The 72,089-nt window shown below is 38.1% G+C and overlaps 1 protein-coding gene across 1 annotated transcript; it reads left to right on the plus strand.

Moving 5' to 3' along the window:
• The first annotated feature begins 15,781 nt into the window (after positions 1-15,781).
• Positions 15,782-37,757, plus strand: LOC139316754 (trefoil factor 2-like). The gene is made up of 4 exons (XM_070943604.1): positions 15,782-15,866; positions 16,739-16,885; positions 36,245-36,391; positions 37,314-37,757. The coding sequence occupies exons 1-4, from the start codon at positions 15,782-15,784 to the stop codon at positions 37,484-37,486; spliced, it is 552 nt and encodes a 183-aa protein (XP_070799705.1). The 3' UTR covers positions 37,487-37,757.
• The last annotated feature ends 34,332 nt before the right edge of the window (positions 37,758-72,089 follow it).

Raw genomic sequence — 72,089 nt, forward strand, 5'->3', positions numbered from 1 at the left:
GCTTTAAGCACAGACTGTGAAATTGTTGAACTCACATGCATCACTACAGTTCAGACAATCTCAGAAGGTCCCAACATGATTTTTTAAACATGCTACGAATGTTAATTGATGCATACTAACAACCTGTCTCACAGGTAAATGGCATTTACAAAATCAACTTATCTTCCCATTTCTTCTCCTCCATCCCACCCAATTTAAATCCTACAGCAGTCCAGCCCCTTTATGAAGTAGGTTGCCTCTAATAAAAGCATCCATATTTTAATAAAAGTTATTAGAAAAGGTACTACCAGGCTCCTGAGTTTTTTGCCTGGAATCTTTGGTGTGTGAATAGCTTTTCCAAAGAAGAAATTCTCAAGCTAATTCCTCCAGGACTGAGAGTCCAAATGCGAGTTCATAAACCCTGAGGAGATGATTAAGGACCGAATAATTTTAAGAATGAAGGACCTAAGCTTGCAGAAAAAATTGCTACTCAAAGATGTAGTCGAAGAAGCCTGGGCTGCAGAATCATCCGATAACTCTGCAGCCAACATCCGAAAGTCAGGCAGCATCCCTCACACCCAAGGGACAACCGAGAAGCAACTGGAGGACCCAGACCCAGGTGTGCTGAGTGTATGGGTTTCCATGCCAGAGCAGTCTGTAGCTTAAAGGAGCCATTTGTCATTAATGCCAGTGGAAGGAACATGTAGCAGAGGCTTGCAGGGCTACACAACCGATTCCCTACTAACTCAGGCATCTGGCTACTCAAGGGAAGCAAAGCAACCAAAGACCAGGATTTCAAAGAAATAAACGGCAGGAATAGCAATAACCAGAAGTGAGAGAAATAAATCAAATGACAGTGGGACACTCAGATGTGTCTCACACCTCACCCTCAACATCGAGAGATCACCATGCAGCATGGAGTTGGACATGGGATCATTCTTCACCATCGTGTCCTGGCAAACTCTACAAGAGTTCATCCCCACAATGGAGAAAAAACAACTGCAACCACAGAGGATCACTTTGAATGACTTTCAGGGACAAAACATCCCAGTGCTGGGAAGAGCAGCAGTGCAAGTTGCATTCAACAACTTTTGTGGACAATTGCCATTGACCGTAGTCAAAAACAACAGACCTAGTCTACTGGGTATAGAATGGTTTAAACCCCTGGGCTTAGGGGTAACTGGCATCCACAAGGTCCGAGGAAATAAGTTTGAGAGACTGCTCGTAGAATTTGGGGACATCTTGGACGGAAGCCTAGGCAAGTATACAGGGAAACCTAAATCTTTTAACCTAGACCCCAATGTTAACCTGATCAGGCTCAAGCCCTGAAGGGTTCCTTTTGCTCTATGGCCGAAAATAGATGAGCAATTAGAGAAACTAATTGCCCAAGGTATACTGGAACCAGTTGACCACGCCAAATGGGAGACTCCAATAGTCACCCCAATTAAATCGGATGGGTCAATCCGCATCTGCACGGACTACAAATGTACCCTGAAAAAGCGTTGCAACAGAGCGCTTACCTGGTACCAGTCGTACAGCATCTGCTGCACTCACTAGGCAATGGAAAGATATTTGCTAAATTAGATTTAGCACAGGCATACCAGCAACTGCCAGTAGATGCCACCACCATGGAAGCGCAAACCATTGTGATGCACTGTGGGACATTTAAATGCCACTGTCTGCAATTTGGGGTAAACACCAGAGCACCAGAGTTATTCCAGAGCATGATGGAACGCCTCCTACAGAACATTCTAGGGGTGGTACTGTATTTTGATGATGTCCTCATGTTTAGAGATAACAAAGAACAACTGATCAGCCAGCTAAAAGAAACTTTGGGATGGTTCCAAAAAAGGGGCCTCAAAGTCAAAAAAAAGAGAAATGCAAAATAGGCATGCCACGAGTTGAATTCTTGGGTTATTTAATTGATGGTTCAGGAACCCACCCCACAACAGTAAAGTCAAAGCAATCAAAGAAGCCCCCACCCCCAAGAACAAAACTGAATTCCAGGCATTCCTCGGGCTATTACATTTTTATAGTATTTTTTTTAAAACAGAAGGCCACCATTGCTGAAACTTTACATAGGCTGGTAGGCAAGATGGCCACATGGACCTGGGGACACAAGGAAGCTCATGCGTTTGCACATGTTAAGGACCTGTTGTCACCAGATAGCGTCCTCATTCAATATAACGAGACTCTTCCCCTCTTGCTGACATGTGATGCTTCACCTTTTGGAGTTGGGGCTGTTCTCAGCCACTGGCTACTGAATGGAACTGAGGCCCCCATTGCATTCTACTCTAAAATGCTGTCACCTGCAGAGAGGAACTACAGCTAATTGGACAGGGAAGCATTGGCTGCTGTGGCGGGAATAAAGCATTTCCATGAATATCTATATGGGAGGCCTTTTGAACTCATTACCGATCACAAGCTACTCCTAAGTATCATTGTTGGGGATCAACAAACACCGAACTTTATGTCCCCGAGAATTGCTAGCTAGTCAATTTTCCTGACAGCATATGACTATAGACTCTTGCATCAGCCCAGGAAAAGCATCACCAATGCAGACGCACTCAGCAGGTGTCCCCTTTCTGAGTTCGTCAAAGACCCTGCCCCCATCACAAACATTCTGCTCATAGATATCGGTGCAGCCAGCCCAGTCACCACAAACGAGATAGCAGAATATACGACGAAAGACAAAACATTGTCCCAAGTTTTGAACTGGGTGTTGAGGGGGTGCCACAAGGGAAAATGGGGGGATAGGGTGATTGTACCTCACTGCTTAAGGAAACAAATATTGGAAACATTGCATGTGGGGCACCCAGGCATTGTCCGAATGACAATGTCCATTAGCCTGGAGCTATATATGGTGGCCAGATATGGACAAGGATATGGCTACCTGCACACCATGCCAAGACTCCAGGCCAGCACCACCCAGGGCACTCATCAGGGAGTGGAAGAATCCAAAGGGAACATGGTCAAGAATACATATCGATTTCGCAAACCTGATGCGGACGGACAAACTTTAATTGTTGTGGATGCATACTCCAAGTGGCTGGAGGTAGTTACAATGCTCACCTCAACCTCAGAAGCAACCATCAGAGCCCTGTGAAGGATTTTCACCACCCATGGGTTACCATACATCCTGGTCTCAGACAATAGGGCTCAGTTTACAGCAAAACCATTTGAATCATTTCTAGTGGGACAAGGGATCAGGCATGCATTAGTCATAGTATTCAATCCGGCAAGTAATGGTGAAGCGGAACAAATGGTGCGATCAACCAAAGAAGCCCTAACCAAAATGGGCCCCGGGAATTGGCAAGAAAAAACAGACCAATTTCTCTTAGCCCAGCACATAACAAATTGAAGTCCAGCAGAGTTACTGTGGGATAGAAACTGAGGTCACAGTTAGATCGATTACACCCTCACTATCACCCAGATACCCCTTTAGAGTCAACCATACAGACCAGAGCATTCGGGGTGGGAGACTTGGTATATGCCCATAACTATGCAGGCTACCCCACTTGGCTTCGGGCAAAGATAGTTACAATTACCGGCACCAAGTCATAGCAAGTTGAACTCAAGGATGGAAGGGTATAGAGGAGGCACATAGACCAACTCTGGAGTAGAGTAAAAGAGTCGAGGCTAAGGCAGTTAGATGATCCCTTGTCCCAAATAGACCCCAGCCCAGTCAGAGAACCAAGCGATACTCCACCCCGAGGAGCATACAAAGCAACACCAAACAACAGTCAAAACGAACAACCGGCCCTATCTTCAATCAACACCGAGATCCTATTCTTACCACTGAGGGAGGCGCGCGCACACATATCTGAGGAAGCAAGAGTCCAGCGATGAGATCTGGGAACTAGAGAAGAATTGGCTGGGGCAGAGTCCACCATGCCCATGGAGAAGTTCCAGGAGGTTCCTTTTGAGGACTCATGAGAAGCAGCGGACCTGACTGCACAAGCCGCCGCAGCTGGAGCAGGTGAACCACGCAGGTCTGGGCTTACCCTCAAGCGCCCCGCCTACCTGCGTGACTAAGTGGCTTAGAGCAACGCTGATTGGGTAAAAAGTTTCTAGGAGGGGAGGGGTGTTACGAAGTACAGTATTTGCATACCCGCCACTGATTGGTCTAACTAGTGGTGGGAAAAATAAACTGCTGTCAGTGACAGGCAAGGCTGATGGAGCTCTTTAAAAAGGGAGCCCCAGCAGCCTGCTGGCGAGTCTGTTCTGATCGCGAGTACCAAATAAAGGTGCTGAAAGACTGTTCACATCCTGCCTCTTCATTGTGCCCCCTATCTAACATGCTCTACCTCAAAAATTTTCCCACCTTGTACCAAGAAGGGAGGATAGGGTAGGGGGACTGGATAATGTTCTTGCAGTAGGAAGGAATGAACTAGTGCCTCTTCAGTATGACCAGAAGTTACAGTTTAAAAGATAAAGGACTGATTTTGCTGTCACGAGAATGGTCCAAAAAATCCCCTTCAATTTCAGTTCTTACAGGGCCATATAAAAGAGAGAAACTTGGTAGAAAGCTAGATATGATCTCCAAAAGTGATTGGGTGGCCTTTCCTTTTTTAAAAAAACCTTTTATTTATACATTTTTTCTTCTTTAAAATACATAAATGCTTAATAAACAGTGTATTGTCTGGATCAATTTGTTTATACAAAGTATTAATAAAGTAGTAGTAAGAGTTACTTATTGTAAATATTCATTTTGTAAATGAAACACTTAGAATATATGTGATTGTGGAAAATAATTACCACAAGAAGAACCTGAAAGGTGAAATGGTGATAGACACATCCAGAGCTACAGAAAGACAATGGATGAATGATAAAATGACAATTTATGCAACATGTTTGAATATTTTGCAGTTATGCAAGAATGAAGTACAGAATTTCTAGAAACCCGCCTCTTGCTGTCAAGACAGAGCATTGCTTTAAAAGATGAGATGAATAAAGACCCGGGTGAAATCTACTTATCTTCCCTACTGGCTCGGAAGTGCACATGCCCCGCACACGCCTGCACGTAAGGTGACCAGACGTCCCGCTTTTGGCGGGACAGTCCCGCTTTTGAGCAATTTGTCCCGCATCCCGCGGCGTTTTAAAAAAGTCCCGATTTTTCATTCTGCCTCCTGGTTCCCGGCTGCCTCCTGAATCCCCACTGATGGCTAGAGGGAAAAAACCTCTTTTTAACTAGGGAATTGTAATAATTGAGATATTATTAATTGTATACTGTGTTGAAAGCAGAAATGGTTAAGTTGTGGTTTGGAGGAATATATGGGGGAAATTATTTGGTTTATTATTATTGGTAAGTATAATTAATTGATTTGTAAGAAATTGGATTGCATGGAAATAATTGGAATATTCATGTTCATATTGATTAATATACAAAAAAGATAGTTATATAACTAATTGATTTATATTAAAATGTTGAATTTATATTAAACAACTGTATTACATAATTACATAATTAACCAATGTGAGGATGGATATAAAAATAGATGACAATGGGAAGGGGTATAAAATAGAATAGAAGGGAAAAATTGAATTTGATTAAGATTAGAGATGAGGATGAAGGGTAATATTGTTTTTTTAAAAAAATAGATGAGGAATAAATATGGCAAAAAGGAAATATAGAAATTGTAAATTTAATTGAAATGACTAAACACTGTTTAAATTTGTGAACCAGCCAAATATTCTGTTCAAAGAAAATACATTGTATGTATGTGTGTTTCTAATTATTGCTATTTAGTCATATTTGTTCTCTTTTATTCTTTAAAGTTTAACAATTCATTCTTTATCTTAATATCTTTATATTTGTTTGGGGTTGGCTTTCTTCCCTTTCATCTTTTTTATTGTACAGCAATCTTTCTCCTCAAACCTACCACCTCTCTTTTCTTTCCTTCTTACTTTCTCTTCCCCCCCTCTTCTTCTCCTCCCTACTTCCTCTTCCTTTCTCCTTCTCCTCCTCTCTTCCTCCCTCTCTTAACCGTCACTCCTACTCTAATTTCCCTTCCCTTCCTTCATCCCTCTCAATTACTGTATCCTTTTGTGCATATGGACTACTCAGAGGGCTGAAAAAGTTATTTTTGACTGGTCCTCACACTTTTGACCAGTCTTCGAACTTACGACTGTCCTCACATTTTACATTTTTGCCCTATCTTGTCATCATGGTGAAGAGAAGCAGTTGTGAAATGAGTGACATGGTTGTTAAGAATGCTGCACGGGCATAAATGTGAGGATGGTCATAAGTGTGAGGACCAGTCAAAAGTGCGAGGACCTGTCAGAAATGACTTTTTTCAGCCCTCTGGTTAGTCCTTTTGTGCATATGGACTACTCAGAGGGCTGAAAAAGTTATTTTTGACTGGTCCTCACACTTTTGACCAGTCCTCGAACTTACGACTGTCCTCACATTTTACGTTTTTTGCCCTATCTTGTCACCATGGTGAAGAGAAGTGGTTGTGAAATGAGTGACATGGTTGTTAAGAATGCTGCACGGGCATAAATGTGAGGATGGTCATAAGTGTGAGGACCAGTCAAAAGTGTGAGGACCTGTCAGAAATGACTTTCCAGCCCTCTGAGTAGTCCCTATACACATAGCCATGGCCACCCGGTCACATGACCAGCTAGCCACGCCCACCCAGTCACATGGCCTCCAAGCCACGCCCACACAATAAGCCACACCCACAATGGTGTCCCTCTTACCAATGTTAAAATCTGTTCACCTTACCCTATACACATAGCCATGGCCACCCGGTCACATGACCAGCTAGCCACGCCCACCCAGTCACATGACCAGCTAGCCACGCCCACAAAATAAGCCACGCCCACAATGTCCCTCTTTACCAATGTTAAAATCTGGTCACCTTACCTGCACGTCATGTGTGTGAGCGGACCCTCTGCATATGCACAAACCTTCTGCACATGCGCAGAGGGTAAAAAGGTTACTTCCTGGTTAAAACCAGGAAGCAATGATGACTGGACGGATGGGCAGAGCCTCGCCTTGCCATCACTACCAGTTCTCCAAACCTCCCGCCGCCATCGCTACAGGTATAGCCAAACTGGTCCGAACTGGTAGCATTTTAGCAGTCCTTCTCAAGAAGCACTCAAAATATTTGTCATGTAAACTAAAACAAGCAAAGCTAATAAGAGAAAGCAATTCCAAACGTATTTCTTCAGCTAGTTCTTCCTCACCTGAGGAACCTGCAAGTGAAGAGCAGTTTTCAGGCATTGTTCAGGGGGAAACAAAATAAGGGGAACAATGGGTTCTTGTGACCACAAACATATTGGAAATTATGTAAAATATCAACAGAAACGTTGCTGCAATAAACTGTTACATATGATTTTCTTTTTGGTAATCTATGTCTCTTTTTTGGGGCCAATTTGTGGAACTAGAACAGGAAGAAGGAGGGCTTTCTGAACCATATAAAGGAGCATGTCTACCTTCCTTCTGGGGTATGAAGCTCTCCCTGAATTTCTGAATACCCACTTCAAGAGAAGTAAGTTATATACAATCCAACAATGAATTAGGTGAGCATTTTATAACACATTTGATTGATTTGCATTGGCAGAATCAAATTAATCCAACTCAATCAGACTCAATCAGTTTTATATCAAGAAATAAGTTATCATGGGTATCTTAAATAGGCTAGGACATTTGTGAGGACCTGATGTTGTTGTTCAAATATTTAATGTATGCGTGGCATAATTTTTCATATATTTGTAACATAAATTGGTTCTTCCTTTCAGATATATTTTTGTCTTGAATTCCTAAAAGACTATATATTTGTGAACTTTATTCTATTTCCAGTTTTTATTCTTGCCACTAAGAAAGCTCAAGTGCCAAGAAAAAATTGTATATTCTTTGGCCTTGCTGAATACTTTTGTATACTTTTACTTACTAGTATTTTTGTGCTAGTAATTTTCTTGGGTATAATTCAGAAATTGGTTTGCTCTGGTGCTTCTGCAGTCATCCTATGTTCTTCTTGTTCATCTTCTCCCTAATGAATTAGGAGGTCCATTGTTTAACTCTGATCTCTGCACTGACAATCATCTCTTTCTTAGTTCTTCCATCAACCATACAGAGAATAACGTAACTGAGTTTTTAAATAGAAATCTTACAAAGGTTACAGTTAGGAGAGTATGAAGCACTGCAAAATTAATACTTTATTAAGACAGCTGAACTTAGATCAAAATTTACTTTGCAAATTTTTATCTGCAATTACTATTTTTGGTATTTAAATCATAGAAGATGCACCCCTCAGCTCTTCCCTCCCTCTCTTTTCCTTCATTGCACACTACGTACCACAACTTCCACATTATCCCAAAGCCCATTTATATGCACATTTTCATATGGTTTCCTTTGTGTATTTAGAGGACACATAGAGGAATCTTTTAACTCTAAGGTGTTTAAGTGTTGTTGAGAGTAACTACTGTACTTGGGCATTAGACCACCTCCCTCCCTCTGGAGTTCCAGTAGTAGAAAAGTGCTTAAATATTTTGCAACTTTCTTTGCAGGAATCGGATCACACACAGAGAGACCAATACTCTTGAATTCTTCAAAAAACTTGACTCTTAGTGAAGACTGACATTCAAAATGAACTGCAAATGGCTCTGGTTCCTGGCCATTGCTCTGATATTCGGATTCAGCTCTCTGACAGATGCTAGAATACCCTTTAGACCTAGACCACCACCACGTAGACCACCACGTAAAGGTAAAGGAGTCCTTGCAGATTTTACCCCACTAGTTGTTGCTGACTCTAGGGGTGGGGCTCATCAAGAACCAATGAGCCAGCACTGTCCGAAGATGTTTCTGCAGTTATGTGGCGAGCATGACATCACAGAGCGCTGCTACCTCCCCACTGAAGTGGTACCTATTTATCTGCTTGCATTTACACGCTTTCAAATGGTTAGATTGGTAGGAGCTAGAGCAAGGTTGGAAACTCACCCCATTGCATGACACTTGGATCTCAAACCAGTATCTTAACCACTGAGCCATTGCACAGTCCTAGACCAGCACATAAGCCAGCCAGCAATTCTAGATGTTTTTATAGCTTTGAGACTATTAAGGTGACCTCAATAGCTCATTCTGCAATTATGTTCCTCTTTCATAATATTTGAAAGCCATATGCCTACATGAATTGTCTCTATATTGTCTCTTATAGTCAGAGAAAAAATATGCCTAGAAAGCAGTAGTGACAGCATTGAATGTTATTCTTTATAGAAGAGTAAGAAAGCAGGGTAGTTATGTCACATTAGTCTTTGTGACATTGGTACTTCTGGAACTCAGAGGACTCGGGGTTTGGCCCATTGAATATCCTAATTGCTGATTAGTTATTTCAACATTCATGACGGTACAACCTAAAGCCAACTTGGGAATTAGTTCCTTTGAGTTTAAAAGGTAGAACAGCATAACTTCATTTGACCGAGAGCTGTTTCAGAGAGTAGATGTCGAGGACCACACTCCAAAAATGTGTAGAATCGGGACCGGGTGTGTGATTCTTTTTGAGTGTGTTTGCGTGGAATTTGTGCTTTAAGCTTTTTATAGCGGTGAAAAAACTAAATTTTTTACTTCGCCCACTCTGGAGGCAGCAAACCAGATCTATTTTGCATTTAACATTGAGGTTTCAAGAAGAAAAGTCAAACCAGTTTCTTAGATGTCTTAGGTTTAGATTTTTTGTTTTTTGCTTAATTTGGTAAAAACTAAGAGTGATAAGATTGAACATTAGAATTTGGTGGCATTAGCTGTATTATTGTTTAATTTGAAATTTAAGTCTAAATATTCCTAAATATTCCTTCTCCAGCCTGATGCCCTTGAGGCGTGTCAATTCAGATGAGGCATTAGGTTCGAGGAGAGTGCTCTAGGCTTGGGATGCACAAGTTCTAGAATACGCCTATAAAGTATTTTCACCTGGAAGATTTTAGTGGTATGACTGCCTGCCCATGCTTTTTTTAACTTATAGTTCCACATCGGTTTGTACTAAATACAAATTAAACCATCTCTATATACTTGAATTCTATACTTTTCTTAGGTGGGAATTGCAATGTACCTCCAAGAAGTAGAATTGATTGTGGATATCCTGGAATAAGCAGACAAACATGTTTAAGAAAAGGATGTTGTTTCAGAACCAAGCCCTCGAATGCAAAATGGTGTTTTTATCGCAGGTGAGTAATACATTTCTATGGGACATTTATAGCCTTCTTGCAAAAAAAAAAAAATATTTGCAAAGAGAGGAGACCAAGAAGGATGAAAATGGGTGCAATTAAAGACTTTGTTAGAGTGATCTCCTGCTACTGCCACCTGGTTTTCACGAGGCTAAGTGAGCTGATGCAGCTCATTAGACATGGATCCTCTTTGTCTGTCTTGAAAAGTTTAAGCAGATGGAAGAAGTACATAGAAGTAGCTTCATTCTTTTTTCAAAGAAACAGCATAAGCTGTAAGCCACCCAGAGCCATTCTGAAATGAGATAGACAACAGATTAGATAGACAGACAGACAGACAGACAGATAGATGATAGATAGATAGATAGATAGATAGATAGATAGATAGATAGATAGATAGATAGGTATGCAACAGCTTAACAGATTTCCTGCTTGTTCCTCTCCTTCAGATAATTATAACAAAATGGAACCTGGAATCAAAAATAATTTGAATGGGATGGAAATGGAAACAAGATGTCAACGGCGTGACATATTATCTGCTGTTTATCTAATGTCTTGTAGCTTTTCTTGCAGGAGGTGAGATATAGTAGGCATCACTTATTCAATAAATCATGTATCAGGAAATTCAGTTATCCTGCCAAAATATTTGGATGGGGACATATTGAAGAAGTATGGATACTTTCATACGGCTTCAATAATTTTCCATATTTAAAGTATTCTGAAGACCTATTTGTTTACTGCAGCCTGGCTAAGCATTTCTGACAATCTCAGCTCCACACCCTTATTGTTAAGCTTTGCTATCACTGTAAAATCTAGAAAAATGTCATACACAGCTTGTCTTTTCAGCAATATATGCATGAAACATATATGTGAAAGGTATTAAAACATGATTTTAAAAAGTCATAAGTTGCATTTTTCCATCTTTTTTAGCATACTACTAATTGTTCTTAATTTTCGTCCCCATTTAGCTTAAAAATCTAGATAAATAAAAATGTAAATGTCCGTTTGTACATAACCGCACATCTCCAAAAGTTCTTCACCGATTGCTTTCAAATTTTGACACAACGTTTCATTCAACTCTGGGCGTGTTTTTATATACCTATATTATATACATGTCACACCTGTGACAGGTAAAAACATGAAAAACATTGGAAAACATTGAAAGACATTGACAAACATTGAAAAACAGTGCCATCTGCTGGACGTAAAACCAACATGGCAGCCTCCCAGCCCTGATTATGCTCAACAGATTTCTGCTCCTTTTATTTAGACTCTCCATATTGCTTCCAAGAAACTGCGCATTTGGAAGGCAGAGATGCCCGAGGGCCATATCCTGCCACCAGGCTCGGCAGGTAGGCAGCCGGCTCCCCGCCAGGAAGCCCTGGCGATTCTAGGACTGGGTAGCACCCACCCGAGCCTGGCTCTGACTTCCCGCTCCCCCAGCCACTAGCCTTGCCCACCGCTGCTGCCCATCCCCTTTGCCAGCCGCTCTCGGGGCTCCCTCCAAAGAACACCTGACAACGAGGCTGCCTGGGTCTGCCGAGCAGGAACCCTCCATCCCTCACCTGGCCCGAATCACACCTGGCCCAGTGCTACCACAGGCCCCGAGGTCATAAAGACCAGCTGCTAACCGGCGCTATGCCAATCCGGTCGGTGAGCGAGAGATGAAGGCAACTGGAGCCTCGGGGTCGCCTTTGACCAGCACCGCCTTTGATTCCCAGGTGGGCACTCTGGCAGTTCACGGAGCCTACATGAAAATTTCAGCCTCTGGCAGAAAAGGGGCTCTGGGGAGGCTTCGTGGGGCGGAAATGGGCAGGAGGGAGAATGGCTGGCCCTCCTTCATTTCGCCTGGAAGAATGGGGGATTTAATCATTCCACTACCTTTGGCAGGCGGGGGAGGAGAACTGCACAGCAGGGGTCCAGTGGGGTGTGCGTGGCTCCTGGCTTTGCTGCTTTCTTCTTTCGGGTGGGAAGCCCCAAACCAGCCTCGAACCCCTGCTGCACCTCCTCCCTCCCTCCCTCCCTCCCTTCCCTTACCTTCCCTGCTATGTGTCTCCCCATCAAGCCCCCAGAGAACATCTGTGTAGGGAGGACAGAGGGGGCCCCCGAGTTTCTGCTGTGGTGCGGAGAGCTGCGAAGGCTTGGCCTGAAAAGGTAAGGGTGATGGCGGGGGGTGCAGAAGAGGCTGGGCCAGAGACAGAGATAAACAGAGAGAGAGGGAGAGAGAGACGTAGAGAAATGCAGAGAGACGGGGGGGAAGAGAGAGACAGAGAAAGATACAGAGAGAGGGGGGAGAGAGAGACATAGAGATACAGAGAGAGGGGGAGAGAGACACACATAGAGAGATACAGAGGGGGGAGAGAGTAAGACATAGAGTGATATGGGGGAGAGAGAAACATAGAGAGATACAGAGAGGGGGAGAGAGACACATAGAGAGATACAGAGGAGGGAGAGAGAGAGACAGAGAGAGATACAGAGAGAGGGGGAGAGAGAGACATATATAGAGAGAGCAGGAGAGAGAGACACATAGAGAGATACAGAGAGAGGGGGGAGAGAGAGACAGAGAAAGATACAGAGAGAGGGGGGAGAGAGAGACATAGAGATACAGAGAGAGGGGGAGAGAGACACACATAGAGAGATATAGAGGGAGGAGAGAGTAAGACATAGAGAGATATGGGGGAGAGAGAGACATAGAGAGATACAGAGAGAGGGGGAGAGAGAGACACATAGAGAGATACAGAGGAGGGAGAGAGAGAGACAGAGAGAGATATAGAGGAGAGAGAGAGAGAGAGAGAGAGAGAGAGATACAAATGGGGGAGAGAGGAGACATAGAGAGATACAAAGAGAGAGGGGGAGACAGAGAGGGAGGATTTTGTGGTTCCCATTGTGTTTTAGCAACCAGTTCTCTGCCCTAATCACCAGCTGGGTAGGCGTGGCTCGGGGGCTGTCATGTGACTGATGAAAGTGAGTGATGTTGAGTTGGCCACGCCCACCAAATGTTCGTGGAAAGTTTGGAACTTCAGCCTCGCTCTTTTAGCCCAGCGGAAGCACCAGACTGGGCCACAGCAACGCGTGGCCGGGTACAGCTAGTTATAAATAACTTTCAAAATGTAACTTACCTAGCAAGAGATTCATTCAGATCCTGGCCTGTGGGGTAGCAGAATTCCTATGGTCTTTTCCTTGTACTTCCCAATACAGCTCTAGCTGTTATAATAAATATAAGTGGGCAACCTGAGGCTGCGTATCCCCCCCAGTACTTCTTTGCTCATTTCCACACTTGGAGTATTTACATTCAGTGACAAATGACAAATTTGGCCACCTTGGGATTAAAACCTGATAGTGTGAATTTGGACTGATTTATAGGGTTTAAGGGAGGGTAATAGTCATAATGGAGGGACCTCCATCTTGAAGATCCCTCTCAAACTATTGAGCTAGCTGCATCCAGGACTGTCACCCGATAGTATGTTGTGACCCTTTAATTAGATTGAACATTAGAATTTGATGGCATTAGCTGTATATTGTTTAATTTGAAATTTAAGTCTAAATATTCCTTCTCCAGCCTGATGCCCTTGAGGTGTGTCAATTCAGCTGTGCCATTAGGTTCGAGGAGAGTCATCTAGGCTTGGGATGCACAAGTTCTGGAATACGCCTATAAAGAATTTTCACTCGGAAGTCAAAGAAATATTTTAGCGTTTGTTTATTAAATTCGTTTGCCACCATCTCACCACAAGGCAACTCTGAGCAATTTATAACATTAAAAGCAATAAAACTATGACAATAGGAATACAAAATTATAATGAAAAGAATACATGTTTATACCGATATTTTGATTATTTTGAAATTATATTGCATTGTTAAATTAGTTATACTTTTTCTTCTGTTACATTTTGGATCAGCTGGAAATTCCCAGATTCTGGGACAATAGAATATATTCTAAACTCACCAACAGTATTTTCCATATGATTGGGACATGGTCATTTCTCACAACAAGTAAAAAGTTACCTTGTAGTTTCTGTTTCCTATCTTCACAGTTAAGCTTTGCTATAATTGGTTGCATTTCTCTCTTGTTGATATTCCTAATGCTTGTTCTACTCTTGGTTCTTAACTGCCATTTAGGCATCATCCTATATGTTGTTTTAAACATGCAGCTAGCAGGAACTAGCTATATACGTTTCATGTATCTGAGTCATAGAATCATAGGCCTGGAAGAGACCTTGGAGGTCTTCTAGTCCAAATCCTGCCATGACAGGAGTACTTTTTCAAGGGCCTTTGATTTTTTTCAGGCCTCAAGGTCTTTGTAATCAGTACAACTATAAATTGAAGAACTAACTTAAATCAAAACAATTTCTGATTCAGAAATTTACTCACATTCACCTTACCAAAAGATGAAGAAAAGATCAGTTGTGATTGAAGTACTAGTAAATAATATTGTGCAAAAATTGAGTTCAGATTTGAAGAAGATTGAATGAAATCTAAATCAAATGGACTTTCACAATTGGCTCACTATCTTAAATAATGTAATTTAGATCAGAAAATTTGGTGGTGGTGTAGACTTGTACAGATAGCCTATAATCAAATTAAATCAATGATTCAAATTAAATTGATTAGAATAAAGACACAATTCAAATACTAAAGAAGATATTTTGAAACAAATATTAAAATATCACAGAAATTATTCTGGGAAATGAAAGACAGAATTTCGGGCTCTTCCTGAATGACCACTATTGGATATAACATCTGGTCTTGCTGAATTTGATTTGGTTTTAGAAGCTGGAAGTTTGCTATATCTCAAAAATATTGTTGTAACCTGAAACAGACACAAAAGATTCACCAATATTCGTTCATTTAGGATTTGGTTTTTTTATTTAGCATGACTAAATCAGAAGTAAAGTTTTTAAATATATATATATATATATATATAAAAACAAGAGCCTTTCTAGTAGAGGTGTCTCTACTAGATGCGTGGTGTCTGGATTGATGCAATTTTCTTGGAAGTATGACAGAAGTGATTCACTACTGCTTTCTTCTGGAAATTTTTTAAATTATTATTTCATAGTTCAGCCTATAGCTCTGGATACCAAGAAAATGTTCCCTTCAAATAATGACCAGGAAGAACTTTGCAATAATTTCAGCTCCACCTTTGGCCAATTGATTAATCATAATGAATCATCAACTGCCATTTTGTTTGTACTAAACATCCCAAATATATTTGCCACTTATTACACCATCTTAAATATATACTGCTCAAAAAAATAAAGGGAACACAAGCAGAAGACATCCGAGATCTGAATGAATGAAATAGCCTTATTAAATACTTATTAAAGTATTAAAGACATTGAAAAGATCAAAGGCATTTGCCACCAGAAGAGAGGCTGATATCTCTTGCTACATAATCTTCCTACTAATAGTAAATCCATCGTTACCACATTTTGATACTATCTCTGGGTATACATAGAAATCTTTGTATCAAAACAAAGGTGGAGTTATGAGGACATAAAAAGCCCTCCAAAGACAAACATTACCTAAAAAGATTGAACAAACAGGCTAGTATAAAAATTATTTTCAGCAAATCTTTTGCCTAGACCTTGCATAGTTAATTTCTTGCAGAACACTAAAACTTCCTGACAGAGGAAAGCAAGCTGCCATGGAACAGAAGAAGTTCTGTTTAGTGGTGTTGGTCCTTTTCTTAGGATTCAGCAGCCTGGCTGATGGGTTTTTCCTGAAATTACGTGAGTGGAACTTTTTAAAAATGTTTACGGGGAATTATTGATTCAGTTTATATAACGGCTGCCCATTCTACACTTTCTGCAGCAGCCTTTTGCCATCAATATTAATTTTGTCAGCATTTGATAACATGTGAAGGGGAGACAGAATCTTCCTGGGATTCCTAGTACATAATCTTTGTTACAATATTTTTACAGATGTTTGTCCTCAGGTGGCCAAACTTCTTGATTTATAGTACCTTGAATCTGAGGGAAGGGGTGGCATTTGCTGTCCTGTCTAAAGCATCAACATATCTAAGGACAATTTTAGATTTGATCAATCTGTTTTTAATCCAAAGGTGCTTTTTCAGGAGGCAACTGGATGTTCTCGTTTTTTTTGTTTTGAAGACGTTTTGCTTCTCATCCAAGAAGCTTCTTCAGCTTTGACAGGATAGTGGGGAATGGAAGGATTTATATTCCTTACCTGTTTTTAAGAATATTTAGCATTCAGACTTGAGCATAGAATCTTTTTTACAAATCAAATACCCTAATGGCTTTACCTTTCTGAGGTGGTACAGTGGTTAGAATGCAGTACTACTGCAGGCTACTTCAGCTGACTGCTAGTTCAGCAGTTCAGCAGATCAAATCTCACCGGCTCAAGGTTGACTCAGCCTTCCATCCTTCCGAGGTGGGTAAAATGAGGACCCAGATTGTTGGGGGCAATTTGCAATATGCAATATGCTAACTCTCTGTAAACCGCTTAGAGAGGGCTGTAAAGCACTATGAAGCGGTATATAAGTCTAACTAACTAACAAATAAATAAATAAATAAATAAATAAATAAATAAATAAATAATAAATACATTAATCTGCTGGATTAATTTAGACTGTATTTAACAGTTCCAGAACAATGCCAAGTGCAACCAAATGCCAGAGTGAATTGTGGATACCCCTACATCAGTGCCAAGGAATGCTACAATAGAGGATGCTGTTTTGATTCAAGTGTTGTTGGAGTCATATGGTGTTTCTTTCCACGACATAATCCAGGTACTGATTCAGTGATTGATGCTACTGGTTAAGGAAAAGTCTTTACAAAGTGATTGTCATAATCAATATAAATGCAACTCGTATACCAACACTAAGATACCTACCATCTGGAATGGGATAACATGTTGCAGTCAACTTGCCACGGCCAATTTACCATAGCCAACTCACCATAGGACAACTCACCACAAGACAATTCAACAATTCAATTTAATTATTTAAAATTATTTAAAATAATTTAAAATTTATTTTAATTTTTGCCATTCACATTTCATTTTTGTCCCTCCTTTTTCATTCTTTCTTTAATGATTCTATTCCACCATTTCTTTGATATTAGTGTAACTCTTTTCCTGTGGCAAGTTGCCCCATGGCAGGTTAGCCATGGCAAGTTGTCTGGGGTGAGTTGTCATAGACATCTACTATTACCCCTCAAAGCCAAAAAACCATAATTAGAAAACATTATAATCTTGCAATAACAGTAAAGTAGTAAATGACATGGAATCAACCCATGATTTAATGGACTGTTGGGGAAAAGGAGTGCCTGTTTTATTTTTTATTTTATTTATTTATTTATTTATTGAATTTATATTGCCCATGGCAACTCAAGGCAGCTTACAGAATATAAAACCACATTTAAAACAATAAAACTAATAAAAAGAATCAAATAAATGAATATAGTATAATAATAAAATCACCCCCCACTCCCCACCCCAGTGACAGCAGATCACACAAGCCATTTAATGGGCTCCATCCCACTCTGGGTTTCCCAAGGTTGCTGGCAGAACCAGGTCTTCAATGCCTTCCAGAGGAGTATTAGAGTGGGGGCCATTCTAAACTCTGGGAGAATGAGAGGGAGCCACCACGGAGAAGGCCCTTCTTCTGGGTCCCACCAGGTATATCTCCCTTGAGGATGGGACCCGTAACATTCCCTTCCTCCCTGTTCTGATGGATCAGATAGATGTGACTGGCAAGAAACGGTCCCTCAGATAACCTGGTCCCAAGCCAAATACCCATTCAATTTGAATTGGCCTAACTAATTTTCATCTAAATCAGGGGTGAAATCCAGCAGGTTCTGACAGGTTCTGGAGAACCGGTAGCAGAAATTTTGAGTAGTTCGGAGAACCAGCAAATACCACCTCTGGCCCCAGAGTGGGGTGGGAATAAAGATTTTGCAGTATCCTTCCCCCAGGAGTGGGGATTTTGCAGTATCCTTCCCCTGCCACGCCCACCAAGCCAAACCCACAGAACCGGTAGGGGGAAAAAAAGGATTTCACCACTGATCTAAATGTGTCATTTGACATAGTTATGAAGTAATATAAATTAACATGAATGATGTTGAACCAAGGACTTATTCTGCATCAACTCACCCCCACACACTTTATAGAAAGAGCTACAGATTTCAGTTCTATCCTTTTATAGCAACAACAATATCAGCAGCAGCAGAGGCAGCAACAACAAAACACATCTGCCAGCTCATTTACTTTGGAGATAGATAGCATCATACAGTGTACAGAAAAGGATGAAGAAATAAGAAGCCAAAGAAATTTCAGACAGGAGAATTTTTAAAAAGGAGGGTAGAAAAAAAGATAGCAAAAGTACTTTTCACCAACACCATCTACTATACAAACCATCTTTGTTTCTGTCACAATCATGAACTATTTTATACATTGCCATTTGTTTTTCAAACTTTTACCGTTTTCAGAATTTCAGCTCCACTTAATCACGACTCTCTTGGTCTTCCCCTGTATTTCAAACTTATTCAATATTCCTTTAAATATCTCTATGGCAATTAACTTTTCTTTATATGACCAAACTATCTCAAAGTATTTATTTTGTAGCGTCACTCAGTTCTGTATTTGTTTACCTTCACTTAGTACCTCTTCATTCTTTTATTCCTTTTTTTTTTGCCCCATGCAATGTACATTAAAAAAATGTAAAGCCCACTTACCGCCACCATTTTGATGTTTTTGACCCCCTTTGAGGATGCCCCTGCTTTGGCCGGGTTTTATACATAGCTATTTGTGCTTGTTTTGACAAACATTCATTCTTTGCAATAGACAGCATACTACCTACAACCTTTCTGTGATGATTTGCATATTAGTATTTCTCTTAACTGTTTTCCCCATCTTTAGGAGTAGTTTAGTATTTAGTAGTTTAGTAAATATTTTACTTCATCATTAAACTCCTTGGATGGGAGGTCTAGAAACATGAAATATAAATAAATAAACAAATAAATAGAAACCTACTTTCCTCATTTCAGATATCTAGTTGAGGTCAATAGGCCTATACTATAATGGGAATATTTGGCACTGCAATTTGATGAAAGTACTAATTGTTTTTAATTGTATTTTGTTTCCAGGATGCTCCATCTAAAATAAATGGGATCCCAGAATCTGTCTCCTCCTTCTAGAGCTCCTGAGGAATTAAAAGAAAATTATTTTTGAATCTTGAATCTGTAGACTTACATATGCTCTCTTCTGTTAAAATAAATATTGGTCTTTGAAAACATGTCAGCCTTATCTTAAAAATTAAATAGACTATTTAAACACAAATGTGATTTTTCCAGTCTATTGCTCTGTCAAATACAAATCTTGAACTTTCATAACTTTTAAATCTATGTCATTTTTCATATTACTTTGTACTGTTTTGTTCTACAAATCCTTTTGGTTTTCCCAAAAATAAATGTATATTAATACTTCAAATCAGAGTCCATAGTTAACATAGCAATGTTGTATTAACTACAAATATTCTAAATTAATTATATTTGTTCTTCAAGCCTAGTGCATTATTTGGTGGGCATTACACTCTGTTGGCCCAAACTCTGAGCTTTGGCAGAGTAGCATGTTGAAGAAGTTATAGGAAGACATTCTTTTCCAACCTCTTTCCTTTTCCAGAAATAGTTAGAGCAACCCATTAGTCTGGCAGCAATCATGTCAAGAAATCTTGGCAACTTTTAGTTATATGGATTTCAATTCCCAGAATTCCCCAGCTAGTATAAACATTGTTGCAAATTTGGGGAAATGAATTTCACACATCTGGAATTTGTCAAGTTTGGGGAATACAGTGAATAAGACTAATGGAATTAACATGAACTATTATTTTCTCTCTGAAATCCTAGTAATTATAGTTTTATGAAGAGGTAGGAATCGCTAGTCAATAGCCTTAAAAAGTTGGCACAGTATAATATGGTTAAGAAAAAGGGCCTATGGTACTGGTAACCCCTAGAGCTCTTACACCAAAGTTATTATTTAAGTTCACCCCTGGTTAGATTCCAAATCTAGACAAGGTTGTTCATGTGCTAACCCCATACATATACATATACATATACATATACATATACATATACATATACATATACATATACATATACATATACATATACATATACATATGCATATGCAGATGCATATGCATATGCATATGCATATGCAGATGCAGATGCATATGCAGATTCAGATTCAGATGCAGATGCAGATGCAGATACAGATATACAGATACAGATACAGATACAGATACAGATACAGATACAGATACAGATACAGATACAGATATACAGATACAGATACAGATACAGATACAGATACAGATACAGATACAGATACAGATACAGATACAGATACAGGACCCAGTGGTTTGAATGCAGTTATTGTTAGTTGCAAAGTCGTGTCCGACCCATCACAACTGATGGACAATGTTCCTCCAGGCCTTCCTGTCCTCTACCATCCTCTGGAGTCCATTTAAGCTCACGCCTACTGCTTCAGTGACTCCATCCAGCCACCTCATTCTCTGTTGTCCCCTTCTTTTGCCTTCAATCTTTCCCAGCATTAGGTTCTTCTCTAGTGACTCCTTCCTTCTCATTATGTGAGGGATCTCATGAAGATTGATGGTTCGTTGAGGGCACTTCCAAGAAAAGTCAGCACATAAGGATGTAATCAAATTAAGTCTTTATTTAGAAGTAAAAGTAGAGTAAAATGAGTTCCCTGGCATGGAGGCATCCATGGCTGCATTGAGACCATGGTTCAGTCCTGTAGGAAGTTAGAACAAGGGCAGGGAAGAGCAGCCCCTGTGCAGGGGTTCTTATAGGGGTCCCTGACCCCTCCCTTACCAATGTGTGAGGGGGCCGCAGAGCCATTAACTCTCCCCAATGGGGCTGCAGGGGCCGGAGCCCCTTGACCCACCAGTGGGATAAAAAGTCCCTCTTTGCTCCCATCTGGTGGCCTTTTAAGAAACTGCCATGGCTGGCACAAAACACCTAACACATTAGGTGGCCAAAGTATTTGAGTTTGAATGCAGTTCTGCAGGCTAACTCACTGCTGACTCCAGGAGTTCAATCCTAACCCGCTCAAGGTTGACTCAGCCTTCCATCCTTCTGAGGATGGTAATTTGAGGACCCAGATTGTTGGGAGCAATATGCTGACTCTGTAAATTGCTTAGAGAGGGCTGAAAATATATGATTTTGCGTATGTATGTATGTATGTATGTATGTACTCTACCCAAGGGTTAGCATTACCCAAGTTCTACCCACTGCCATATCAGTAACACGAGGAGGATCTAAGAAAACTTTTTTGAGGCTTTTGTAACAGAAGCCTGTTGCATATTCCCAATGTTTTATTGCCAATCACTTTAGCTACAACATTTTCATTTAAAAAGCTCCCCTTGAAGTTTTACTAAATAGAGTGTAACCTAAATAAAAATGTACACATTTTTTTTAAAAGTTCTAATCTCTTTCTCCCCTGAAAATACAGAATACACTACAGAGAAACTTTATGAGGGAAATTTAATTTGAGCGAGACTTAATTTCATTGTTTATTGAAGAATGCAGCACCCTCTAGTGTACAAACTTGGCTATATTCTAAAAAACATCATAAAGAGAAAACTTCTTTTTGCCTACTGGCCAACTTACATTTATTGGATGGTTTAGAACTCACATTTTGTTTTCATTAGTTTATATGCCTCATGAATTCTAAAGGAAGGAAGAAATAAGAAAAAAAGGAAGAAATAAGAGGCAAAAACAGGAAACAAAGGAAAAGACAAAGCAGAGATAAAAGAAAATTCTAAAAGGGATCCGTATTTAATACTGGGATAAAGAAAGCTTCAAAAGCTGAAAACTGAAGTCTCACTGAAACAGGACAAAGACAGCAGTTTGAAAATATCAATGCTTTTATTTAATTATTCCTTTGTTACATTATCATAAGGTAAGGTGACCAGATTTTAACATTGGTAAAGAGGGACATTGTGGGCGTGGCTTATTTTGTGGGCGTGGCTAGCTGGTCATGTGACTGGGTGGGCGTGGCTAGCTGGTCATGTGACCGGGTGGCCATGGCTATGTGTATAGGGTAAGGTGAACAGATTTTAACATTGGTAAGGAGGACACCATTGTGGGCGTGGCTTATTGTGTGGGCGTGGCTTGGAGGCCATGTGACTGGGTGGGCATGGCTAGCTGGTCATGTGACCGGGTGGCCATGGCTATGTGTATAGGGACTACTCAGAGGGCTGAAAAAAGTCATTTCTGACAGGTCCTCGCACTTTTGACTGGTCCTCACTTATGACCATCCTCACATTTATGCCCATGCAGCATTCTTAACAACCATGTCACTCATTTCACAACTGCTTCTCTTCACCATGGTGATAAGACTGGGCAAAAAATGTAAAATGTGAGGACAGTTGTAAGTTTGAGGACTGGACAAAAGTGCGAGGACCAATCAAAAATAACTTTTTCAGCCCTCTGAGTAGTCCATATGCACAAAAGGACTAACCAGAGGGCTGAAAAAAGTCATTTCTGACAGGTCCTCGCACTTTTGACTGGTCCTCACACTTATGACCATCCTCACATTTATCCCCATGCAGCATCCTTAACAACCATGTCACTCATTTCACAACTGCTTCTCTTCACCATGGTGATAAGATAGGGCAAAAAACGTAAAATGTGAAGACAGTCGTAAGTTCAAGGACTGGTCAAAAGTGCGAGGACCAGTCAAAAATAACTTTTTCAGCCCTCTGAGTAGTCCATATGCATAAAAGGATACAGCAATAGAGAGGGATGAAGGAAGGGAAGGGAAATTAGAGTAGGAGTGAGGGTAAGAGGGGGAGGAAGAGAGGAGGAGAAGGAGAAAGGAAGAGGAAGTTGGGAGGAGAAGAAGAGGGGGGGGAAGAGAAAGTAAGAAGGAAAGAAAAGAGAGGTGGTAGGTTTGAGGAGAAAGATTGCTGTACAATAAAAAAGATGAAAGGGAAGAAAGCCAACCCCAAACAAATATAAAGATATTAAGATAAAGAATGAGTTGTTAAACTTTAAAGAATAAAAGAGAACAAATATGAATAAATAGCAATAATTAGAAACACACATACAAACATACAATGTATTTTCTTTGAACAGAATATTTGGCCGGTTCACAAATTTAAACAGTGTTTAGTCACTTCAATTAAATTTACAATTTCTATATTTCCTTTTTGCCATATTTATTCCTCATCTATTTTTTTAAAAAAACCAATATTACCCTTCATCCTCATCTCTAATCTTAATCAAATTCAATTTTTCCCTTCTATTCTATATTATACCCCTTCCCATTGTCATCTATTTTTATATCCATCCTCACATTGTTTAATTATGTAATTATGTAATACAGTTGTTTAATACAAATTCAACATTTTAATATAAATCAATTAGTTATAAAACTATCTTTTTTGTATATTAATCAATATGAACATGAATATTCCAATTATTTCCATGCAATCCAATTTCTTACAAATCAATTAATTATATTTACCAATAATAATAAACCAAATAATTTCCCCCATATATTCCTCTGAACCACAACTTAACCATTTCTGCTTTCAACAATATACAATTAATAGTATCTCAATTATTACAATTCCCTAGTTAAATACAGCTTTTTTTTGTGTGTGTTTTAAAATCTTGAACTCTCCTCCTAAATTTCCCATTGTTTGCAGTTTTTCACCTACCTTTTTTGGGGAGGAAAAATAAAAATAAAAATAAATCTCTCTCTGCCTCATTTTGTCACGTTGCACCAAAGATCCTGGTTTCGGTTTCGGTTTTGCAGCTTAGCTGGGGGGGAAAAAAACTGCTTCAGGAACTCTTTACACTGATTGCCTGTAGGGCGGCCCTTTGAAGCCCCGGGCAAGAGTTTAAACAGTTTTTTTTTCTTCTAGCCATCAGCTGGGGCTCAAGAGGCAGAATGAAAAATCGGGACTTTTTTGAAACGCCGCGGGACACGGGACAAATTGCTAAAAATTGGGACTGTCCCGCCAAAAGCGGGACGTCTGGTCACCTTATCATAAGGGTTCCCCATTTTCAGAAAATGAGCTCTAACCTGGAAAATAATGCACATACAAATATTCTACAGGAAATCAACTATACAGTCAGAAATATACAAAGCATTTTGTTAGTTTATGCAAAATACAGAATTAGAATGCCCAACATCCTAAATCTTCTAATACATGAATCAAAGTACTCATAGTTCAGTTAGTTATTATCATCCAGAACTATAAAAGATAAACAAGCCACCTGGAAAAAAGACAATGTTTACATGTATCTACAACAGTGCAAATGTATCACAGCGTGCAAGCAGCAGCAGTCTCTAGAATAGCAAAACCAAGAGGAATTCAAAGTAATGCAGTGTGCATTACACAACCAAGACAGAAGAACTGTTATTATACAGTAAATGCACTCTAGCACGCTGAGGTTTTGAAATTACTTGCATTGACTTTTGCTTTTCTTAAAAAAAAGAAAGAAAAGAAAGGAAAGGAAAACCACACATATGCATATATGTCTTAAATAAGTAAGTAGGTTTTTAGGGCAACAACTCACCACAACTAGGAATCTACATTGCACAGAAGGTATAATTTAAAAACAAAAGATGTCAAAAATACTGTCACATTGATACTCACATACAGGCAGTGGTGGGATTCTGCCAGTTCCAAGGGGTTCAGCCGAACCATTTGTTAAATTGCTGGCTTGCCCCGCCCCTTGCCCTGCCCATCCGCACCACTATTTATTGCCAATAAATAGTGGTGGGCGCGGGGTGGGTGAGCCAGCAATTTAACAAACGGTTCGGTGTTTTTTTGTAATTTTATTGGTCCGCGGAGCTTCAGCATAGGCTAATTAGCCCTTGATTAAATCGGCTCCAACTCTCAGCTGATTTGCTCTCAGCTGTTTTGCTCAGGGCTTTGCTGCTCACTGGAGCAGATTTTTTTTCCCCTAGCTATGCTGAAAAACGAAACTGAAAGTAAAACAGGCTGTTGGCTTTGCTGTTTGCTGCAACATTGGAAAAAAAGGCAGCAGATTTCTTTTTCCTCACCATAAAAGGTAGGTGCAAACAATGGGAAATTTAGGGCAAAAGAGGAGTTCAAGATTTTAAAACACAAAAGAAAAAAAGCTCTATTTAATTAGGGAATTGTAATAATTGAGATACTATTAATTGTATATTGTGTTGAAAGCAGAAATGGTTAAGTTGTGGTTTGGAGGAATATATGGGGGAAATTATTTGGTTTTATTATTAATTATTTATTAATTATTATTGGTAAATATAATTAATTGATTTGTAAGAAATTGGATTGCATGGAAATAATTGGAATATTCATGTTCATATTTATTAATATACAAAAAAGGTAGTTAAATAACTAATTGATTTATATTAAAATGTTGAATTTATATTAAACAACTGTAATATTACATAATTAACCAATGTGAGGATGGATATAAAAATATATGACAATGGGAAGGGGTATAATATAGAATAGAAGGGAAAAATTGAATTTGATTAAGATTAGAGATGAGGATGAAAGGTAATATTGGTTTTTTACAAAAATAGATGAGGAATAAATATGGCAAAAAGGAAATATAGAAATTGTAAATTTAATTGAAATGACTAAACACTGTTTAAATTTGTGAACCGGCCAAATACTCTGTTCAAAGAAAGTACATTGTATGTTTGTATGTGTGTTTCTAATTATTGCTATTTATTCATATTTGTTGTCTTTTATTCTTCAAAGTTTAACAATTCATTCTTTATCTTAATATCTTTATATTTGTTTGGGGTTGGCTTTCTTCCCTTTCATCTTTTTATTGTACAGCAATCTTTCTCCTCAAACCTATCACCTCTCTCTTTTCTTTCCTTCTTACTTTCTCTTCCTCCCCCTTTTCTTCTCCTCCCTACTTCCTCTTCCTTTCTTCTTCTCCTCCTCTCTTCCTCCCTCTCTTACCCTCACTCCTACTCTAATTTCCCTACCCTTCCTTCATCCCTCTCTATTGTAAGGTGACCGGATTTTAACATTGGTAAAGAGGGACATTGTGGGCGTGGCTTATTTTGTGGGCGAGGCTAGCTGGTCATGTGACTGGGTGGGCATGGCTAGCTGGTCATGTGACCGGGTGGCCATGGCTATGTGTATAGGGTAAGGTGAACAGATTTTAACATTGGTAAGAAGGACACTATTGTGGGCATGGCTTATTGTGTGGGCGTGGCTTGGAGGCCATGTGACTGGGTGGGCGTGGCTATCTGGTCATGTGACCGGGTGGCCATGGCTATGTGTATAGAGACTACTCAGAGGGCTGAAAAGTCATTTCTGACAGGTCCTCACACTTTTGACTGGTCCTCACACTTATGACCATCCTCACATTTATGCCCGTGCAGCATTCTTAACAACCATGTCACTCATTTCACAACTGCTTCTCTTCACCATGGTGACAAGATAGGGCAAAAACGTAAAATGTGAGGACAGTCGTAAGTTCGAGGACTGGTCAAAAGTGCGAGGACCAGTCAGAAATAACTTTTTCAGCCCTCCGAGTAGTCCATATGCACAAAAGGACTAACCAGAGGGCTGAAAAAAGTAATTTCTGACAGGCAGGTCCTCGCCCTTTTGACTGGTCCTCACACTTATGACCATCCTCACATTTATGCCTGTGCAGCATTCTTAACAACCATGTCACTCATTTCACAACTGCTTCTCTTCACCATGGTGACAAGATAGGGCAAAAACGTAAAATGTGAGGACAGTCGTAAGTTCGAGGACTGGTCAAAAGTGTGAGGACCAGTCAAAAATAACTTTTTCAGCCCTCTGAGTAGTCCATATGCATAAAAGGATACAGTAATAGAGAGGGATGAAGGAAGGGAAGGGAAATTAGAGTAGGAGTGACGGTAAGAGGGAGGAAGAGAGGAGGAGAAGGAGAAAGGAAGAGGAAATAGGGAGGAGAAGAAGAGGGTGTGGGGAAGAGAAAGTAAGAAGGAAAGAAAAGAGAGGTGGTAGGTTTGAGGAGAAAGATTGCTGTACAATAAAAAAGATGAAAGGGAAGAAAGCCAACCCCAAACAAATATAAAGATATTAAGATAAAGAATGAGTTGTTAAACTTTAAAGAATAAAAGAGAACAAATATGAATAAATAGCAATAATTAGAAACACACATACAAACATACAATGTATTTTCTTTGAACAGAATATTTGGCTGGTTCACAAATTTAAACAGTGTTTAGTAATTTCAATTTAATTTACAATTTCTATATTTCCTTTTTGCCATATTTATTCCTCATCTATTTTTTTAAAGAAACAATATTACCCTTCATTCTCATCTCTAATCTTAATCAAATTCAATTTTTCCCTTCTATTCTATATTATACCCCTTCCCATTGTCATCTATTTTTATATCCATCCTCACATTCGTTAATTATGTAATATGAGTTGTTTAATACAAATTCAACATTTTAATATAAATCAATTAGTTATATAACTATCTTTTTTGTATATTAATCAATATGAACATGAATATTCCAATTATTTCCATGCAATCCAATTTCTTACAAATCAATTAATTATATTTACCAATAATAATAAACCAAATAATTTCCCCCATATATTCCTCCAAACCACAACTTAACCATTTCTGCTTTCAACACAGTATACAATTAATAGTATCTCAATTATTACAATTCCCTAGTTAAAAAGAGCTTTTTTTTCTTTTGTGTTTTAAAATCTTGAACTCTCCTCTTTTGCCCTAAATAATTTCCCATTGTTTGCACCTACCTTTTTTGGTGAGGAAAAGGAAAATAAATCTGCTGCCTAATTTTCCAACGTTGCAAGCAAACAGCAAAGCCAACAGCCTGTTTTACTTTCAGTTTCGTTTTGAGCTTGGTTTGCACAAAGAGAAAAAAAAAAACTGCTGAGCAATTTAGCAAGAGCAGAGCCCTGCGCAAATCAGCTGAGAGGGGGAAGCCGAGCTAATCAACGTAGGGCGGCCCTTTGAAGCCCCGCGGCAAGAGTTTAAACAGGTTTTTTCCCTCTAGCCATCAGCGGGGACTCAGGAGGCAGCCGGGACTCAGGAGGCAGAATGAAAAATCGTGACTTTTTTAAAACGCCGCGGGACACGGGACAAATTGCTCAAAAGCGGGACTGTCCCGCCAAAAGCGGGACGTCTGGTCACCTTACTCTATTGCTGTATCCTTTTATGCATATGGACTACTCAGAGGGCTGAAAAAGTTATTTCTGACTGGTCCTCGCACTTTTGACCAGTCCTCGAACTTACGACTGTCCTCACATTTTACGTTTTTGCCCTATCTTGTCACCATGGTGAAGAGAAGCAGTTGTGAAATGAGTGACATGGTTGTTAAGAATGCTACAATGGGCATAAATGATGACCAGTCAAAAGTGCGAGGACCTGTCAGAAATCACTTTTTTCAGCCCTCTGAGTAGTCCCTATGCAGATAGCCACGCCCACCCGGGCACATGACCAGCTAGCCACGCCCACCCAGTCACATGACCAGCTAGCCACGCCCACCCAGTCACATGACCACCAAGCCACACCCCCAACTAAGCCACGCCCACAGAACTGGTTGTTAAGAAAATTGAATCCCACCGCTGCATACAGGTGATACCGTAATTCCTCTCTCACCATTAAAAATGCCTCAGATAATAATAATAATAATAATCCATTATTGGTTTTAAAACTACAAATAAGAAATTTTGTTGGGCTGTTTTTGGAGTAGGGGTTTAGCAAAATTTCAGCATACTTAGGCATGGAGCTCAGTAGAATATACTTCCTGAAAGAAAAGCAGGATATGTATAGCGTGAAACTGAGAACATGCACATTAACTGAAAAGTTTCATGATCTCTATACATCATTGTTCTGATATTTCTGAAAATAGCAAGTTTCACGTAAAAATGCAATAAACCAAATGGCTATATTTGCATGACATGCTTAAGCTTGTTTATTAGAATAATAATTTACCCCATTGATTCAATTTTCTGGATTCGTATAACACAGTGAATCATAAACTAGCTGCACAGACTGGAATTTCATGATGCATTAACCTAAATTGTGATTTGCTAATTTGTAGTTTAGTGTGTTGTATGAACCAGTGGTGGACTGCTAGCAGTTTGCCCTGGATTGAGCGAACCAGTAGCAGTGGCGGGAGGCTCCGCCCACCTGCCCGGACATCTCTGCATATGTGCAGAAGCTTCTGCACATGTGTTACGCGCGCACACGAGCTCACGTCCACAAGCAAACTGGTAGCGACGGGATTTGAAACCCACTACTGGTATGAACTCATCCAGGGGGTTCCCCACATATTTAGTTGGGTTCTAAGCCAAACTCAGATATATGCAAATATATATGCAATTAATAAATTTTATTGAGGTGGGAGAGGGACAAGATTCCTGCTTGTCTGTCGCAATACCATGAGTGTCTTTTGTCTTCAGATTTAAACATATTGTAAAAGCCGTAGGGAGCAATCCTGAATCCTTCCCTCCTGCAATGCACTCCCAAAATGTGTGAAACAGACTTGCCCACTACTCTAACTGAAAAGCAAGGGAGGTCCTGAACAACCTCAGTTGTAATAGCTGTATGTGACTTCCTAATAATGCTTGTCTGTTGTAGATTTCTTTTTTTTATTAAAAAGTTTTATCAAATATTACAACAATTTTTCCCGTTCCTCCTCCCCCCCATCCCTCCTCCCCCCTACCCCCCATCCCTCCTTCGCCCTCTCCCCCCAACCCTCCTCCCCCACCCCCCACCCTGGACTTCCCAGAACAAATACAGGGTATAGCATTTAACAAACATAAACTAAGATATGCTAACTTTCTATAGACTCCACACACCCTCTTGCTCTTTAACTCCCCTTTCAACTAACAAAACATAATTCAAAAAGAAAAAATAATTCTGTTTTTTTTTCATTCATAAGCTATTTGAAACTTTTTAGTCCGATATTTGTTTTGAATATAGTCAATCCATCTTCTCCATTCCGATAAATATCTTTCATTTGAATGGTCCTTCAAGTATGCTGAAATTTTTGCCATCTCTGCTAAATTCACTATTTTTAATGTCCATTCTTCAATAGTAGGTAAGTCTTCCTTCTTCCAATACTGCGCCACCAAAAGTCTGGCTGCTGTTATTAAATTTAAAATCAATTTGGTCTCTATAACCGTACAATCTGTAATTATACCCAACAAAAAGAATTGTGAAGTAAATTTTATCTTCTTCTTGAGAATATTTTGAATAATCCACCATATTTTTATCCAAAATGCCTTAATTTTTTTACATGTCCACCATATATGATAATATGTGGCATCATCACATTCGCATCTCCAATACTTAGGTTGCAAACTTGGATACATACAGGATAGCTTTTTAGGATCTAGATGCCATCTATAAAACATTTTATAAAAGTTCTCTCTTAAATTTTGGGCTTGCGTAAACTTTACATTTCTAACCCATATTTTTTCCCACGTTTCCATCATTATTGGTTCTTCAATATTTTGTGCCCATTTTATCATACAGTCCTTAACTAGCTCCGTTTCTGAATCTATTTCTACCAATGCATTAGACAACCTTTTTATATGCATTTGACTTTGGTCTCTAATTTGTTTTACCAAGTTCTCCTCATTTTGCAAGATACCAGTTTTCTGATCTTCTCTCCATCTAGCTTACAGCTGTCCATACTGAAACCATGTTTGAATTATCCTTTCTCCTCTTAATTGATTCAAAGATTTTAGTTGTAGTATGCCTCTTTCCTTATTAAGAAGCTCTTTATAAGTAGTCACATCTTGCATTTGCTCTACACTTATATTCTCTATCGTGTATCTGGGTATTGCCCACATTGGTAACTTATCGTTTAATTTATACTGATACTTTTTCCAGACACGCAGTAAAGCATTCCTTAATATGTGACTTTTAAAAGTCTTATCCACTTTCTTGTCATATAATAAATAAGCATGCCAACCATAAACCAAATCATATCCCTCAATATTCAATATTCTTTCTTCTGTTCAATTCATCCAGTCACTAATTGCTGATAGGGCAGCTGCCTCATAATACAATCTTAAATTGGGCATTTTGAGACCTCCTCTTTCACATATATCCTGCATTATTTTTTGCTTTATTCTCGGTCTCTTTCCTGCCCAGACAAAATTATTAATACCCTTCTGCCATATCTTCAAATTTTCATCTTTTTTAAGTATTGGTATAATTTTGAAAAAGAAATAAAAACTTAGGCAAAACATTCATTTTTACTGCTGCTATTTTTCCCAACAAAGACAATTGTAATTTTTTCCAATTTTCCATCTCTCTCTGTATTTTTTGCCACAACAGATCATAATTATGCTTAAATAATTTCACATTTGATGTCGTAATATAAACCCCTAAATACTTAACTTTTTTTACTATTTCAAATCCTGTTAGTCTTTCTAATTCTTCTTTTTGATTTATAGTCATGTTTTTAGTTATTATCTTCATTTTCCCTGCATTTATTTTAAATCCAGATACTTGTCCATATTGATTTATTATGTCCATTAAATCTACAACCGACTGTAATGGTTGGGTTAAAGTAACAACCAAGTCGTCTGCAAATGCTCGTAATCTGTAATCATACTGCCTAATTTTAATTCCCTTTATTTTATCCGACCCACGTATTTTACTCAACAAAAATTCCAAGGTCAAAATAAACAATAATGGAGACAAGGGATATCCTTGTCTTGTTCCTTTTTCTATATTAAAAGTATCTGTTAAACTACCATTAATTATTATTTGTGCTGTTTGTTTCTGATATATTGCCTTAATAGATTGTGTAAAATGTTCTCCAAACTGCATCTTTTCTATTATTTTCCATAAGAAATGCCAGTTCAATCTATCGAATGCTTTCTCCGCATCAAGAAATATTAGCACCGCATGGACTTGGTTGTTCTTCCCCAAATACTCTAATAGGTTAACAACTTGCCTTACATTACTTTTCATTTGTCTACCATTTATAAAACCAGTTTGATCATTATGAATCATTTGTTGCATGACTGTCATTAACCTATTTGATAGTATTTTAACAAAAATCTTATAATCTGTATTTAAAAGTGATATAGGTCTGTAATTTTTTGGCTGGGTGTGGTCTTGGTCCTCCTTTGGAATCAGAGAAATAAAAGCTGTCCTCCAGGATGGGGGTACATCTCCTCCAGATTGTATTTTAGTAAATAATTCCTTAAGTGGTCCCACCATTTCTAACTGCAAGTATTTGTAATAAGTGGCTGTCAAACCATCCGTCCCAGGGGCTTTACCCACTTTCAACTGCTTAATTGCAAACATAATTTCCTCAGAAGTTACTGGTTGATTTAAACCCTCCCTTTGCTCTTTTGTAATTATAGAAATATTCTTTCTGTAAATATCTATCTATATCTATACTTTGAATTTTATAATTAGCATACAACCTCGTATAAAATTCTAAAAATGCTTTTTTAATCATATTTTGCTGATAAACCTCTTTACCTTTATATTCTATTTTCTCTATAGTCCGTAACTTTTGTTTTTTCCTTAACAGATATGCTAACCATCTGCCTGGTTTGTTAGCATTGCAAAAAGTATTGTGTTTAGCATATTGCAAGTTAGTTGCAGCCTGATCTGCCATTAACATATTAAATTGCCCTCGCAGTAAGTTAATTGCCTCTTTTGTTTTCTTGTCTGCTGGATTCTGTTGTAGATTCTCACCACATAATATATTTAAGGTATTTTCAGGGATGTCAACAAGAAAAAAAAAGTTTATTTTTTATATTACATTTGCTATATGTGAAATCATTTTTGCTTACTAATTTCTCACAGTAATTTCTTCCAGTTTCCACTGATGAAAATAATTCATGTAGATTTACAATTTGTAACAGAATTTTCTTCATTGTGGAAATATCATGCCAATTATAATTTTGGTTTAAGAATGGAACTGCAGTATCTAGGACAGCTATATTTTTAAACTTGATATATTAGACCAGTGGTCCCCAACCTTTTTATCGCTGCGGACCAATCAGCCTTTGATAATTTTACCGTGGCCCGCTGAGCGCGCGCAGGGGTGGGGGGCGTTGTTCGCGACGACACATTGGTTGGGAAACACTTGGACCTCCTCAGTCAATTACCAGGACCCCCCCCAAAAAAACATCGGGGTCCTTCTCATCGACTCCCGAACCCCCCCCCGCCCGCCCCCCCTTCTTCATCCCGCGGTCCCCTCACATATACCCCCGGCAGGTTCACTCACCCTTTCTAGCAGGCCTGTGCGGGATGGTAGATCACTGCAGGACCTTATCTGTCGCCGCAGCGCTCTGTAGAGGCGCAGGAACACCGGGGAGACGTCTTCTGAGCGAGGCGTTTTCTGTAGAGCCGCAGGGAGACTGGGGAGACGTCTGCAGGGTCGCAGGTACACGTCAGCTTTGGGCCACACGTGCGTACCTGCGCGGGGCTCTCTTCCCTGGAGCCTTTGCGCACGGCCCAGGAGCCTTTGCGCTGCAGCGTTCATGTCCCCCGTCCGCTGCAGCGATCATGTCCCCCGGCCGCTGCAGCGATCATGTCCCCCGGCCGCTGCAGCAATCATGGCCCCCGGCCGCTGCAGTGATCATGGCCCCCGGCCGCTGCGCGGCCCGGTGTCAGGTACTCCACGGCCCGGCACCGGTCCGCGGACCGGGGGTTGGGGACCACTGTATTAGACAATCCTGACATGTTAACAAATTTTCTAATAATCTTTTAGAAACAACATGATCAAGTTAAACTGTCTGAATTGCAGGGCAGATCCTTGATGTCAGCATAATGGCATATCCAAATATGGAAAACATCCACCATAATTGCCTATATATTGCAGCAAAAGCTCAGGGAGTGCTAAAACAGTGAACTAGCTGAAGATCTTACAAATAATTTGGGAAGTGTAGCCTGCTGCCAAAAGCCTAAACTGTCATGTATGAACAACCCCTTTGTTCTTTGCTCTTTTAAAAATAAAGCACTGCAGGCTCTGTTAATGCATGATGTAACTTCACAGTCATTAAACTATGATTTCACAGACTAAGAGGCATTATGCAAAATTAATACTTGGGCCCTAAGTAGACAGGAAATGCAGTATCTGCATTATCTGCATCCATATCTGCAGGCACTAGAGTCAAGTCAGATATCTCTAGCTTCTCAACAGTTTAAGTAAGATTAAAATCTTTATGTGTTTCTTTGACTTATTCTGTTTTCTTTTTTGGAAGTGCGGTGTAGTATCAAATGAACTTTAAAATAATTAAGCTTTTAAATATGTTTTTAAATTATGGGATAGGGCGGGGTCAGATGAATTTGTTTTGGAAAGGGTGGGGGCAGGTGCAGTGAGTTTATATGTGGATATGGAAATATTAAGATTTTCCCACAGGTATTAATTCTCAAGATAGAAATCTGTAGCGATACAATTTCATAAACCACTTGCTACAGAAACAATAGTTTCACTTTATGCTGTACTAGTCAGCTCACTAAATAAGATTGATTAGGATGGAGGAAAGTGGAAACATTTCCAATCAGAAGGCCCCAATTCAAGAAAAATATAGACAAAATTGCATGGTTCCACAGGACAATAAAGATACTAAGACGTTTGGCAAAGGATGCCTGTGCAAAGGTTAAAACAGCTGACTAGATTTAGGTTGGAGAAGGGAAGTTAGGGAGTGGCATGATAGCACTCTTTAAATATTAAATAGCTTGTCATATGGAAGTTAAATAACTTTCTATATTCTCTGCTGTTCCTGAATTAAAGACAGAATTAAATTTAAAGGCCTAAATTATAGATGGTGGGGATAAATTTCCCCTGAATATTAGAAAGAACTTCATAATGATAGGAGCTGAACTGTGGAAATACCTGGGATGACACTTTGGTGAAAGTTTACAAGAAAACTTATTTTACTTGAAGAGTGTTTTCCTAGAATGTTAATTATTATTTTTTCTTTTCTCCTAATACTGTAGGGTGAATTTTTCCAAGAATTTTTCCATTTTTCTTTTTCTGGCACACTTTGCAAAGAAGGAGCATTTCTGCCAAGCAGATTTGTGGAAAAGTAAAGTCTTACACTTAGGGAAGAAAAACCAAAAGTACACATATAGACTTGGTGAAACCAGGCTTAATAGCAGTAACTGTGAGAGGAATCTTGGAGTCTTAGTGGACAACCAGTTAGATATGAGCCAGTAGTGTGTGGCGGCAGCCAAAAACGCCAATGAAGTAAGTTGCATTAATAGAGGGATACAATCAAGATCAAGTGAGGTACTAATACCACTTTAAAAAGCCTTAGTAAGACCACACCTAGAATACTGCATTCAGTTTTAATGCAGTATAAAAAAGATGTTAAGACTCTAAAAAAAGTGCAGGGAAGAGCAGCCAAGACGATTAGGGGACTGGAGACTAAAACATATGAAGAACCGTTACAGGAACTGGGCCTGGCTAGTCTAGTAAAGAGAAGGACCAGGGGAGACATGATAGCAGTGTTCCAATATTTGAGGGGCTGCCACAGAGAGGAGGGAGTCAAGCTATTTTCCAAAGCACCAGAAGGCCAGACAAGGAATAATGGATGGAAACTGATCAAGGAGAAATTCTACCTAGAAATAAGGAGAAATTTTCTGACAGTGAGAACAATCAATGTTAATACTGTTAGCATATTATATAAATATCATTGCACTGAAATAAAATAAGGTGTCAAGATTTATATTAACATAATAAAACACAGGGAAAAAAAGAAGCAAAACCACCTCACAAGTCTATTACTTCAATTTCTGGTAAAAGTATGCTGACACCCCCAAAGAAGTTGCATGTATATAAGAGCTTCATCGTGAAAGCCAAAGCAGCCATCTCTTTAGTTTGTTATGCTGGAGAAAAACCAGAATTTACAGCCCATCCAGAAGAGGACTTCTGTTACTTGAATTCTTGGGTTTTGTTTTGTTTATTTAAGCTTAAGTTTTCTTATGTTTCCTCACTAAGCATTTATTCATATAATGTTTTCAAAGATTGTCCACTCTACGCTTATCCTTGATTTATTTTATTTTATTTTATTTTTAAATGAAAAATATAAAGAAGAATGATTTTATTATGTAATGTGATTCGTTTTTCTGAATAGCTTCTCAACACTGTGTAATGGAAGGGAGTGCAAGGCTAGAATGTGGTTACCCAGGCATCACCGCTGAGGAATGCCAAGCAAAGGGATGTTGCTTCAATTCATATGACATTAATACCCGGTGGTGCTTTCATCCTCTGTCGGACACAGGCAAGTATCCAACCATGGGAGCCACATTTACCTCAAACTGAAAGAGAGAAAATCAATCTGAGGTGAGAATACATTTAGGAGTGGCTAGAAGGTGTGAGAGATGGAGTCGAGACCGTGGGGAACGAACCACTTGGGACCAGAGAGGACCAATTTTGTAAACAAAAACCAGATGCCATCAACAAGTGAGTGTGATAAATGGACTGCAAGAGTTTGCTGCAACCAAGGAATGGCAGAAACTCAGCAATTATACTTTGGAGTAGATGTAGATGTGAGGGGGGGGAGGGGAGAAGAGAAGTTTCTTTTCTTTTTCTTTTTCTTTTTCTTTTTTAGGCTGTTCAGAAGTGGATTTTTGTTGTCTTCACGTCAGTCATATTTGCAATAAAATATCTTATCTAATCAAACTGAGTCTTGACTTTCCTGGAAGCATGCTGAGTTCCATGAGGAAGAAGTATAGTTGTAGTAGCTTGCTAAGCAGCCCTGATAAGTTTAATAATTTTAATTGTTATCTTATCAGCATTGTTTGCCTATTATTATAGTATTATAGTATGACTCTGTAATAGAATGGTTTTATCCCTGAAAGCTGCCATAGCAGACTTCTGTCTTAAAGGGAGCAAAGAAATATTATAAATAAATATATAAATTAATTCATAATAGAATAATAGAATACTGATTTAGTCCAAGCATGATTAGACACACAAGGAATTTCTTTCCTGTGCAGAAGCTCTCGGTGTACATGCAAAGCAACAGTGTAATGATAATCATAATAATAATACCAATAAGTCTTTGTTTGAGGTGTGGGATCTTTCCACTAAGATGAATTGTATTGTTTTTCTACATTCATTGTTCTTATACTGCTTTATCACCAAGAGAAAATATTCCAAGACATCAAGATCATACTTCTTTACTGTAATTTTGTTTTAAGTACCTGCAAGGCTATGTGGAATGGCACCCAAGAAACGAGTGTCGTGTGGAGCTCCTGGCATCTCTGCTGATGAATGCATGGCGAAAGGATGCTGCTATGAACATTACCAGTATGCCAAAACGGTCCCCTGGTGTTTCCATCCACATGAAAAACAAGGAAACTATTCTCTCTGAAGAACAACATTGAAAGAAATGTGGCTTGTTTAAAGAAATGCTTGCAGAATGAAGGCCAATTGACATAACATTAGTATGTAGATGTGCTCATACTCTTTGTATTATTATAGTAAATGTTCACTGTTTGATATTTTGAGAATATTCTGCTTCTCATCTCACTTTTTCAGAAGGAAGAACTGTAGCATCTTTACTAGAATTATCAAGGAATAAATCAACAGCAATTTCATATTTTTGCACAATTCCGAATTATAAATAATAGACAATTCACTAAATGTAGTACATCTGAACTAAATATTCAAAATAAACAATTTGAAAGTACATTAAGGTTTGTATTCAATGCACAGATTTAAAGACATTATTTCAGCTTTGGTTGTTGGATTAAATAGGGCCATTTCTATAACACACTGATGATAGACTCTTGCCACTTCTTGGATAGATAGCTGTAAAGCCATGTACACAAAGGTATCCTTGGATATCTTAGCCATATAGGTGGCCCAAAATATGGGAACGAGGTTTTTAAATAAGAACAGAGAAAATACAACCATGCTTACCCCATTCGAACATCTTTCCAATTCTAGGTGCAATTCTCTATACTTTAAAGCTATATGGGTAGCCCTCATTTAGCCTCATACAGTGACTGTTTCCAGTTATGACAGTGAGGAAAAAGTAACTCTGTGACTAATCGTCACATTTATGACACTTCTAAATTCTAAATTTCTAAACCAAAGGAAAGCTGAATTAAAACCATAGTCATGTTTTCACTTAGCAATCATTTTGTTTAATAGCTGAGTTGCTGGTCGCAATTGTGGTCACTAAATGAGGACTACCTGTAATTAGCTTGAATTCTATGTATTTTAAAGGTCACTCACCCCTGAATGCTTAGCTTTTAAGAAAATCAAAGCTGGTTTTCTTCCAGATTAGTATCAACATAAAAGCAAGTCTTCATGGGAACTTCATACCATCTGAAACTTGTCATGTCCCAATTCTTTCAGTATCCAGACTTAAAGAAACCAGACTCTTTCCATGACTTCTGTTGCTTTATTTAGTTCAATTTTAATTGGTTCTGATATTGGGATTAGTGTTTAAGGATATATATTTTTCCTCTTAGATTTAAATTAACTTTTAAAGAAAGGTTTCCTAATTTTTGTGAGTGCATTTGAGGAGAAAAATGTATTTTGAATAAGCAAATGAAAAATGGGATGTTACTCAATCTACATTCATACCTGAGAGGCAATTTCCATATTGGGGAGAAGTTTGTATTAGCCAGCAGAAAGTACCAGAAAGTACAGAGTAGAAAATTTTGTTAAGCAGCATCTGGATTGAAACACAAATGGAATAAAAGCTCTTTTTAGCAAATATGTATTGGTGATGAAGCAGAGGGATTTTTTTTTTTTTTAAAGGCATGCCTTCTTAATTTTCTAAAATTTATTTGTTCTGAAACTGTTTAATATTTGACAGTTGGCTAATGGCCCAATCTTGGCTAATATAAACATCTGTCTGACATCATTTATTATTTTCCCTTTGCAAATATTATCCAGATACCTCCACCACATATCTAGTAAAAATCTGAATTACATTTTCTAATTACTTGAGGTGGAGCTTTACAGGAAATTTGTTATCTGAATGAAGTACACAAACATAATGATATAAAATAAGCTCGATAAGATCCACATAATACTCTCTTTGATCCAAATGCAAAGTTGTATGCTATGAAGAATCAGAAAAGGGCCTGGTTATGTCTTGTTATTTTAATTCTAGGTTGCAGCGTACTGCTTGAAGGGGTAACAGCTCCATGTAAGTACTTTACTTTAGAACAGAGGTCTTCAAACTTGGCAGTTTTAAGACTTGTAGACTTCAACTCCCAGAATTCTCCAACCAGCATAGCTTAAAGCTAGTCTTAAAGCTGCCAAGTTTGAAGACCTCTGCTTTAGAATTTTCATTTTGCTGCAATGTTTCAGTACATGGAAGACACTAAATATGATATTTAACTCACCTAATATTTAGACGGTTTTAACTCATTGCTGATATTTTAATCTTCTAGATAATTTTATTTCTGCTATTGCTAAGCCTTATAGATTAGACAGTCATTAATCAGTTAGGAAGGGGTCCCAACCCCTGGGTTGCAGACTGCTACCAGTCCGCGGTCTGTGGGGAACCAGGCTGAGCAAGTGACAGGCGGGTGAGCAAAGCTTCATTTGTGCAGGCAAAGGAGCTTGGTTGCACACGTGAAACCATGCCCTCCCCACTCCTGCCACTGCCTCTGCTGCTGCAGACCGTTGAGCCAGAAAGGTTGGGGAAGGCTGAGTTAAGGATTAAATTATGCGTGCATGCTTTACAGTATAAAAATTTTAAATATAAGTTACCAAGCTACACCCCTGCTGTAGTCTGTCATTCAACATATCCAGTGAAAAGGATGATGCAGAGAGATTCCAGCACTTGATCCTTTGAGTTCTTGCTTCCTCCACAGAGAACATTCTTATGATCCAACATCTCTTCTAATTTGGACTCATAGGTTTGGTCTCATAGGTTGGTCTCAAAGACCATGCTGTTTGGACAGCATGAAGGCTCAATACATGGAGATGACAGTAGGTTAGGAAGGCTGCATTAAAACTTAACAGCCATGTGGTTTGGTATAATATTGCTTTTGGTTTAAGAGCTTTCCAGCACGACTGAATCCAAAAAGATGAAGCTGAAGAGGCAACACCGATGTTCTTAAAACGTACATCTTTGGATAAGTATGTCAATGGCAAAACATTCAAAATAGCACCCAATTATTAAACTATTTCAGCAACAAGGTATTAGCTCAGTAACTTGGTTTGGATTGATTCTGCTAACAGACTGGAGCAATGTGCCATTCACAAGGTGTCTTTTAAAAGAAACTAACCATGAAGTAGCCAATTATTATATTAATCTTTCACAGCAGTGTTTAAAAATGGGAATTGTGAGCAGCATACTTGCTCACTTGTCAAAGGTTTAAGTGAGGAGACACTTTTTCTGTATTTATAAAGTTCTGCATCTTTATAAAAATAGGGCTCCAATGTTCTTTTTGTGATACACATGATGCTGGCTTCCATAGTGGTAGCTAAAAAAATCATTTGCCATACATTGTTAATATGGGATAACCAGGAGTTTTGTCTTTTGACAGCGAAATGCCGATGTGACGTTGATCCCCACAAACGATCCAACTGTGGACCTCCTGGGATCACTCCCCAGAAATGCGAAAATTCAGGATGTTGCTTCAATTCAACAGTCCCAGGAGTCCCTTGGTGCTTCAAACCAACTCCTCCAAAATGTAATCTATCTCTGTGATAAAAAAAAGACTTTTCCAGTTCTTAAATGATATCCAAATTAATGGAATAGATAAGGCCTCTCATCAGGAAGAACTAGGTAACAGATATCTTGCTGGCGGTAGTAGTGAGACAATATCACAGGTTCTTTTTTTTAATTGTACCCAATTAGAGTAACCCAGACTCAAGAGAAACAGAGAAGTACTGGACTCTGGAGAGATGGTTTCTTTATATCTTATAACCATTTTATAACTATAAGAGTTGGAGACATGTTTCATTTTTATCAAAACAAACATAGAAAGTTTCTCTCAATGTGGCCCAAACCCCCAAATTCATGTTTTATATCTATAGAAAGGTATTATCTCAAAATAATATCTATTTTCAATGATAGTAGAGGCAAATTTGAAAGTTAGTTGGAGTACTGAAAGGTTATCCAAATTATACAGTATATAAAACAATATTCCAATCTACTCTTAATTGGTAGTTTATCAAGAAGTGAGGTCACAAATAGAGACAGCTGAAGTTCAGAAAGGTAAATAGATCTAAATAGATCTATATAAAGTATCTAAGCAAATTTGTGATAATTAAAGATGGCTGCTTGAGCAAAAACTCTTAAGCAAAAAATGTGATCTGTGTAGTACTTTTGATTTAACTCCAGGAGTTTCAGTGGAAGACTACAAATGTAACACCTGGTTATAACTTTTTAATGTAGCCATATCTTTTCTTGGATGGTACAGTTGTGGCTGCCACATATCTGCTTTAAAGAGTTACAGACAGGTGTTACATTCCCACACTTTCATTTTCAAAGCTCTCATTTGGAATAAATCTCAACCACTGTTCAGGACAATAAAATTTAGTTAAAATTGAATTGTTACAATCAAGATCCATCAAGAGAACTCTTAAAAGCTATACATTACATTTTGAATGCTACTGAAACATGCACAGCTGGTTTTACCTTTTGAAAGAGAAATGAAGCAGGAGGCCATGGGCAGTTCTACTACTTAAATCTGAGTCAGCATCTTAAAAGTGTTGTAATGCATTTTGAACTATTGGCATTCTTTATTATGTCAGGCCACTGTAATTTTCATTACAATTTTCATTATTAGTACAGATTGCTTACTAGGTTTTGTCTGAATACAGTATTTGTTCTTATCCTATTATTTCATGTACGTTAGAGGTTATAGTCTGCTAAATAAATAATTTTCTTGGCTGTTAGTAATTTCTGGATAAGAGGTATTTTTTTGGAACATTGCTTAAAAGTAACACAGCTATATGATAAAGTTTTTTTTTTGGGAAGTAACAGAACCCAACTGCTTTTGACAATCATTACAATACAAGCCCAGTTAGATGAGTTATTAATCAGTGGTTCCTTAAGGTGGGACATTTAAATACTTCAACACATTTCTGAAATGATCTCCTAAACAACACAGCATAGTTTGCAACACATGTTATGAAGAATATAAAGTTTTGTTTTGAATTTCTCAGTGATTTGTTACATATTTCATTAAACTTATTACTTCTAACTGCCACAATATTTTTAGTTCTTATTCCTTCTGCTCAGATGAGTTGAGAATTACTGTGATGGAACATAATAAAATATAAGTTTCATGATGCTCTCTTTAATGGATTTTGAATGCAGCAGACAAAAATTCCATCTAGGCAACTCTCTGAAATAATGGATAGTCCATTATATCTGAATAATCTAAACAAGGTACTCACATTTATAAACATTTTGTTAAATTTTTACATCATTTCTGTTAATCTGCATCATTTTATTTTTTTATTATTATTATTTTATTTTGATTAAAAGACAAAACAAAAACAACATACACAAATACGACAATACAACATACACAACAAATAAACATATATTAAGTCTTACGACTTGTATTTTAGATATTCACATCAGTAAACTATATTCCTCTATATATATATTTATTGTTTTCTTATTTGGTACTTAATTCCTTTCTATCTTTTTCCTTTCTTGCTTTCTTTTTTTTTTTTTATGTTCTTGGTTCTATTTTATTTTCCTTTTCTCCAGCCAGTCGTACCATCTTTGCCATACTAGGTAATATTCAGTATCTTCTTTCTCCTGCATTCCTTTCGTAAGTTTATCCATCTCTGCGCACTCCATCACTTTTAAAATTATTTTATCTTCTGAGCAAAAACGATTCTTGCTGCTGTTAAAATATGAGTAATTAAATATTGTATTTCTTTTTCATATTGGGTTGTAAATATTGCTAATAAATAGGTTTCTGGTTTCATTGGTACTCTCCGACTTGTGATTTCTTCTATTTGGTTTTTAACCATTTTCCAGAACTGTTTCGCTTTGTGGCAGGACCACCACATGTGGTAATATGTTCCTTTTTCTATTTTACATTTCCAGCAGTCTGGGGAGGTGTTGGGAAATATTCTTGCTAGGCGCGCTGGAGGGAGGTGCCACCTGTAAAACATTTTGTAAATGTTTTCTTTATAGGGTACAGACATTGTTAGTTTACTATTTACTTTCCATAATTTTTCCCATTTATCCAATTCGATATTATAACCAAAAAAATTTGCCCATGTAATCATATTTTTCTTGCCTACCTCCTCTTCTAATTTATAATTTAATAAATAATTATAAATTTTGGTTATTAATTTGTCATTTGTTCCCAATAGAATTTTATCTAAATCATTCGGTTCTTTTTGAAATCCAAATTGTGTCAAGTCCATTTTATATCTAGATTTTATTTGTAAATACGGCCATCAATCAATGCCTGTAACCTGTTCTTTCAATTCTTCTTACGATCTTAGCTCTCCTTTATTGTTCAATAATTCTTTATAGGTTCTCATTTTATTTATGTCCATTGCATTGGGGTATATTTGCGCTTCCATCGTTCAGAGCGATTCTGGAATTTTGTCGTAATGTTTTTTTCTTATCTCTGACCAAGTCTTTAAGAGCGCTTCTCTAATGATGTGTCTCCAAAAGTATTCATGCTGTTTATCTCTCTCCTCCCATAAAAATGTGTGCCACCCTTTCAGTAAGTCAAACCCTTCTATTGTCAGTATCCGTCTGTTTTTAAGTTCTATCCAGTCTTTTATCAGATGAGTGACGTTGCTTTATGGTATAATTGCCAGTCTGGTAATCCTAGTCCGCCTTTTTCTCGTGTGTCCTGGAGAATTTAATTCTTGCCCTTTTCCCTTGCCAAATATAGTCCACGATCATTTTATTAAAATCCTTGAAAAAGGCTCTCCCTGGGTTTATCGGTATTACTTGAAATAAGTATAATATTCTTGGTAATATATTCATCTTGATGGATGCGATCCTTCCTAAAAGTGATAATTGCAGTTTACTCCATATTTCTAGGTCTTTTTTTTTATCTGTTTTGCCAGTTTGTTGTAATTGTCTTCCTTAACTGTTGATCCTTTGTTGGTGAGCCAGATTTCTAAATATTTTACTTTTTTGACTATTTGTATTCCCAATTTCTCCTCTAATTCTTTTCCTTGTGTATTTGTGAGATTCTTCGTTAGTATTTTTGTTTGTTGATTTTAAGTCCGGCTATTTTCCCATATTGTTCTATTTTTGCCAAAAATTTCATTCCTGGATGTTCTATAATAAATACAATATCGTCGGCAAATGCTTGTAGTTTGTATTCCTCATTCTTGATTTTTAGTCCTTTTATTTCTTTATCTTTCCTAACTTCATTTAATAATATTTCTAATGACAATATAAACAGTAGAGGGGATAGGGGGCATCCCTGTCTCACTCCTTTGGATATTTCAAATTGGTTTGTCATCTCTCCATTCATCCATACTTTCGCCGTTTGGGTAGAATAAATCCTCTTAACCATGTTTAAAAATTTGTCACCAAATCCCATTGCTTCTAAATGTAATATAAAAAATTGCCAATTTAGATTGTCGAATGCTTTTTGCCCGTCTAGAAAGATCAGTGCCAGTTGTCTGTCTGATTTTTGTTCATAATATTCGAGGACATCAATTATTAATCTCGTGTTGTTTTTGATTTGTCTTCTTGGAATAAAACCATTCTGATCCGGGTGAATGTATTCTTTGATAATTTTTTTTAATCTCTGTGTAATGATTAGTGTGAATAATTTATAATCTACGTTTAGGAGTGATATTGGCCTGTAGTTTTTGATTTGTGAGGGATCTGATTCTTCCTTGGGTATATGTGTGATGGTTGCTTCGGTCCATGATTGGGGAATTTTGGCTTCTAAAAGTGCATCATTGAACACCTGTAATAAAATTTCATCCATTGACTGTTGGCATATTTTATAAAATTCTGATGGTATACCATCTGGTCCCAGGGTTTTATTGTTTTTCTGTTTTTTTCTTGCTTCTGTCAATTCAAACATAGTAATTGGACTATTCAATAATTCTCTCTGTGTCTCTTTTAATTCTTGGATGTTAATTTTACTTAAATATCTTTTAATATCTTCTTCTCGTATTTCTTCTTGTTTATATAGACTCTGAAAAAAGTTTTTTGCTATTTGCCTTTTGTCTTTGTTCCTATGGTATATTTGCCCTTCCTCATCTTGTAACTGATGTATTGTTCTCTTCTCCTTTTCTTTTTTCAGTTTGTAAGCCAGCCAACGCCTGTTTTGTTTGCATGTTCAAATTGATTTTGTTTTGCCAGTTTGATCTTCCTTGCTATTTCTGTTGTTGTAGTTAGATTTATTTTATGTTTTGTAAGCCTTATTCCTTCTTTAATCGTTTTACTATGGGGCTCTTTTTGTAGGTCCAATTCATATTTTTTGAGTTGTGATAATAGATTGTCCTTCCTTTGTTGTTTATCTTTATTTTTCTTTGCTTTATAGGCAATTGTTAGGCCTCTTATATATGCTTTAGTTGTATCCCATAAATTTTGAAGTGAAGTTTGTTCTTTCATATTGATTTGGAAAAATATATTCATTTCTTTCTCAATCATATCTACATAATCCTTATCTTTTATGATTTCTTTGTCCATCATCCACCTCTTTTGTCTCCTGTGTCCCTTCCATGTTACTATTATTGGGTTATGATCTGCCCATGTATTTGCTGCTATTTCAATTTCTTTTATATCTTTCCTGAGTTCTGTGGTCATCCAGGCCATATCTATTCTAGACCACAAAAGATGCGGGTTAGAATAGAATGTATATTGTTTTTTGTTTTTGTTCATTTCCCTCCATACATTTTGTAGTTGCAGTTCCTGGGCCATATCTTTGAATGTGTCTGGGAGTGTTTTTTTTCTAGTTTTATTCTTTTTACTGCTCTTGTAGTCCTTTTCCGTATCTGTGATTGCATTGTAGTCTCCTATAATACATATATTTTTGTACTCTAGATCTTTGATTGTATTATGTATTCTTTTAAAGTATTCATTTTGATTTCCATTTGGTGCGTATATCGATATTAGTAGTATATTTTTTGTTTCCGTCTTAATTTCTATCATCAAGATCCTTCCACCTTGGTCCGTGTATATTTGTTTAGCTTGTAAGTGTTTTTAATGTATATTGCGATCCCTCTCCTTTTTTGTTCTGCTAATGCAGTGTATAATGTTCCTAATCTTTTGTTTTCTAATAATTTTTGATGTTGCTTTTTAATGTGGACTTCTTGCAGGTTTATAATATCTATATCTAATTTTTGTAATTTTTTGAATGTATGTGTTCTTTTAGTTGGTATGTTTAGTCCATTTATTTTAATTGAAATTAACCTTAACTCTTGTTCCATTCTTCTTTCTTATCTGTTCGTTATCCTAAGCTTCTTGTGTTTCTTGTTATGATTTGTGTTTTTTCCCTCGCTCCCTTTCTTTCAATCTTCTCTTTCCAATCTTCTCTTTTCTTCTTGCTCTCTTTCCAATTCTTCTGTGGAATGTTCCTGGGTCTTGTTGTCTAGTTCTGATCTGGTTTCCTGTTCTTCTTCTAGTACAAAGTGCTGGTCACAAAATTCTTGTGCTTTCTCTAAAGTGTCAATTTTACATTTCTTATCTTGCCAGGAGACCAGAATCCCTTCTGGTACCAACCAGCAAAACATTATTTTGTACTTATTTAATTGTGATGTCAAAAAGTTGTAATTTTTTCTCTGTTCTCTTATCCTCCTTGGAATCTGCTTTAACATTATTATTTCCTTCTCCTTGTACATAATTGATTCTTCTCTCATTGTTTTATAGATCTCTTCTTTTACGTTTTTTTTTTTTTTTTTTTTTTTGCGAATCTGATGTGGACCTCCTTGGGTAACTTATGCCTGTGGGCATAGTTTGTGTGTACTCAATAAATCTTGTCCATCTCTCTTCTGCTCTCTTCTTTCTCTTTCTGGGTGGCTTCCACTAGAATTCCCGCCATCAATTCTCCTAAATCTTCCTCTTTGTTTTCAGCTATATTTTAGAACCTGAGATAAAAAGAAACTTTTTCCATCTCTAGGTATGTAATTGAATTCTCCAGTTCTTTATTTACTATTGCTTGGTTTTGTTCTATGTTGTCCATTTTCTTATCTGTTTGTTCCATTTTTGCCTCCATGTTCTGAATCTGTTGTTCATTTCTCACAATATTCTGTTGTATTTTCTCAATCTTGTCATCCATTTTTTTAATGTTATCTTTTATTTCACCTGCATCTGTTTTCTATTCTTCGTGATTCCTTCTAGTTTCTTCATGATTATTTGCTATGGACTCTTGAGTTTTATTCATCCCTTCCTGAATCATAGCTAAAACTGATTGAACGTTTTGTATGTTGAACGTGGAGGAAGTATTTTCTTTCTCTGTAGTTAGCATTGTATCAATTGTTTTTTGCTGTGCTGGTGAGCTATTAATGATGTCTGGTTGGAAATTAACTTTTTACTTGTCTTAGTTATGATTGTTGGAGCTGTTGTTGTCATTTTTATTTTCTGTTTCACACTTTCCCAAATTCTCATACACTTGTCTGTCCTATGAGGTCTTTGTATTTCTACTTCTATATTGATATTTAACTTATTTGGTATGTATAGATTAGGCTAAAAGTCAATGTGTGAAGTGTCCTGGTTAATCTATATCTAAGTTAGTCTATAATTTACTTTTCTATCACAGGATCACTATTTCTAAGTTGTTTCTAATATCATTATTCAAAGTTCTGTACAATTATTTCACTGTTCGATATCGTTATATAAGGGGTAAGAGAATCAGTTGAGGGAGTGGGGGGGAAATCTAATATTTTAACAATTCATTAATTTGTTCTTATTATTATTAATTATACTACTAAATCAATATTTAATATATAAGGTACCTAGTACTTACTATATAAGATGCTGAAACAGGTGGATATCAATAGTTAATCTAGATAATAAAATATATATAATCACTCTAAACACATTAGAATAGTAACTATAATTAGTCCAAAGTTCTACTTTCTAAACTGTATCAATATACAGGGTCAATAACTAAATATACAAACAAGTATGTTAAATATATTCAATACTATATCTATGTATCTAAATATAAATGTATGGATCGATATAATCACTCTAAGAAAATTAAGTTAATAAGTATAGTTGGTATAAAATATATCAGAAGTATAAAATTTCTACCTTCTAAACAATGTCTATATTTGAGATCTATAATTAAATAAATAAGAATGTGACATTTATAGTAGGTAATTAAGTATATACACTAATAGTTAATATCTACAACACTAAGGCGTTATATCTCAACTTTTATATAGAGACTAGTGATCCAAATTCCCTCACTTAATAGTTCTTAATAATCAGTAAATATCTCTGTTTGATTTAAGCAGTTATATATTATATTACATTAGTTAATGGTCACTCTCCTTCCGCTTTGCAATCTTTTTCACTCTTGCATCACCTTCTTGTCACTGTCAATTTGTTTTCAAAGTCTCTGCTCTTAATTGTTTCAAATATCCCAGTATCCAAGAGTCAAAATATCCACAGGTAGGAAAAAGAATTTTTTTATAGTTAAACCAAAGGTGTTGTCTGTGAGTCTCTCATTTTAACTCCCACTTCCCAATCACCGATGTTAATTAGTCCTCCGTTTCCTGTCTCCGATGTTCTTGACTATCGTCGATCACGCCGATTCCTTTTCCTAGATTCTGTCCTCCTTCTCAGTCACTTTAAAGTTTATTTAAGATTTTACGGTTTGGCTCTCTTTCAAATCCGAATTCTAGTTGTAAAAAAACCAAATACACTAATTGCAAATACCGCTTCCGCTACCTGTTCGTCTTCTTCACCCCTTCTCGGCACTCAGCGATCTCCTGTTCTCCGGTTTCACTCTCGTTGCTCACCCCTCTGGAACCCATCGTTTCTTCTATATAGTCCATTTATTTTTTATTTTATGATTCTTTTGCCGGTATGTCTTCTGAAATCTCTCCTTTTCCACCGCCTTCTTTTTCTGCACTGTCACTGTGTATTCGAGTTACTTCCTGCTCCTCACACTGATCGCTCGGCGCTCGTCTGGCTGTCATTTGCCACTTGTTTGGAGTCACACTTTCTCCGCTCACTGTTTCCACACTATAGCTGTACCTCTTTCAGATCTTTTGTTCTCTCGTTCAATCCTTTACCAATGTGTTCTCATATTTCAATTTTTGCTTCCCACTCTTCGGTGTATCAGTGTTTCAGGCCAGCCAAAATGGCTGGTGTTAGGTTCAGCTTGCAGCTTACTCCTAACTTGTTGGTCAGGCAATATATCTGTTCCTTTAAGAAACAACTGAGCCACGTAATCAGGGTTTGCTGAACCCTGTAATTAGGCTACAGTGCATAAATAAGCAGCACAGAGAAGCGTTCCTTCTTCCTGCTTCTTCCTGCTTCTTCCGGATTGATACCTGATTGTATCCTGTTGCTTACTGCGTCCGTTATATGGTACTGTATACCAAGAGTTACTAAAGTCTGTTTGCTTTGGTAAGGGAAGATACTTACTGGACTGATATTACTGTTTATGACCTTGGACTGTTTTACACTGAGACTGCTTGTTATCTATAAAAGTATTTTTCTCACACGAGCTGGACGTTTATCTCCTTCCCTGTGTGTTTCTGCTCTGCTCGTTGCACAAGCAACAAATACTTTTTACACACACCCTAACATTGGTTATGGGCCCAGAACGTTCCAGGGCTCTTTAATTTGTTTTTGTGGAAGTGAGAAGTGCAGGCAGTGGGTGTAGTAGTCAAGATGATGGCTTTTGAGCAAGGTACAAGTTATTCTACTATAACCCGGTTGGATGGAACAAACTATGTTACCTGGTCCACAAAATGCTGTCTACTTTTGCGAAAAGAAGGACTGTGGGACATGGTTAATAATCCACCGGACATAACTGTATTGAATGCTGCTGACGAAGAAGATGCCAAAAAGATAGCGAAGTTTCACAGGGACAACGAGCGTGCTTTATGCATCATTGGCCTGACACTGGGAGACCAGCAACTTGTCCATTTCCGGGGCGAAGAGTCTGCTGCGAGGTGTTGGACAAAGCTAAAGAAGCTCTATGTTCGTGACTCTGTGGGTGTCCATATCTACCTGACACGGAAACTATTTCGCTTACATCTTCAGAAAGGAGGTGACATGATGGCTCACCTGGACTCCATGACAGGGCTTTTCCAGGAGCTACATGAGAAAGACCTTGTGTTTACTGAACTGCAGCAAGTTTATATTATTCTTTCATCGTTGGATGACAGTTATGACTCTTTTGTTTCATCATTAGAAGTATTGTCTAGAGATGAACTAACATTGGCCAGTATAACTGGTAGGTTACTGGATGAGGCCAAACGTAGGCAAGAACGAGACCAGTTAAGGTTGCAACAGCAACCAAAAGTGGAAGCTGTATATGAGAATGTCAATATTGTTAAACGCTGTTATGCTTGTGGGGCTAAGGGGCACATTGCAAAATATTGTAAAAATAAGGAAGTGTCTGTTAGAAACTCTGCTAAACCCAGGAAAGGGTGTAATTTAGCAACCAGTTCATCTAATAATATAAAAGATGATTGGTGGGTGATTGATAGTGGTGCCTCTCAATCAATAACAAAAAACAGAAAACTGTTTCTAAACATGAAGAAAAGTACTAAAAAGGTCAAATTAGCTAATGGCTGGAATGTGACTGTAGCTGGGGAGGGACTTGTTCAATGTTCTATTAGTAAGCACCCTTTACCCATGCTTTATATCCCTAGTTTGAAATATAACCTTTTATCTGTAAAGTCATTACTACATTCTGGGTTTACAGTAACTTTTAAAAACAACAAATGTTTGCTGGAATGTGAAGGCACTGTAGTTACTGCAGAATTAGAAGACGACTTATTTGTCATTAGGGATAAGTCATTACTGTTAGTTCAGTCAAAAGCTAAATTTGGAAATGTAAAGCCTCATGATGAATGCGTACATTTATTACATAGAAGGCTTGGTCATCTGAATTTCAGGTTGTTGAATTCGACTGTTAAGCAGTCTAAAGGCATAAAATTAAGGGCTTGCAGCAAATACCTGAACTGTAATACTTGTAACCAGCATAAAAGTAAAGTTACACCTGCAAACCGCTGCAATGGGTTTAAAACAACTAAACCTTTGGAGGTAGTCTTTTTAGACTTAATAGGGCCAAAGAAACCCAGTTTAGGGGGAGCATGCTATATTTTAAGTATAGTTGATCACTTTACCAGATATGGTTTTTGCTACCTTATGAAGTCCAAAAGTGATACGTTTCAATGTATCACAAATTGGCTTTGTTTTGTTGAAAGGAAGCAGAGGTTTAAGGTGAAATGCATTGTTACTGACAATGGAACTGAGTTTACTAACCATCAGTTGGCTAAGTTTTTGAAGGATGCTGGGATACAGCATAAACGTTCTGCCCCTTTTCGGCCAGAACATAATGCATATATAGAACGAAGAGGCCAGACCCTACAAGCTATGACTAGGACTATGCTGGCTGATGCTTGTTTACCTGATAAATTGTGGGGAGAAGCAATACTATGTGCCAATCATATTTTAAATAATGTGGTGCACTCCTCTACAGGAAAAATTCCTTTTACTTTATGGCACGGGAGGAAGCCGGATTTAAGTTATATACATACTTTTGGTGCACCAGCCTGGGTGCATATACCAGTTAGTCAGAGAAGGAAGGACCAACAGAGAGCAAAGAAAATGATTTTTGTTGGCTATGAGGCTAACCATAGGTCCTATAGGTTCTGGGAAAAAGGAACAACAAAAGTTTTGTGTAGCGCTAATGCTAAATTTCTAGAACATGAAGGCTGGGACAGGTTAGAAAAAGCAGACTATGGTTTTACAGATGTTGATGTTAAGATAGACCATATTCCTGATGATAGTTCATCTGAGATGGATGATAAACCATCTATTAAGGTTGAAGAACAGGAACAGGAATCAGGGTTAGGGGAGGATGAACCCAATATACCTGATGTTAGTCCTGTTATGCCTAGACGATCTTCCAGGGACCGGCATCCACCAGATCGCTATAAAGCCACAGTGGTTTGCCAAGTAGATATCGAACCATCCAGTTATCATGATATACAATTATATCCAGAAAAGGAGCAAAAAGCCTGGCAAGAGGCAATGGATAGAGAAATTGATTCATTGAAGAGGCTTGGTGTCTATGAAGTTGTAAGAATACCACCATATGAGAAACTTATAGGCTGTAAGTGGGTCTATAAGGTAAAGAAAAGTGTAGATGGGGTAGTAACCCATAAAGCTCGGCTTGTTGCACAGGGGTTCTCACAGACAGATAGAGACTATGATGAGGTTTTTGCTCCAAGTTTACGAGCGAGCACTTTGAGAACGATGCTTGTTTGGGCAGCTAGAAATAAATGCTCTATTACTCATTTAGATGTCGAAACAGCTTACTTGAACGCTCCGTTAAGGCATACAATATATATGAAGAAACCTCCTGGTTATGATACACAGGATAGAACTGAGTGTTGGAGGCTACAGAAAAGCCTATATGGTTTAAGGCAATCAGGTTACGAGTGGAACCAATGTATAGTGCAAGAATTACATAACATTGGGTTCTATGAGGGCGTAGCAGATAAATGTCTGTTTAAAAAAGAACAGGATGGATGTGTTTCATTCTTGTTACTCTTTACAGACGACATTGCCATAATTACCAGAACTGACGCTGAGGCCAGAGAGATTATCGGTCAGTTGCAAACAAAATTTAAACTTAGAAATCTAGGACATATACGGCATTATCTAGGGCTGGATATCCTGAAAACATCTAGAGGATTTAAAATTTCACAGTCCAATAAGATCTGCAAATTGTTGAAAAAATATGGGATGGAATTATGTAAACCTGCCAAGACTCCTATGGCACAGGAATTCCAGCAGGATAGTTTGCAGAGTCCACAGTTCAGTAAAGAACTGTATCAATCATTAATAGGCAGTTTGTCGTATTTGAGCAACTGGACACGGCCTGATATAGCTTTTAGTGTTAATCAACTAGCACAATATAGTTCAGAGCCTACTGATAGGCATTGGCAGGCTGCTAAACGTGTTCTTAGGTATCTTAAAAGAACATTGCATTTTGCTATGTATTTAGAACCAAATGCCAATATGGTGTTAAAGGCATATGCTGATGCCAGTTTTGCCAGAAAATCTACGTCTGGAATAGCAATCATGTTGGATAACTGCCTGATTGGATGGAAATCAATTCGCCAGAAACACATCAGTTTGTCTACCATGGAAGCGGAATTTTCTTGTCTATCACTTACATGTACTGAACTGATTTATTATAAACAGTTGATGGAAGATATTGGATTCAAAATGGATTATCCTATTACAGTTTATGAGGATAACCAGGCAGCCATTAAAATGGCAATGAATCTTGCTGTAAAGACAAGGACTAAATACACTGATATACGTTATCTGAATGTTCGGCAATGTGTTAAGGATAACATGATTATATTGGAATATTGCGCATCAGAGGACAATATTGCTGATAATTTTACTAAAGCGCATGGTGCCATTAAACACACCAATTGTTGTGAAAGATTTGGATTAAGAATCTGAAATGTAACTGATACCACTGTACAATGTATGATTTGGATGTGTATTTTTGTTTCTGTATCGATTGTGTATATTGTCCTGCCCAATGGGGAGAATGTTAGGTTCAGCTTGCAGCTTACTCCTAACTTGTTGGTCAGGCAATATATCTGTTCCTTTAAGAAACAACTGAGCCACGTAATCAGGGTTTGCTGAACCCTGTAATTAGGCTACAGTGCATAAATAAGCAGCACAGAGAAGCGTTCCTTCTTCCTGCTTCTTCCTGCTTCTTCCGGATTGATACCTGATTGTATCCTGTTGCTTACTGCGTCCGTTATATGGTACTGTATACCAAGAGTTACTAAAGTCTGTTTGCTTTGGTAAGGGAAGATACTTACTGGACTGATATTACTGTTTATGACCTTGGACTGTTTTACACTGAGACTGCTTGTTATCTATAAAAGTATTTTTCTCACACGAGCTGGACGTTTATCTCCTTCCCTGTGTGTTTCTGCTCTGCTCGTTGCACAAGCAACAAATACTTTTTACACACACCCTAACAGCTGGTTTTTTCATGATCAGAATTAAGAGGTTCTCCTAAACCTTCGGAGAGATTGCTTTGCTCTCCAAGGTCCTTGAAGACTCCTCTTTTTTCTATTGATCTCTTCAGGATCAATAGTGCCTTAATCGGCTTCCAGATCAGGACTTTTAGAACTTCAAAAATGGAGTTCCATTTTCATCATTCCAAGCACAATGACATCACTGCCAGAAGTCAATCTATGTCATATTAGTTATGTCATAATAGGTAAATAATATACATTGACACAAAAGATATAATTTTCATTTGCAAAATGATTCTAATACACAAATAATGTAAATTATTTATTTTTCAGATTTAATGGTCATTCAGAACAAATGAAGATTTCCTCTTCTGAATGGTACATTAAATTGAGTTTTTAAATCAGTCTCTGTTATAGTCAGAGAAATCCATGGTAAATATGTTCATGGAATCCGAATTTTAATAAAATAGGGGGCAACATTTATCTGTCTATGGAAAACACAGCACCTCCAGATGGTTTCACCCAACACTCTGATGGCTTCATCCCAATTGTTGTTATCAAGATAGACAGTATGTACAGCTATAGCATGTAGTATCTACTATATATAGCATATTCAGAACCAATTTACAGCTAGCCTTGTCCTACTAATCCTGACTTAATTTACTTTCAAAACAGATAGAAAGATGTGTCCTGCAGATGTGGAATTCCAGAAGGATTGTGGCTACCCAGAAATCTCTGCCAATGAATGTGCAATGAGAAAGTGCTGTTTTAAGAGCAAACCACCTGGTGTCCCATGGTGCTTTTTTCGTATCAGTGTGGAAGAGGGTAAGAACAAGTATTGGTTTTGTCCTTTTGATGAATGCAACAATTCATCAAAAGGAGACACATGCTAAGACACTTTCTGGCATAGAGTAGCTTTCCATTGTGAGTAGAATTCCTCATTTAATTGCATTTGCTTACAGTAGCTTAGAATTAAAATGATGCATGTACATTTATTTTTTAGATCAATGCTTTTCCCTTTTTTCCTAGTTTATGATTTGTTAGGAATTTTTTTGGGGGGGTGTTTTGTCTTACTATTGGGGGAAGGAAATTATTTTTATTATTTATTATCATTTTTATACTATCTTAAGTCTGTTTTAGAGCTTATGCTACAGTTTGGATAGAGATTCCCGTCTCAAAACGACAGGACACAATGTCACCAATTTTAATCATTATAGCCTGGGAATTGCACATAACAAAACAACAAAACAAAATAAAAACAGAGTCTACATGGGATTCCCAGGCATTTTATCGTCTCAAAACACAGGTTTCAGATTATTCTAGAAGGAAAAAAAAGAGGAAAAATATTTTCTTTCATTTTCATTTTATTCAAAAACTGCTATGTAGTCCGCAATATATGATCCATTTCCTTAAAACATGGTAGACCAGGAATCTCCAAACTTGACAACTTCGAGATTTGTAGACTTCAACTCCCAGAATTCCTCAGCCAGCTGGCTGGGGAATTCTAGGAACTGAAGTCTAGAAGTCTTAAAGTTGCCAAGTTTGGAGACCCCTGACATACCACAGGTTGCTTTCATTAAAAAGCAATGGTTGATGATTCTGAATGCAGCTAGATTCACTTAAGAGCATCAATTTTATGCCTACATTTGAGAACAGCCCCAGAATTGCAGGCAGTGATATATGTCTTACTACAGTGGAATTATGGGTGGGATTGAATGGGGAAACTGATCCTGGGCTAAGAATCGTAGGGGTAAAATATCAATGAGACCACTATCTCTGATTATACTTTTGGTGTTCCAAATGCTGCGGGTCATTACAAATGAGTGGCATGTGTGTCTGGGACAAATTTTGATGACAAAATGTAATTCAAGGTGTACTGCAATGGTAGGTTCTGAACCCCAAACATTTGTATTTGCATCTTAACTTTGTAGGCTACTATGTACAGGTTGTCCTCAATTTACAACCACAATTAAGTCCAAAATTTCCATTCAAGTTCCAAGGCACGTTAAGTGATTTCCCCCATTTTATGACTTTTTTGCCACAGTTGTTAAGTGAATCATGTGATCCTTAAGTGAATGTGGCTTCCCCCATTGATTTTGTTGGTCGGAAGCAAATGGTGATCACAGGATCCTGAGAAAGTGCAACTCTCTGGGGTCATGTAATCACCATTTTCTAAATACATGTGATCACCATGTGCTAAATAGATGGTGCAATGATTGCAACTGTGAAAAGTCACTTTTTTCACTGCCATTGTGTTGCGTAATTTTAAGGATCAGACTCAATAATGGATTCAAGAATGAAATATTCAAACATTAACACTATTTATTTACAGTAGGCATTCTATATTCTCTGAGTGATAGTAGATAGAAGCAAGGAGGAGGTGCATACAACTCCTTTTATATTAACAAGGCGGAGTAAAGGATGGGAGTGGTTACATATGAATAAATTAGGAGAGGAAGAATAAATTAACCCCTAATACCCCGTGTATATACAATTCCCCTATTAGAGAATAAGGCATTTACTTGTGACAAATCCCCCTCTAAATGCCGATTCGATATACAACAATAATTACATTCAGATTCAGAACAATACAGAACTTGCAATTTAGAAGTCAAATATTTGTGTTGCTTAGATGGTAAAGGCTTAGTTAAAATGTCAGCTATTTGTTCTGATGTTTCGCAGTGAACTGCTTTAATAAATCCATCTTGAGATAATTGTCTCACGTGCTTGAATTTTATATCTATATGTCTGGATCTTTGTCCAATAGCATCAGATCTAGATATCTCAATAGCAGCTTTATTATCTTCATGTATGACAAATGGTAATGAAGGATTTTTCCAAATATTTGATAACAAATCATTAAACCATACAAGATTGTTGGAGGCTTTAGATAAACAAACATATTCTGCCTCGGTTGTTGATGTAGCTACTAAATCCTGTTTTCCAGTATACCAGTAAACTGGACAGTCGTTAAGAAAAAATATATAACCTGATGTGCTTTTTCTACATATGGTATCACCTGCCCAATCCGCATCAGCGTAACAAGTGAGGACGGGCTCTTTAACATTATTAGGTTCCAGTAGTAAACAGAAGTCTAAGCTGTGCTTTAAGTATCTTAATATTCTTTTAACAGCTTCCCAATGATACATCAAGGGTTTGCTAACGTACCTAGATAATAGATTAAGGGGCAAAGCAATATCAGGTCTGGTCCAATTAGAAATATACAAAAGGGAGCCAATAACTGATCTGTAAAGTGTATTATCCTTAAATTCAGGGGATGACTCATCTATTTTCCTTAAGAAATCTGTTTGCATAGGGGTGTCACAAGACTTAGCATCATGCAAATTACACTTTTTTAGGAGTTCTATAATTTTGTCTTTCTGAGAAAGTTTGAATCCTTTTTTAGTTTTACTGATTTGAACTCCAAGATATTTATTTACCTTCCCCAATGATTTTAAAGAAAAATGTTCATTTAGTTTTGTTACAAATGTATCTCTTTTTTCTTTATGTTTACAGATATACAAAATATCATCCACATAAATTAACACAAATTCTAAGGAATCACCCTCCTTTTTGACAAAGAAACAGTTGTCTGCAGTGGTGGCATCGAAATTCATAGTTTTGAGTACTTTGACTAAACATTCATACCAACGTTTGCCAGATTGTTTCAATCCGTACAAACTTTTATTCAATAACCAAGTTTCATTTTTGTTTGTGTATTGACTATGAGGTGCCCTTACATATATCTCTTTATCAAGTTTTGCGTGTAGATACGCAGTCTGTATGTCATATTGAAATACATCAAGGTTAAGTGCAGATGCTATAACTAAAGCTGTCTTGACACTCTCAGTTCTCACTGTGGGAGAATACGTGTCTGTGTAATCCTCAGGATATTTTTGAGCATAACCTTGTGCAACTAATCTAGCTTTGTATAATGTGTTGCCTTCTTCCAGATTTTTAATTTTGTATATCCACCTGGTGCCTATAATAGTTTTATCCTTAGGTGCAAGTGTAGGTGTGAATACATTTAATTCTCGTAAGCTGTCCATCTCCTTGGTCATGGCTAATTCCCATTTTCTTCTTTCTTCATTGGGAAGCTTTAATACTTCCTCGTATGTGTTTGGCGTTGATGTTTCACTATCCATGTACATTACGTAATCTTTGTATTTGCTTGGTACTTGATTTCTGTTACATCTGATTGTTTTTTCTGGTTTACTATCGTTATCATGTAAGTATCTTGCCTCCTTTTTTGTTAATGAATCTGTCTTTATTCTGTATTGACTGTTTGTCCATGTTTTATTTTTGTTTCTATGTGTGTTGTGATTGCATTCTTCTCTATCTATTTTATCTTGATGCTCAGTGTCTGAATTTGTGATTGGGAATATTTCATTAAGATGTATTTTAGACCAATTGGCCTGTTCATGAAATACAGCTGTTCTAGAAATTATAAATTTGTTATTATTATCAATAAATCTGTACCCTTTTGTGCCTGTTTCGTATCCCATGAATCTAAGTCTTCTGGACACGTTCTCTCCTTTATGCCTCAATTGTTTTGGTATGTGTACATCCGCTGTGACTCCAAATATGTGCATGTGTGCTATTTTGGGTTTTCTACTGTACATTAATTCATATGGTGTCTTGTTTATAATGCTGGACCAAGTTCTATTTTGTGTATAATTGGAATATTGTAATGCTTCTGACCAGAATTGTTTTCCTAAGCCAGCATCTTCTAATGTGCATCTAATCATGGTTTGCAATGTCGAGTTCTTTCTCTCTACTACTCCATTTTGAAATGCAGAGAAAGGGCTAGACGTGAAATGTAGCATCCCTTTGTTTTTTAGCCATTGGGAGAATTCTTTTGACATGAATTCAGATCCCCTATCTGTCATGATTTGTTTTATCTTAATATTATGTTGTGTTTCTACACGTTTGTAAAACTCTTTCTGAAAGGTTTCATCTTTGTGTTTTAAAGTGTAGACAAATCCGTAGCGACTATAGTCATCTACAATAGTCAGAAAATATCGTTTCCTATATGTGATTGATGGTGTTAATGGACCAACCAAATCCATATGTACCAAATCAAAAATTTGATTGGTTGATCTTGTTGCCTTTCTTGGTTTGGGACTAGTTTTGAGTTTAGTGGACTTACATACTGAGCATTCCAAATAGTTCTTACAATTTTTTATTTTAACACCTTCAGCATGTTCTATCATTTTTTGTACTACAGGAAAACTAGCATGCCCTAGTTTCCTATGTAAAACATGCACACATTCATCGTGAATTGGTTTTCCAATTGTGGGTTTTTTGTTATTAGATGTGTCTTTGTGGCTATGAATTGTTTCATGTTCCTCATTATCACTATTGCTATTGTTTTCATTTTCTAAGTTATTGTCATCTTCCATGTTTAAATCAGTGTTGTGTAACCATTTTTCTTCTGTGATTAAATATGGTAGGCCTTTTTTGATAACTACATTACCCATATTTGTTTTGTTTTTCTCTAGATTTGCTTTTCCTTTAGAGAACACTATATTTATGTTAGAATCTCTGCTCAGTTTTATTACACTAAGGATGTTATGAGGTACTTCGGGTACTAATAAAACCCCCTCTATTTTCCCTAGACTGGGTAAATTTACATTTCCCTTACCAATAACTTGGACTTCTTTTTGATTGGCTAGCTTAATTACAAATTTATCTTCTATGAAGGAAGATAATATATTCTTATCATGTGTTGAGTGATCAGTTGCCCCAGAATCAATGAGCCAGGCATTATCCTTTGACTTTTGTATGTTAGTTACATTATGTTTATCTATTCCATTTAATGATCCAGACTTTCTATCTCTCGAATTATCTCTGCCCCCTCTATGTTCTCTATAATTAGGTGAGCTTCTATATCTAAGTCTATCAATGGATGATTGTCTGTTATGGTATCTACTTCTATAATCATGTTTTTGCCTATCTCTAAGGAATTTAGGACAATCTCTTCTACAATGTTCTTTGGATCCATAGTTGTGACATTCAATTGATTCTCGATATTTTTCTTGGAATGCTACTCTCTTATTTTGTCTATGTTCTATGTGATTGTTATAGCGACTCCTTCTTGAATTATCTTCATCTATTAGCTTATTTGATAAATTCTCTATGGATAAATATCCTAAATTAATTGTGTCTAAATGTGATATATAGTTATCCCACGATGGGTCTAAAGAATTAATGATAACACTTTTCATTGTTTGATCTGAAATTATCTCTCCCCTTAAATGCAGCTCTGCTCTGATTTTGTTTAGAGAAATCAAATGTTCACTTATAGTAACCCCTGGCTTTATCCTAGCAGAGAAGAAATCTTTAGACATTCTTGTAGTAGTTGCTACACTTTCACTATGAAACAATTTAAACATGCATTGAATAATTTCTGAGACAGTCAAATTATGCTTAATACTATGGTACATAGCAGGAGATATACTAGATATTAATAAGTAGAATGCTCTGTGGTGCAGGCAGTCCAATTTTAGAGTCCAAGGTCTTTTGGGGGGGGTTAGTTATAAAGAATAATAAGTTCTCTTTTAGAAAAACAACCTGAAGTTGTTGACACCATTCCTGCAAATTAGTACCATCTATTCTCAGTTTTGGGAAATCATTGGGCAAGTTCCCAATATTATTTGTTCCATTACTTACAACTGGAGGTAGTCCGTGATCTTGCAAGTGTTGATAGTTGCAGAATGGTGTGGGTATGCTTGCAATGACTCTGAATGGCTCTCGCTGCTCTTCATGTCTTCCATAGTTGTCTGCGTGTGTTTGCGCATGTGCGTTGCTCATTTCGCTTCTGAAGCTGTCGGAAGAGGTTCTCGCTGCTGCAGCTCCCTCGTAGTGTTCCTCCTCTGATGATTCAGTCTCTGGTTCGATCTTGGGTGTCCAGGTGACGGCAGGCGCTTGTTTCTTTTCACTGAAGTAGTTCTTGTTGAGATCTCTGGTTCCTGGAGTCGTCTGTGGTGTGGGGGAGTATTTGCAGGGTTCTCTGGGTTCAGGCGTAGGTGTTCTCGTCATCTGGATAGAAGCGGGTAGATTCTGAGATGTTTGCTTGCTTGCTTGTCTTTTCTTTATTTCTCGATTGCTAGCTTTTGTTGATTCTTTTGTAATTCTTAATTTTGGACCGAATGTTGCAAAAAGAGTTTTCATTGCTGATTCTATTTGCGTTTCGATTGAAGTTTCTTCGATGTCTGTGTCAGATTCTTCTGAAGAGTAGATTTTTTTCTTTTTTGCCTTTTGCATTATGTAGGGCTTTTCGCGCCAGACATTTTGAATTCTGTTTTCTGATTGGCTCTGCTTCGCTCATCTTAGTGGTCTGTTGAAACCAAGATGGCTGCCATTCAAAATTTTGTGTGGGACCGTTAGTCTTCTTTTTCGTTATATTCTTATCTACGGGTAATTCGCTCACCATTTTTGATTCTTTAGATTCATCTGTTACGATGTGTTTTTCTCTCGCTGCTCCGCTGTTTTTTATGATGTCTCGGAGGTTCGCAATGAGATTTTCGTCATCCTTTTGGCTTTTCAAAAGTCTCAGTATCTCTGACCTGAGTTCGTTGTTTTCTATCTCGTTCTCTTCTTGGTCATCAGTTTCATCAATTATTTCCTCGTTGTCTGTAGTGCAGTCTTCAGATTCTTTTGATATTATAGTTGTGGATTCATCGATCATTTCTTGATCTGTTTCCATTTCTTTACTGTGTGCCCTGGTGTTGGGTCTTTCTCTTTTGCTTGTGGAGTTTTCTCTCTTAGGCATATTTGATTTTTATTGAGTCAATTCAACCATCCTCTGCTACCAGATTGTTGCGTAATTTTAAGGATCAGACTCAATAAATGATTCAAGAATGAAATATTCAAACATTAACACTATTTATTTACAGTAGGCATTCTATATTCTCTGAGTGATAGTAGATAGAAGCAAGGAGGAGGTGCATACAACTCCTTTTATATTAACAAGGCGGAGTAAAGGATGGGAGTGATTACATATGAATAAATTAGGAGAGGAAGAATAAATTAACCCCTAATACCCCGTGTATATACAATTCCCCTATTAGAGAATAAGGCATTTACTTGTGACACATTGCCATTTTGAACAGTCACTACACAAATGGTTGTATGTTGAGGACTATCAGTAAATCATGGGGTTTGTGTTATGATGTCAGGATTCATATTTGACTTTTGAACATATATACATGACTTCCAGTGGTGGGTTTCAAATTTTTTTACTACTGGTTCTGTGGGTGTGGCTTGGGCGTGGCATGGCTTGGTGGGCGTGGCAGGGAAAGGATACTGTAAAATCTCCTTTCCCTCCCCACTCCAGGGGAAGGTTACTGCAAAATCCCCATTTCCTCCCAATCAGCTGGGACTTGGGAGGCAGAGAATAGATGGGGGAGGGGTCAGACAGAATTTTTACTACTGGTTCTCCGAACTACTGAAAATTTCCACTACCAGTTCTCCAGACCTGGTCAGAATCTGCTGAAACCCACCTCTGATGACTTTCCATGTAAGTGCCTGACACAATACTGGAAAACACTGAGTAATGTAAAGCCAATTGGAAGGCACCATCATTAAGTTGTGATGTTAATAAATTTGATATAAGCCAATTCTGAATATTGCAGACAAAAGAGGGTCTAACTTACTAAGGCTGAAACCAGCATCAGAGTAAGAAGGAAATTAGTGTGATAAATAATTCAGACAAAAACTTGCAATAGTTGTTATTTTGGGGGAAGTTGATAAAAATAGAAAAAAGAGAAAAGCTGATTTTTTAAAAACTTTTTTCTTTTTCTTTCTTTTCAGAGTGTTAAAATGATGCGTCAAGAAGGAACTTTCACAAAGAGCATGCTTTTGACAGAACTATTCAAGCACAATGTTATCCCATGTGGTGTAGTAATTTCGGCTTCCATGATACATTAATGCATCTTTATAGTAAACAGTTAATTACATATTTTGACACTTCTTTACATCTGCTAAAGGCAATTGTGATGATAAAAAAGCAATGTATTTATGTTTATGAATGCATTATAAATTTGCCTCTTGTACTGATATCCAGATATAGTCTACACATGAGATATTAGCTTTTTGTAACTGAAAATTTCATTTGTGAGGTGAAATATACCATCTGAAAAATATGCTATTAAATCATGCAAAATAAATTGAACATAACTGCTTGTGCTAATAGAACATCTAGTTTGCTTTATAAGCTTTAGTATAAATCCTTGTCAATGATAAAAGGCTTCTGACATCTTTTTTAAAATTTATGTTCATCAAGCATATATTAGATAACAGATATAAGTATAAACATAATTATGAATACATGAAATGGATACGAATAAAAGAGAACATTAGGACAGGGATGGTAGGCACACTGGTTATATCTTACATAACAGAATGAATGAATGAATGGATTTCAGAACTCTCTCTGCTCTGGGGTGGCAGTTGTACACACAATCTGGAAATCAAGAGGCAAGGAGGAAGTTTCTCCTGTACTTCTTCAATTACCCAACCTGCAACTTCTTTTCCACCTGCCAAGTTCCTCTTTTTCTCAGTGTTTTCAGTTACCATCTGCAGAAGACTTATTGGGCAACCATATAAGCAGTGTGGGTTTGTGCGGATGCTGAAAGGAGAAATGGGAAAGAAGTCATCTGAATATATCAGGCACTGAGTAGCAGACCCATACTTATATACAGACAACCATTCACAAGCAACAAAAAAGAACATGACCATGATGCCAAGATGGAAACCAGATTCTTCAACAGACCAAGATGTTTACACCAACAGCAATATCACAAGCCCCAATAATATATATTCAGGATTACAAACACCTTTACATGCTTTTCCTCCAATGTGATATCTGTCATCAGCTGCCAGCAATGCCATTCTGTATTCTACACAGAACAAAAGAGTAACATTTGCACAAAATAATTAATGAAAATAAGTTTGACATCAGGACTCAAATATAAACAAAATAATTTCAGAGGTCTCTAATCTCCCAGAATATTCTATAGCAAACCTCCAAGTTACTGCTTTAGAAAGCAGGGCTTTAAGCACAGACTGTTAAATTGTTGAACTCACATGCATCACTACAGTTCAGACAATCTCAGAAGGTCCCAACATGATTTTTTAAACATGCTATGAATGTTAATTGATGCATACTAACAACCTGTCTCACAGGTAAATAGCATTTACAAAATCAACTTATCTTCCCATTTCTTCTCCTCCATCCCACCCAATTTAAATCCTACAGCAGTCCAGCCCCTTTATGAAGTAGGTTGCCTCTAATAAAAGCATCCATATTTTAATAAAAGTTATTAGAAAAGGTACTACCAGGCTCCTGAGTTTTTTGCCTGGAATCTTTGGTGTGTGAATAGCTTTTCCAAAGAAGCAAATTCTCAAGCTAATTCCTCCAGGACTGAGAGTCCAAATGCGAGTTCATAAATCCTGAGGAGATGATTAAGGACCAAATAATCTTAGGAATGAGGGACCTAAGCTTGCAGAAAAAATTGCTAATCCGGAGGGGGGCCACGTTCAAAGATGTAGTTGAAGAAGCCTGGGCTGCAGAATCATCCAATAACTCTGCAGCCAACATCCGAAAGTCAGGCAGCATCCCTCACACCCAAGGGACAACCGAGAAGCAACTGGAGGACCCAGAATCAGAGAGAGAGTCTGATGGAGAAGACGAAGTGCACCAGACTGAGAAAAGGGTAAGCTACAAAGAGGCTGACCCTAAGCAGTCCAGGTGTGCTGAGTGTATGGGTTTCCATGCCAGAGCAGTCTGTAGCTTAAAGGAGCCATTTGTCATTAATGCCAGTGGAAGGAACATGTAGCAGAGGCTTGCAGGGCTACACAACCGATTCCCTACTAACTCAGGCATCTGGCTACTCAAGGGAAGCAAAGCAACCAAAGACCAGGATTTCAAAGAAATAAACGGCAGGAATAGCAATAACCAGAAGCGAGAGAAATAAATCAAATGACAGTGGAACACTCAGATGTGTCTGAGGTACTTGTCTGCACCCTCAACATCGAGAGATCACCATGCAGCATGGAGTTGGACATGGGATCATTCTTCAGCATCGTGTCCTGGCAAACTCTACAAGAGTTCATCCCCACAATGGAGAAAAAACAACTCCAACCACAGAGGATCACTTTGAATGACTTTCAGGGACAAAACATCCCAGTGCTGGGAAGAGCAGCAGTGCAAGTTGCATTCAACAACTTTTGTGGACAATTGCCATTGACCGTAGTCAAAAACAACAGACCTAGTCTACTGGGTATCGAATGGTTTAAACTCCTGGGCTTAGGGGTAACTGGCATCCACAAGGTCCAAGGAAATAAGTTTGAGAGACTGCTCGTAGAATTTGGGGACATCTTTGACGGAAGCCTAGACAAGTATACAGGGAAACCTAAATCTTTTAACCTAGGTCCCAATGTTACCCTGATCAGGCTCAAGCCCTGAAGGGTTCCTTTTGCTCTCCGGCCTAAAATAGATGAGCAATTAGAGAAACTAATTGCCCAAGGTATACTGGAACCAGTTAACCACGCCAAATGGGAGACTCCAATAGTCACCCCAATTAAATCGGACGGGTCAATCCGCATCTGTGCGGACTACAAATGTACCCTGAAAAAAGCATTGCAACAGAGCGCTTACCCAGTACCAGTCGTACAGCATCTGCTGCACTCACTAGGCAATGGAAAGATATTTGCTAAATTAGATTTAGCACAGGCATACCAGCAACTGCCAGTAGATGCCACCATCATGGAAGCGCAAACCATTGTGATGCACTGTGGGACATTTAAATGCCACTGTCTGCAATTTGGGGTAAACATGGCACCAGGGTTATTCCAGAGCATGATGGAACGCCTCCTACAAAACATTCTGGGGGTGATACTGTATTTTGATGATGTCCTCATGTTTGGAGACAACAAAGAACAACTGATCAGCCAGCTAAAAGAAACTTTGGGATGGTTCCAAAAAAGGGGCCTCAAAGTCAAAAAAAGAGAAATTCAAAATAGGCATGCCACGAGTTGAATTCTTGGGTTATTTAATTGATGGTTCAGGGGCACCCCCCTCCAACAGTAAAGTCAAAGCAATCAAAGAAGCCCCCATCCCCAAGAACAAAACTGAATTCCAGGCATTCCTCGGGCTATTAAACTTTTATAGTATTTCTTAAAAACAGAAGGCCACCATTGCTGAAACTTTACATAGGCTGGTAGGCAAGATGGCCACATGGACTTGGGGACACAAGGAAGCTCATGCGTTTGCAGATGTTAAGGACCTGTTGTCACCAGATAGCGTCCTCATTCAATATAACAAGACTCTTCCCCTCTTGCTGACATGTGATGCTTCACCTTTTGGAGTTGGGGCTGTCTTCAGCCACTGGCTGCTGAATGGAACTGAGGCCCCCGTTGCATTCTACTCTAATACACTGTCACCCGCAGAGAAGAACTACAGCTATTTGGACAGGGAAGCATTGGCTGCTGTGGCGGGAATAAAGCGTTTCCATGAATATCTATATGGGAGGCCTTTTGAACTCATTACTGATCACAAGCTACTCCTAGGTATCATTGTTGAGGATCAACAAACATCAAACTTTATGTCCCTGAGAATTGCTAGCTAGTCAATTGTCCTGACAGCATATGACTATAGACTCTTGCATCAGCCCGGGAAAAGCATCACCAATGCAGACGCACTCAGCAGGTGTCCACTTTCTGAGTTCGTCAAAGACCCTGCCCCCATCACACACATTCTGCTCATAGATATCGGTGCAGCCAGCCCAGTCACCACAAACGAGATAGCAGAATATACGACGAAAGACAAAACATTGTCCCAAGTTTTGAACTGGGTGTTGAGAGGGTGCCACAAGGAAAAATGGGGGGATAGGGTGATTGTACCTCACTGCTTAAGGAAACAAATATTGGAAACATTGCATGTGGGGCACCCAGGCATTGTCCGAATGACAATGTCCATTAGCCTGGAGCTATATATGGTGGCCAGATATGGACAAGGATATGGCTACCTGCACACCATGCCAAGACTCCAGGCCAGCACCACCCAGGGCACTCATCAGGGAGTGGAAGAATCCAAAGGGAACATGGTCAAGAATACATATCGATTTTGCAAACCTGATGCGGACGGACAAACTTTAATTGTTGTCGATGCATACTCCAAGTGGCTGGAGGTAGTTACAATGCTCACCTCAACCTCAGAAGCAACCATCAGAGCCCTGTGAAGGATTTTCACCACCCATGGGTTACCATACATCCTGGTCTCAGACAATAGGGCTCAGTTTACAGCAAAACCATTTGAATCATTTCTAGTGGGACAAGGGATCAGGCATGCATTAGTCATAGCATTCAATCCGGCGAGTAATGGTCAAGCAGAACAAATGGTGCGATCAACCAAAGAAGCCCTAACCAAAATGGGCCCCGGGAATTGGCAAGAAAAAATAGACCAATTTCTCTTAGCACAGCACATAACAAATTGAAGTCCAGCAGAGTTACTGATGGGATGGAAACTGAGGTCACAGTTAGATCGATTACACCCTCACTATCACCCAGATACTCCTTTAGAGTCAACCATACAGACCAGAGCATTCGGGGTGGGAGACTTGGTATATGCCCATAACTATGCAGGCTACTCTACTTGGCTTCGGGCAAAGATAGTTACAATTACCAGCACCAAGTCATAGCAAGTTGAACTTGAGGATGGAAGGATATAGAGGAGGCACATAGACCAACTCCGGAGTAGAGTAAAAGAGTCGAGGCTAAGGCAGTTAGATGATCCCTTGTCCCAAATAGACCCCAGCCCAGTCAGAGAACTAAGCGATACTCCACCCCGAGAAGCATACAAAGCAACAGCAAACAACAGTCAAAATGAACAACCGGCCCTATCTTCAATCAACACCAAGACTCTATTCTTACCATTGAGGGAGGCGCGCGCACACTTATCTGAGGAAGCAAGAGTCCAGCGATGAGATCTGGGAACTAGAGAAGAATTGGCTGGGGCAGAGTCCACCATGCCCATGGAGAAGTTCCAGGAGGTTCCTTTTGAGGACTCATGAGAAGCAGCGGACCTGACTGCACAAGCCGCCGCAGCTGGAGCAGGTGAACCACGCAGGTCTGGGCATACCCTCAAGCGCCCCGCCTACCTGCGTGACTAAGTGGCTTAGAGCAACGCTGATTGGGTAAAAAGTTTCTAGGAGGGGAGGGGTGTTACGAAGTACAGTATTTGCATACCCGCCACTGATTGGTCTAACTAGTGGTGGGAAAAATAAACTGCTGTCAGTGACAGGCAAGGCTGATGGAGCTCTTTAAAAAGGGAGCCCCAGCAGCCTGCTGGCGAGTCTGTTCTGATCGCGAGTACCAAATAAAGGTGCTGAAAAACTGTTCACATCCTGCCTCTTCATTGTGCCCCCTATCTAACATGCTCTACCTCAAAAATTTTCCCACCTTGTACCAAGAAGGGAGGATAGGGTAGGGGGACTGGATAATGTTCTTGCAGTAGGAAGGAATGAACTAGTGCATCTTCAGTATGACCAGAAGTTACAGTTTAAAAGACAAAGGACTGATTTTGCTGTCACGAGAATGGTCCAAAAAATCCCCTTCAATTTCAGTTCTTACAGGGCCATATAAAAGAGAGAAACCTGGTAGAAAGCTAGATATGATCTCCAAAAGTGATTGGGTGGCCTTTCCTTTTTTAAAAAAACCTTTTATTTATACATTTTTTCTTCTTTAAAATACATAAATGCTTAATAAACAGTGTATTGTCTGGATCAATTTGTTTATACAAAGTATTAATAAAGTAGTAGTAAGAGTTACTTATTGTAAATATTCATTTTGTAAATGAAATACTTAGAATATATGTGATTGTGGAAAATAATTACCACAAGAAGAACCTGAAAGGTGAAATGGTGATAGACACATCCAGAGCTACAGAAAGACAATGGATGAATGATAAAATGACAATTTATGCAACATGTTTGAATATTTTGAAGTTATGCAAGAATGAAGTACAGAATTTCTAGAAACCCGCCTCTTGCTGTCAAGACAGAGCATTGCTTTAAAAGATGAGATAAATAAAGACCGGGGTGAAATCTACTTATCTTCCCTACTGGCTCGGAAGTGCACATGCCCCGCGCACGCCTGCACGTCATGTGTGTGAGCGGACCCTCTGCATATGCACAAACCCTTCTGCACATGCACAGAGGGTAAAAAGGTTACTTCCTGGTTAAAACCAGGAAGTAATGATGACTGGACGGATGGGCAGAGCCTCGCCTTGCCATCACTACCAGTTCTCCAAACCTCCCGCCGCCATCGCTACAGGTATAGCCGAACTGGTCCGAACTGGTAGCATTTTAGCAGTCCTTCTCAAGAAGCACTCAAAATATTTGTCATGTAAACTAAAACAAGCAAAGCTAATAAGAGAAAGCAATTCCAAACATATTTCTTCAGCTAGTTCTTCCTCACCTGAGGAACCTGCAAGTGAAGAGCAGTTTTCAGGCATTGTTCAGGGGGAAACAAAATAAGGGGAACAATGGGTTCTTGTGACCACAAACATATTGGAAATTATGTAAGATATCAACAGAAACGTTGCTGCAATAAACTGTTACATATGATTTTCTTTTTGGTAATCTATGTCTCTTTTTTGGGGCCAATTTGTGGAACTAGAACAGGAAGAAGGAGGGCTTTCTGAACCATATAAAGGAGCATGTCTACCTTCCTTCTGGGGTATGAAGCTCTCCCTGAATTTCTGAATACCCACATCAAGAGAGGTAAGTTATATACAATCCAACAATGAATTAGGTGAGCATTTTATAACACATTTGATTGATTTGCATTGGCAGAATCAAATTAATCCAACTCAATCAGTTTTATATCAAGAAATAAGTTATCATGGGTATCTTAAATAGGCTAGGACATTTGTGAGGACCTGATGTTATTGTTCAAATATTTAATGTATGCGTGTCATAATTTTTCATATATTTGTAACACAAATTGGTTCTTCCTTTCAGATATATTTTTGTCTTGAATTCCTAAAAGACTATATATTTGTGAACTTTATTCTATTTCCAGTTTTTATTCTTGCCATTAAGAAAGCTCAAGTGATAGAAATTGAGATTGGAAAGATTGAGAGAAGATCATGGAGATTAAATGAAAATCTGTTTAGATATGAAAAAAATATAATAGAACTTAAAAAGCAGATGAAAGAATTTTTTGAAATGAATTTGAATAAGGGTACCCCAATTGAAATTGTGTGGGATGCGAGTAAAGCGTATATGAGAGGGGTACAGTATAATCAACTTCAATTGAGATGGAAAGAGGACCAAAAAATTGGTATAATGTTGCATGAGGAAGAATTGGTTAGACATATAAAAGAGAAAGGTCCAATGCATATTAAAAGGCTTTATAATGTTTTGTTAGAAAGGGATTCAGAAACTGAATTGGTTAAAGATTGTATGATTAAGTGGGCACAAAATTTTGCAGAGCCAGTGATGTTGGAAACATGGGAAAAAATTTGGGTTCAGAATGTTAAATTTACACAATCGCAGAATTTGAGGGAAAATTTTTATAAAATGTTTTATAGATGGCATTTAGATCCTAAGAAATTGTCGTGTATGTACCCTAATGTTCAACCAAAATGTTGGAGATGTGACTGCTTAGATGCTACATATTATCATGTTTGGTGGACTTGTAAGAAAGTTAAGGCTTTTTGGATAAAAATTTGGTGGGTTATGCAGAATGTTTTGAAGAAAAAATTGTATATTCTTTGGCCTTGCTGAATACTTTTGTATACTTTTACTTACTAGTATTTTTGTGCTAGTAATTTTCTTGGGTATAATTCAGAAATTGGTTTGCTCTGGTGCTTCTGCAGTCATCCTATGTTCTTCTTGTTCATCGTCTCCCTAATGAATTAGGAGGTCCATTGTTTAACTCTGATCTCTGCACTGACAATCATCTCTTAGTTCTTCCATCAACCATACAGAGAATAACATAACTGAGTTTTTAAATAGAAATCTTACAAGGGTTATAGTTAGGAGAGTATGAAGCACTGCAAAATTAATACTTTATAAAGACAGCTGAACTTAGATCAACATTTACTTTGCAAATTTTTATCTGCAATTACTATGTTTGGTATTTAAATCATAGAAGATGCACCCCTCAACTCTTCCCTCCCTCTCTTTTCCTTCATTGCAATCGCACTACGTACCACAACTTCCACATTATCCCAAAGCCTATTTATATGCACATTTTCATATGGTTTCCTTTGTGTATTTAGAGGACACATAGAGGAATCTTTTAACTCTAAGGTGTTTAAGTGTTGTTGAGAGTAACTACTGTACTTGGGCATTAGACCACTTCTCTCCCTCTGGAGTTCCAGTAGTAGAAAAGTGCTTGAATATTTTGCAACTTTCTTTGCAGGAATCGGATCACACACAGAGAGACCAATACTCTTGAATTCTTCAATAAACTTGATTCTTAGTGAAGACTGACATTCAAAATGAACTGCAAATGGCTCTGGTTCCTGGCCATTGTTCTGATATTCGGATTCAGCTCTCTGACAGATGCTAGAATACCCTTTAGACCTAGACCACCACCAAGTAGACCATCACATACAGGTAAAGGAGTCCTTGCAGATTTTACCCCATTAGTTGTTGCTGACTCTAGGGGTGGGGCTCATCAAGAGCCAATGAGCCAGCACTGTCCGAAGATGTTTCTGCAGTTATGTGGCGAGCATGACATCACAGAGCGCTGCTACCTCCCCACTGAAGTGGTACCTATTTATCTGCTTGCATTTACACGCTTTCAAATGGCTAGATTGGTAG

This window comes from Pituophis catenifer, unplaced genomic scaffold, assembly GCF_029215685.1.
Source record: "Pituophis catenifer annectens isolate HBS135680 unplaced genomic scaffold, rPitCat1.0.hap2 SCAF_4, whole genome shotgun sequence".
Classification (NCBI taxonomy): Eukaryota; Metazoa; Chordata; class Lepidosauria; order Squamata; family Colubridae; genus Pituophis; species Pituophis catenifer.

Excerpts from the sequence above, each read along its gene's own strand:
- LOC139316754 (XM_070943604.1), top strand. The coding sequence starts at position 15,782 with ATGGAACAGAAGAAGTTCTGTTTAGTGGTGTTGGTCCTTTTCTTAGGA. Across the intron at positions 15,867-16,738 it reads TGGGTTTTTCCTGAAATTAC|TTCCAGAACAATGCCAAGTG; the intron begins GTGAGTGGAACT and ends TGTATTTAACAG. Across the intron at positions 36,392-37,313 it reads TCATCCTCTGTCGGACACAG|TACCTGCAAGGCTATGTGGA; the intron begins GCAAGTATCCAA and ends TTTTGTTTTAAG.